At 30.1% G+C, this 65251-nt stretch overlaps 1 long non-coding RNA gene across 1 annotated transcript; it reads left to right on the top strand.

The window, feature by feature from the left end:
- Positions 1–7014: 7014 nt before the first annotated feature.
- On the top strand, positions 7015–58223 carry LOC139425059 (uncharacterized). The gene is made up of 9 exons (XR_015431138.1): positions 7015–9015; positions 19007–19081; positions 26226–26303; positions 30652–30707; positions 32590–32692; positions 41574–41648; positions 49564–49623; positions 55986–56041; positions 57567–58223. It is a non-coding gene; the product is annotated as an uncharacterized LOC139425059 (long non-coding RNA).
- The last annotated feature ends 7028 nt before the right edge of the window (positions 58224–65251 follow it).

Consider the following 65251-nt stretch of genomic DNA (forward strand, 5'->3'; position numbering starts at 1 on the left):
AAATATTTTTTTGAAATATTTTTAAAAAAATCACGAATGAATTTTTGCCTATTTTATTTGGCACTCTCTAGCAACTCCTTAGGCTCACCAACTGTTAAGTCCGCCTCTACCCAAACACAGCTAGGTTTGGTGAAGAGAGTTCCTGGTTGCCAATTGGCAATCATAGTTGAGCAGTCTACCTATATTATTAGTCTATGAAAGAGCTCTTCTGTATGTGAAGCTAACTTTATTTATTCTGTTTTGTGCCTTACATAAAACAGAACGTAATATTTTAAGTAAATGTGGATAATGGAATGTTTTTAATGCCTTCTGAGTTCAAAGTTTCAAAACAATATGTTTATAACATAGTAAATAAGTTGATTACTAATGGTCAAAGAGTTGATTATCAAACATCTTATCCCATACGTCTAGCAAAAACGAATCAAAGAATTTGTCTTTATTTGAGTTTTATTTTACAAATTAGTGATATTAACGTGTTGTGTTATCAACCGCAAACGGATACGTTTAGTGGAAGAAAATACGCTGAAGTAATTTTTTTAATTGCCAAATTTAAGAGAAAATAATTGTTGTCGATTGACTATCAAATTTACTACGTCGATAGTCATACGTCTACTTTTTACTCTTTAAAAACTGTCGTGCATTGTTTACTGTTTAAGTATTTCATTTTTGATTTTAATATTATATTTTTTTACAGGTGAAACTAATGAATATTTTAGATTTTTTTAGCTTATCGAAGTCGTTGTTTAGGGTTCTCTGATCTTATTCGTATGGATGAATGGCTTTTTGTATGCATAGATGAAAAGAGCAAGAAAATGTTCTTCAAACTCGTCTTTTTGTATGTTAGGTAAGTTTAACAATTGCATAGTGATGAATTTATAATAGTTTAAGACCAATTTCCATAACAGTTTATAAAAACTAAATTAAAAGGATATTTTATTTACTAATGAGTCAAAGTCGCTAGAATTCAGAAAAATGCAGTATTTTCGAAATGGTACAATACGCAAAAAGAAAAAAAAAACTGAACTAATGAACACTTTTTTACGTAGTATCACTCAATCTTAATGATTCAAGAGTCAGATTTTGAATATGTTAATTAATTAGTGCAGATGATATTTCTAGTTACGAAATCTGGTACAAAAACGCACTTTCTCTGAATAAACATTTTCTCCCTCTACTGATTTGAATTCTTGGCCCTTAAAATATGGAGGAGGAGATAGTCGGAATCAGGAAAATAATGTTTTGATCAGGAGAGAGAGCATCCCCAAATTTGAACACTGTAGCATTTAATTTAATTTTTGTGTATTTTGTCATATCTCGAACTTTTGAAACAAAGTGAACAATTTTTGTACTCAATTATACAATTCATTTATCCGAAGATAATTCCATGCAAAAAAGTATTTTAAATAATTATTTATCATTTTATTTAATAATGTTTGAAAAAATTTTGAATCTTGAGGTATACAGAGTTTTACATATTTTTTAAGAAATAATTTTAAATGACGATGCACAAAATTTCATCGAAATAGGCAAATAGTTAAAGAGAAATTTAATTTTGAATATAGGGTAAACTAGCCAGTGAAGGAACACTTAAGCTTCGCTTGCCTTTTAAAAAATCATATTAATTTCAAAATTCGTAATTTTAGTTAAATGACAGTGTCAACATATTTGTTACTAATTACAAATTATGTAAAAACATTTTAGAGAACTTACATAATATTGTTTTAAAGTTTTGGAGGTTCAAATAACAAGTAGTAAGAAGACCAAGTGAAGGAACAGCTCTTACCAGTGAAGGAACACAAAATTGCCCAGTAAAGGAACACTTAATTTTGGTTATTTTTTAATGCTCTTTATGAATTTATTAGCCATACAAATATCTAAAAACAAGACTATTTGTGAAATTATAACATACAAGTACTTGTAAAATGCTAACTTTTTTCTGTAATCATGAACTAGAAATTAAAGTGATGTTAAATACAAAATAAATAAATAAAAATCATTCTTTCTTATAATTTGACAGTCAAATCTAAACCATTGTGTCATCCGATGCTGTTTATTATCATTATTACTTTATCACCTTTTTGTTTACTCTTTTTTCTCTTATTTCTTGAAGTTTTTTTTCTTTTTTAAGTATTTTTTCTTTCTTTTTCTTTACCAAATCCTCTTGTTTTAACTTTTTTTTATATCTTTCAGCCTCTTGAAATCTTTGCCATTTCTCTGAAGTTAGTGCAAAAGGTAATTTATTCGTTTTTCTTCTTATTTGACCTTTCTTTTTATCTTCAATATTTGGCCAATGTAAATGGTTCTTCTAAACTTCTTCTGATTTTCAGCAACATTTCTAGAATGCCTTTCTCGAAAATAGACGGGGGAAAGGTGTCTTGAAATTTGAGGAAAATCCATCTCTTGTTGTACTGAAGTACTGATTTTACTTATAGAATCATTTCTTTTTTCAACTAAGAGAGGATCAGCATGAGGACTCATTTCAAATTCGATATCTAAGATGCATTCATTATCAATACTAGCTTCAGTTCCTAAGTTTGACAAAACCAAGTGGTCTTCTTTTAATACGTACTTCTTCCATATTGTAAAAAGTACAGGCTCTTGGACATTTTCGATATTAGACTCTCCAGTCAATGCTGCATTAAAAATTTGCAACATATCTTGAGGGATTTCCCTTTGCTTCTTGAGGGATTTCCTGAGCTTGCTTCTAAATTCTAACATAGTAAAGTAGTTTTTATAAATTATATAATCACGTTGCTATCCTATAATGATAGCTTATTAGGAGTTCTTGGTGCAAAAGCCAGCGAAAAATTGTTTATTCAAGTTTTTATGATTACATTTAATTAGTTTTCGATTTGTAAACATAGTTTATTAAGTTGCCTAACATTTTATGTACCTACATACCCCATTAATAAATATAAATTATAATTTTTTCAGAAATTAAGCTATTAAATTAACATTTTGAACTGCAATTATTTCAGGAATTATTCATACAATTTTTAACAAAATTTTGGCTATCCTCTATATAGCAGAATTACTTATCCTAGAGTCATGTTAAATCATATTTCACACATTACTGTACAAAATTCTGTTTAAAAGACAAAAAACTTCTAACCAGTGAAGGAACATGCCTGTTTCTTCACTGGTTAGAAGTTTTTTGTCTTTTAAACAGAATTTTGATTTATAATATGACTAAAAGTACAAGAAAATTTAAAAATTTCTTTTATTTTCTTTAACTGGGAAAAGAACCTAGTTAAACAACACTTGTTCCTTCACTGGTTTTTCATCGTTAGGTGATCCAGTGAATAAATCCAGTGAATATCTCAGTACTTGATTATGCTATGGTGCTTAAAAAAATAAAACGTAACTTCAATAACTATATTTTGATTTCTCTTTTTCACAGTGAGAAAAATAAGACTATTACATGCAATTAATTCCACTTCAAACATATAAATACAAACACTGACCTTATAATTTTTTCAACGAAACAAGGTGTTGCAGAGATAACAAATTCAAAAATTTTTCCAGAGAAATCTATTTCACCAGGTAGTCCAAAACATTGCTAGATGACTTCCTATTGTTTGGCAGTAAGCTATTGTTACCAATCAATCTAAAGAAAAACTTTCAAATTTTTATTTTTAATCAATATATATGAAATGTTCCTTCACTGGTTGGTTTACCCTACGACATTTTTTTATTAAAAAAATCGCGCACTGATTCACGTTTTGCGAACGGGTCACAATATTAACTCTTTATCATACAAATAAAACACGTAACTCAAACAATAACTACAGTTCAACTTTTCTTCAATCCTTTCGAAATTAAGTTCTTTTAACTCAAGCATTATCACTATTCACTGTGATAATTATTGCAAAGCTGAAAATGATTGTATGTTTTAAATATTTAAAATACAAAAACAGAACCGTCAACAGTTTAATTTTTAGCAGTAGCTAATGCATAACCCATAGGAAATATTCTTTTTTTTAAACGTCTTTTCCCAACAAATAAATGAAATTTCTTTAATAAGGATGGGAGGTTAAAAGGATGGGAGGTTTTAGGATGGGAGGTTAAAATGTTTCCTAGAAGCCGCTATCCAAATTTTAGAACTCTTCTAAGAATGATTCTGGAGTTATAAGAGGAACACACAAAACAAACTCTTCCTTTTATTATTAATGTAATGTTCAAACTCGTTCACATTAATTATTACAATGTGTACAGTCCTCAGCAACAAAAAACGATATCACCATATCTTTTTTTGTTGTTGAGGAAGATTACAACTTTGTATGAAATGTATGGTAGTATGTATTCGGTAGAAATTGACTATCAAGTCGATAGTCAATTTCTACCGAATTTCTAGACAATTCGGTAGAAATTGACTATGGACTTGATATTCTCCGTGCGACGAAGGGGGCACACGTGGAAGTTCATTGACAAGGAACTTTTGAAGCTTTTTGAGTCTATCTAACCATTTATGTTATTAATTTTAATCTATCTTTAATATTTTATGAGTTATTAAACATCAAAATGGGTCCGGGACTTTATAAACACCCTGTATATCCACGAATAAATTAATATCAAATCGGATGTAATAAATATTTCGGACATTCACCAAAGCGACTTTTGAACTTTAACGACATGAAGTGCTCATTACCTTGGGACAATGAGGAAAACACTTGATTCTGCTCTTTAACGGAGTAATTCGGCTAATCTGCAAATTATCTTGATAGAAATTTTTGATTCCGACATCTTAGTTTTCATAATGTTAGGAAAATTAAGAAAGGGGACAAAAATATTCCATATAAAATACAATAGTTCTATTGCTTTTACGACATTGATGTAATGATTGTAATATAATGATCTTTAATTTTCCCTCAGGATATCAAGAAAAATGAGCAATAAGCCTTGTAAAGATCTATCTAACAGTCATTAGTAGTAAGGTAAGGTAAATATAGGTAAGTTTTAGTAGCTTAAAAAATTGGAGACTCTATTTATTCAAGAAATGGTATGATACTCTTCGTTGTAAAGGTAAGCTTACTAATAATACTTAATTTTAAGGTAAGTTATTTATTTATCCTGAATTTCTGTTTCTTGTGATATTCAAAGTAATCGTAAAAAGTTAGAGTGGCTGATCTAACATTGCCGTTTTTCTTCGGGAAAAAAAGGCAAAATTTTGTCCGGGTATTTTTTATTTTTTCTCGGTTAGCACATTTTCGTCCGAGGGATCCCGTCAAATATCGCCGCCGCTTGTTAAGCCGCAAAATTCATCATTACTGTGTCCGCGTGCGACGAAATTTGGTCGTTCCGTCATCTCATAGCGTTTGCGCTTTCGTATTTTGGTTGCTTTTTTTACAGTCTTTTCTATTGCTTTTTAATTTTTCGTTGTGTTCTAAGACTTTTTCCACTTTTCTTTTTTTTCCCCATTGTCCTTTTTCCAAGTTTTTTTTCATTGTTTCTTTTCCAATTTTTATTTATTTATTTATTTGAATTTTTTTCCAGTGTTTTCTCCATTGTGTTTTTTTTATTTTCCACTGTGTTTTTTTCATTTTCCACTGTGTTTTTTTCATTTTTTCCAGTGTTTTTATTTTTTCTAATGTGTTTTGCTTATTTTTCGATTGTTTTATTCATTTTTATGCAATTTCAAAGTTTTTTAAAGTGTCTCTTTTAAAAAGTTTTTTTTTTTTTTCCATTTTGTCTTTTTCAAGATTTCTTCAGTTGGTAACAATTCAGATTATTGTGAGTGCATTTGCAAATCCATCCTTATTTCGTCACCTAATCTTCCCCTTTTTTTTTTTTAACTGTTACAAATATTGCATCGTGTGTTTCGTCTTTTCAATGTTTTCAATTTCTTTCCAAAGTTTTCTTTGCTTTAGTTCGATTCTGTTTTTAATCTTTTTCTAAGGTTTTGCAATTTTTTACAGTATTTTCTTATCGCTTTTTTTAACTAACTTTGTGTCTTTTTCTAAACAAACTGAAGAAATCTTTTCAGTGTTTTATTTATTTGCTTCGTCTGAAGTTTCAGTTTGTTTTTTTCCTCAATCTAGTTCATCTGTTCTACTTTTAATAGATTCATTTGTTATTTTTCAGGTGGTTTGTTCTGTCGTTTTTTTCAGTGTTGTTCATCTGTTTTTTTTTTTTTCTCGATGTGTGCTTTTACTGGTTTTTTTTTTTTTTTGTGTGTGTGTGTATATTCTCTATTGGTTTTTTTTCGGTGTGTTTATCTTTATTTCTTTATTCGTGCGTTTTCCATTGCTTTTTTTAATAGGTTTTAATTTTTTTTTCTATTTTTTTTGCGTGTGTTTGCTATGCTATTTCATTGTGTTTTCAACTCATATTTTTAGGTATTTTTCATCGATTTCCTTTCAATGTTTTTTCATACTTTTTTTTTAATTTGTTCAATGTAGTTCATCAGTTCAGTCACTGTAATTTCCATTGGTATTTTCTCGATGTGTGTTTTTACTGGGGGTTTTTTTTTTAGTGTATATTCTCTATTGGTTTTTTTTCGGTGTGCTTACCTTTATTTTTTATTAGTGTGTTTTCCATTGCTTTTTTTAATAGGTTTTACGTTTTTTTTTCTATTTTTTTTTGCGTATGTTTGCTATGCTATTTCATTGTGTTTTCAATTCATATTTTTTGGTATTTTTCATCGATTTCCTTTCAATGTTTTTTCATACTTTTTTTTTAATTTGTTCAATGCAGTTCATCAGTTTAGTCACTGTAATATCCATTGGTATTTTCTCGATGTGTGTTTTTACTGGGGGTTTTTTTTTTAGTGTATATTCTCTATTGGTTTTTTTTCGGTGTGCTTACCTTTATTTTTTATTAGTGTGTTTCCATTGTTGTTTTAATAGGTTTTACCTTTTTTTTTCTTTTTTTTTTTCGTGTGTTTGCTATGCTATTTCATTGTGTTTTCAATTCATATTTTTAGGTATTTTTCATTGATTTCCTTTCAGTGTTTTTTCATACTTTTTTTTTAATTTGTTCAATGTAGTTCATCAGTTCAGTCACTGTAATTTCCATTGGTATTTTCTCGATGTGTGTTTATACTGGGTTTTTTTTTTGTGCGTGTGATTATTCCCTATTGGTTTTTTTCGATGTGCTTACATTTATTTTTTTATTAGTGTGTTTCCATTGTTGTTTTAATAGGTTTTACGTTTTTTTTTCTATTTTTTTACGTGTGTTTGCTATACTATTTCATTGTGTTTTGAATTCATATTTTTAGGTATTTTTCATCGATTTCCTTTCAGTGTTTTTTCATACTTTTTTTTTAATTTGTTCAATGTAGTTCATCAGTTCAGTCACTGTAATTTCCATTGGTATTTTCTCGATGTGTGTTTTTACTGGGTTTTTTTTTTTGTGCGTATGTATGTTCTCTATTGGTTTTTTTTTCGGTGTGTTTACCTTTATTTCTTTATTAGTGTGTTTTCCATTGTTTTTTTTAATAAGTTTTACGTTTTTTTTTCTATTTTTTTGCGTGTGTTTGCTATGTTATTTCATTGTGTTTTGAATTCATATTTCTAGGTATTTTTCATCGATTTCCTTTTAGTGTTTTTTCATACTTTTTTTCTAATTTGTTCAATGTAGTTCATCAGTTCAGTCACTATAATTTCCATTGGTTTTCTCTCGATGTGTGTTTTTACTGGGTTTTGTGTGTGTGTGTGTGTGTATTCTCTATTGGGTTTTTTTCGGTGTGTTTACCTTTATTTCTTTATTAGTGTGTTTTCCATTGTTTTTTTAATAGGTTTTACGTTTTTTTTTTCTTTTTTTTTGCGTGTGTTTGCTACGTTATTTCATTTTGTTTTCACTTCATATTTTTAGGTATTTTTCATCGATTTCATTTCAGTGTTTTTTCATACTTTTTTTTTTAATTTGTTCAATTTCTTTGTATATTTTCCATCAGTTTTTCGCAATTCTTTGTTTTGCTGTTTATTCTTAGTTTTGTTTTATACTGTATTTCATTTTGTTCTATTTTTTATTATATCTAATAAATTCCATACGTCTCTTTGGTACATGTATTTTTCAATATTTTTCATTTCTCAGTTCTTTTATCTTGTTTTTTTTCCTTTTTTCTAATTTCCGAGTTTTTTCCTATCAAATTTTCAAGTTGTTTTTTTCAATTACTTATCAAGTTGTTTTTTTGTTTTGTTTTCGTTTTTTGCCGTTTCTTTTTATCTATATATTTTCAAATTTTTACCAAGTCTTTACCATTATTTTATGTGTATCAATTGTAGTTCAAGTGTCTGGTCATGTTTTGTCATCCTATTCCGCTTTTTTTTCAGTTTGTTTTCCAAGTTTTCGTGTTTTTCTTTGTTTTCTACATCCAGATTCTTTTATTTATTGTTTACATGCTTCAATGTTAGTATGTATTTAAATTTTTTACGACATTTTCTTTTAATTTTTTATTAATGTGTTATAACTTTTTATCGGTGTTTTCAGTTCTATTTTCCAATTCGTGATCCAGTTTTTTCGATAACTGTTCATTCGACTAATGCTTTGACTCCTTATTTCGTTTTTCGTACTCTTTTTTTTTTATGTGACGAAGTCCACGGTCCATGTGTTTCGACTTTTTAATTTTTTCCTTATTTTTTTCCATTATTTTTAGATTATTTTTGTTTCCAGTTTTTTTTTCCATTTAGTTTTAGCTTTTTATTAATGCGTATACCATATTTTTTCGAAATAATTTTCAGTTAGTTTCCTGGTTTTTATCTAATATTTTTCACATCACTTCTATTAATTTATTTCAAATTTTTCCCCTCGAATGTGATTTTCAGCATCAGTGATTTTCAGTCCCCGCTTCAATAGATTCAACTATTCACTTCACATTTTCTCTTCAATTATTTACTGTAATCAGAAAAAACTGTTGATTTTAATTCTAATTTATTATAGTTAAGCTTTTCAGGCCTGCTTAATTACCCGACATACAAGTGAAAGCCTCATGTCTCATTGGAATCTGCCAACATTGCCTGACTCCTTTTCTTTAAACAGAATAAGAGGAATTGTTGCTTTTGAAAGATAAAGTCTGTAAGTAGAATTCTTTTTCGTTCTTACCTATTTTATGTATTGAAATTTTTAAATATTACACACCAGTCATGTAATTGTTTTTTTTTTTAATAACTTATTGGAGATTCTAAGAAGTCCAAAAAGATTGCTAAACGCACTCCTTAAAAGCTTCACGAGCAAAATTTCTTATCTGCGCTTCGCTCTCAAAAATATATATATGTATATCTATCTATCTATATATATATATATATATATATATATATATATATATATATATATATATATATATATATATATATATATATAAAATAATATATATATTTATATAATATATATATATATAATATATATATATATATAATATATATATATAATATATATATATATATATATATATATATATATATATATATATATATATATATATATATATATATATATATATATATATATATATATATATATATATATATATATATATGTTCAAAATGAAGAATAAAACAAAGAAAAATAATACACAAATGTAAAAAAGTGGGGGAAATAATAAGTAAAAAAATAACAAACAACAGTTTAGAAAAAAAAAAAGAAAAAAAAGGATGAAATTTTATTTAAAAAACCGGAAGAAAAAAAATATATAATCTTTTCTTTCAGCCCACACGATTATATCCGCAAAACAGAGTGCTTTCTGATATTGTATCAATGAAGCCGAAGCAAAATACACTGGTTATCATAAATTAAGGAAAATTCACAAAAATCGCGATAACTCAAGAAATTACACATGGAATTTTATGAAACTTACCCACAATATACAACACATAGTAAGGTATTAAACAACATAAAAAGAAATTATCAGACATTAATAGTAGTATAGAAATTAGCACATGTATAAAATAAACAAATTGGAAGTATCGGTTTGCAATAGAAAAAGTACCTTTAATATGGAATATGATTGCCTCTAGAAGCAATACAGCACAAACAGCGATGTGTGATGCTTTCAATTATGCGGTCTATCAGTTCAATAGGAAGTGAGAGCCATTGCTCTTGTAAAGCAGTTGCAAGCGTGGCAAGGGTCTGAGGGGGCGGATTGATGGCAGATACACGCCTCCCTAGAGCATCCCAAACGTGCTCGATAGGATTCAAGTCCGGGGATCGAGCTGGCCACTCCATGCGAGTAATTGTTTCCTGTTGAAGATAATCATCAACAATGCGAGCTCTGTGTGGTCTTGCATTATCGTCCTGTAACAGGAAGCAATCACCAATTGCCCCGGCATATGGGCGCACATAAGCATCAAGGATGTTGTCTCGATAAACCTGAGCATTCACGGTTCCCCTTGGAAAGACATGGAGGTATGTGCGCCCTCCTAAGGATATGCCTCCCCAAACACAGACACTGCCTCTTCCGTATGCATCTCTTTCACGGATGTTTGATGGATGATAACGGGTCCCAGGTTCTCTCCATATCAAATAACGTCTACTGTCACTTTCTAGACTAAACCTGGACTCATCCGTAAAGAGAACAGGCCTCCATTGATCTGACGTCCAGTGGACATGTTGTCGGGCCCACTGCAAACGGTCTCTCCTATGGCGTGATGTGAGCGGCACGCAAATGGCTGGTCGTCTCGCATACAGACCACCTTCGTGGAGCCTTCTGCGCACAGTTGACGTTGACACCAACCTTCCGGTGGCTGCAGCAAGAGAGGATCTAAGATGTGTCGGAGTAGCGGTTCTATTCCTGCGTGCACTTAATGTCAAATATCGGTCATCGGCACTGGTCGTAACAGTTGGCCGTCCTTGACTGAACCTCCTAGATGCCGAATCTGTGGTTTGAAATTGCCTCCAAAGTCTATGAACCACAGATGGACTCACATTTAGCCATCTGGCCACTTCTGATTGACTCTGCCCTGCCTCTAGTCTCCCGATGGCTCTCCATCGTAGTTCTTCAGGCAAATGATGCCTAGAGGTCATTATTACGAATTGGCTATCTCAGATTTTCAATGTCGCAATCACAGTAAAATTTGTGTGCTTTCTCTCAAACTTGGACTTTTATGCTCCAGGCAGATGACGTAAGCCGAGTGCAGCGCCACTAATTTGCATATTGCAATTTTACTCAGCTACTCTTAGTGGACAACATATGCAAATTTTGCACGGTTTGGCTTACTTTTGAAAGAGTTATCGCTATTTTTGTGATTTTTCCTTAATTTATGATAACCAGTGTATATTAATACAATAGTGTGAGGAGCACTCAAAAATTTTTTATAAAAATAAGAACAAATAAAATAGATCACAAAAAGTAAAAATAAGTAACATGTAAAAACAGAAAATAAAATAAAAGAAAAAGAAAAAAACATTAAAAAGGGGACTATAAAGCGTGTAGCAAAATCAGATTAACTTACATGGACAGAAAATTTTTCAAGAATGATTTAAAAATGTTTTCGCAGAAAGATTGCCAGATTATAGAAAATGAAAACAAAAGCGCAAATTGAGTGTAACAAGAGGGTTTTAAAGTGTCGTTTTTACTGCACTGCTGAAGCGATTTGTTATTCTGAGCTTTGATTTGTTAGTTACCAAGGATGGGCCCGAAATGGATGTGCGCAAGGTAATATTATACTGGATAATTTTAGAAATTGATCATAAATAGTTTTAGAAGATAGATATTTATTTAAGAAAACATATAAAATAGAAAAGAGAAACATAAATTGCCTGTTTTTGCAAATAATTTTAGCCGCGGATTTGCACGATATGGATTAGCACATAGAAAAATTATTTAAATTATCAAAGAAAAAAATTTTAATAGATAATTTTTACACGGATTTGCCAGAAATGGATTTGCACATGGAAAAATTAACAAAGAAGAAAAATTTTAGTAGATAATTTTACCCGCGGATTTGCCCGAAATAGATTTACACATGGAAAAACTGTATAGATTAACAAAGGAAATTATTTAGTAAAGGAATTTTTAGTAAATAATTTTAACCACGGATTTGCCCGAAATGGATTTGCACATGGAAAAATTATACAAAATAACAAAGAAATTATTTAGTAAATAATTTTGGCAATGGATTTACCCGAAATGGATTTGCACATGGGAAAATTATAAAAATTAACAAAAAAATGTTTAGCAAATATATCCACAAAAATATACGATTAATTCAATGATTTTATATAAAATTTTATTACATTAGTTGGGTATCCATTGTTTTTTATCAAATTTTGAAAGAGTTTATCGATTTGTTTTTTGCATAGATAAATATTACTGCATATTCTTTTAATTCTGTTCATTTCATTAAAAGTGGTATTTAAATAGATGCTCCTAGAAACATTAGAATTCCAAGTAATTAGTTTATTAATATTAAAATTAAAATCATTTCTTTAATCGTATAAATCAACAAAGCAGATATTTTCAACTTTTATAATACCCAAATCCAAAAAATTGAAATCAATATTATCATCATGATTACGAAGTAAGATTAATTCCTCATGGTATATATCACTCAATAAAACAGTAAAATCTTGGAAATTAAAGATAACTAAGTCATCAATATATCTAAAAACAAATTTAATACTAAGAGTATAATTTTTTTTCATAATAATGCAAAAATAAGTTAGCTAAGAGAGATGAATAATTAGATCCTTGTGGTATTCCATTAATTTGAAGAAGAATATCCTTTCCATTGTAAAGATAATTACTAAAAAGACAAAAATTAATTAGAATTTCCCAATAATCAAAATCGCAACAAAGGATATTTTTAAAATCATAGTAATAATTCAAAACGACATCTTTTAGTTTAGAAAGGGGAATGCTATTGAAAAGATACTGGAAATCAAAAGTCGCAATAGAATTAATTTTATTATGTTTAATGAAATCTAAAATCGGTTAATTATTAGTGATAATCCAAGGGAAACCTTCTTTAGTAATATAGTTAATAATCTTATTTAAGTATTTAGAGAAAATGGTGCCAGGCTCAGTTAAAGAAGTATTAGACCCACGTGTGATAGTTCTAAGTTTTACTGGAATTTTATGAAATTTAGGACTGATAATTAGGTAGGGAAATTGTATATTGCTAATTTTAATTTTTAATCTCTTGTAAAAAGCTAAAATTTTTTTAATGACGTTTTTTTCCGTACTCTAACGAGTTTCTTCGATATGTTAATGCTAGACTGAAACATATTTTGGCTCGTGTATTTTTAGGTTGACTTTTTTTGCTCATTCAAAATCTGTTGGGGGTTACATTTGAACGTGTGTTCTTATAAGTCAAAAATTAATTGAAATTCGTTTCGGAGATAACTATTTTTTTCGCATGTGAGCTATCGAAAAAATATCTCAGATTATTGTGAATTTCCGATTTCTTACAATAAACTTTCTTATATTAACTTTCAAGGTTCAATGTAAGCTGAAACTTATTTCCATAACTCTTTATCGGGAATTTAAGTAATGGAAAGTTTTTTTAGGCTAGCGTATGCTAGTGATTTCCAACAATGTGCTAAAATTGGTAACCTATTGAAAAGTTTCAAACTTTTTTTATACGTCATTGAGTTGCTAATATTGTTTTTGCCATAACTATTTTTTTGGTGGCTGGGCTAACAACTTGCTAACATAGTCTAATGTATTTAAACAATATTTGAAATTTATGGTTTCCAGGTCAAAAATTTGCTAAGAGATATTTCTGCTTTAAACTTTTTTGCCGCTTATTTAAATAAAATTTTATGGGACCATTCACATTCCTTTAGCTATTTGTAATTTCACAATTATCATACATTATTTATATTCTGAAATTATATAATAAAAACCACACTATATAATTAAATTTATATTTAAATTGAGTGGAAAGTTTAATTTCAAAAATTTATAAATTCTAAAATAAATTAATTTTAAATTGTCATTATTTGTAATAATTAACACAATAAAGAACATAATTTAAAAATATTCAAATTACCTACTTCAACAAATATTTTTAAACTTTTTTATTCACTGAAATTAATTGGAGAAATACTTACGTAACTATATTCTTTTAATATCTGAAATTATATTTAACAAAACTCCTATAAAAAACCCAAACGCAACGTAAAATTTTTTCTAGGGAATTAAACCAGGAAAGCATCTAATATTATGAAAATTGCCAGTAAATTTTTTAAATACAGAAATTAGTTAGAGGTATTATGTACTGAACCAACAATCTTATCCAAACAAATTACATAATATTTTAATTTTAAAACAAAAAAAGTAGTAAATATGTTTTATCTAAATTAAATTCGCACAAACATATAATTGCATAAGAGAATGAGACGAAAAAATATAAAATTTCCTATATTATCTTAAACAGCTGAATTTAGTATGAATGATCAAAATTTGACTACAATCAATTACTCCTTTGAGAACGTTTGTATAATAAAATAGATTTTTGTTTAAAACAATTCCATTGGCTGTATTTCCCTGATAGTAGATAATGCATTATGAACGTTAATAGGTTTAAGAAAAAGTAGGTGTAATATGTAAACATTTTAAACAAAGCTTTTTATTCAAAGAAGATTTTTAAAAAATTTAGAAGAGACTATTCAAGTTCCTGATATTGATGAATTAGTCATAAAAAAAACTATATTGTGCCTTAAAAAAACCTTGTCTTAGAAAAAAATATACAGGATCTTACAGGTTAAAATTTAAACAAGATTCTTTAATACATCGATTTAAATTGTTTGTTTTTGCACAATAATGTAAATGTTCTTCAGTTAAATTTCAAATGTTGAGCAAAAGAAGTTTTACTATTATCATTATTTTACTATTATTTTAAACATGATAAAAATAATATATATATCTATATTACTTATCTCAAATTCTCAAATTTTAACTAAATAAATCAAAATTAAAGTAATAAATACTAGTAGTAATAAATATACTTTTAAACTAGAGTTAAAGTTTAACGATAATGTTAAAATGAAATTGCTCTCAGATATCTTGAAAATTTAAAAGTAACCAAATTTTAAATATACCTGTTTTCATGATACCTAAACATCACTCTAAAAATTTTCAAACATTATATCTTATTATGTTTTATTAATAAAATTATCATAACTACCAAACTCCACTTTCAAAAATTCTGAAGATGTTTAATGAAATTGTAGAATTAACTACACACTGCAGTAGTTAAGAATAAAAAAATAATTCAAAACCAACATTACTTCACAACATAATTATTTTATTTTAAAACAAAACACAATATAAAAATAAACTTCATTTATTCTAAAGGCAATATATTCTTACCGTCATTGTTTACGATTACCATATCGATAATCTTTTGGTAAGATGCAAGTTAAAAACACATATTTGCTTTTAAATAAAATAATTTTTATTCTTTAACACAAAAAGAAACAGTTGTACAATGTGCTTTTATTTTAATATTATTTTAAATGATAACATTTTCCGAGACTTTACAGCCATTTCATGCAGTTTTATTCCGTCAATGCAAGTTATTGCTTACAGTTATTGTTACAAGTATTACAATTATCGTTACAAGTATATGTTATAGCTATTGTTACAAGTATTGTTAATTCAATTTATTGTTATATTTCCGAGCGTTAATCTAAGGAATCTTTCAAGGTTTTTTGAAAGATTTCATAAAATGATCAGCAACAGTGATTATTGTGTAAATCACACACAAAGTAGGGATGAATCACGCAAGTATGTGCCTTTCTTTATACTTCTACACAACAACCAATAAGAGGACTTTAAGCTACAAGAGATTTGAACTACAGAGTTGTTTTGTTTTCTGTCAGGATCGAACTTGCGTCCCCCAGTCTTCAACCAGAGTGTGTTATTTTCCATTTGCAGTGTCCTGCAGTACATCTCAAAATTGGATTATTCCTTTCTGGTAGATTAGCTTGCAAATACAGCAGACGAAGCTAAAATTATAAGAGAAAAAAAATAATAAAACACTAAATTGAAAACACATACATTTAAAACACTAAATTTAAAAAATATTAAGCATTGAATATTTATTTAAAACTTTGATTATTTGTTTTGAAACTATCTTTAAGAAATTGTGATATTCTTTATAATAAAATTCAATGGATAGATATTCCTATCAATACTTGTTCCAAAAAATCTCAGTATCATCCCACAAGAGTAGGAAAAAGTAACAGAGGGAAAGTGATTAGCTGAAAAAGTTTAATTTATAACCACTCTCAAGTAAAAATTTCATTCATTCTCTTTTTAAAAATATATATATATATGTATAGTACAAAACCCCTTTTATAGTACTAAGCCCTTTTTATTGGAAATTAAGTTCTTTTCATTAAGTCCTTCTTATTTGCTGCAAATACGCACCAGTTTTGTTTTGTATCAGGATTGCACTTACAGTTTCTATCAGATTTCCATTTGCAGTATCCAGCATCTCAAAATTAAACTATTCCTTTCTGGTAGATCAGCTTGTAAAGCTGCAATTGTATGATTAAAAAAAAATTAAAACTTTACATCGAAAACACTTAATTTAAAAATATTAAAGTTTGAATATTTATTAAAACTTTGATTATTTAACTTGAAAATATCAAGAAATTATATTATTTGTAATAAAATTCAATGAGTAGATATCCCTACGTCAAAAAAATAGATATTTATCTAAAAGAGTTTAAATTTATAACCACTCAAGTAAACATTTTATTTTTTCTCTTTTTAAAAAATATATAGTAAGTTCTTACGTTCTTATACTTAAGTTCTTTTTATGCTTAAGTTCTTATACTAAGAATCTAGTTTAAGTAATACTTAAACTCTTTTTATTTGAAATGAACATTCGAGCATATACTGATACAAGAATATCTCAAATTCAACACTTTGAAAATTTTTTTTAAAGATAAAACACCATGACGCTTAACTATCAAAATATTTCTATAGATTGCATAAACTCATAGAGGCAATAGGAAATGTTCGCACTTTTTTTTTCAAACTTCCTGAATAAAATTTTTAACTCTTTTTTAGCACTGTTTTCATTCAACTAAAACACACTTTGATTAGACCCTATTGTTGTTTATATTTTAATAAGTTGCTGCCATTTACAAATTAATAGAAGTAATGATGTATCACAAACACGCAAATCAGTCTATATTCAAGAAAGGAAAATAAAGATCTTAAACTGATTATTTTACAACATTGCAAACAATAAGTTTTAATAAAGTAACAATAGTGTCCGTCTTATGAATAAAATTTCAAACATTATAAAATGTAATGGTTTTAACTTCAAAAAAAATCGATTAGTTAATAATTATTTTATCATGCCAAACTTGTTTACAGAAAATTATTTTTCATCTTTATCATTGTTCCAAAGAAATTTTATCAAATACGAATAGCTAAGTAAACGAGCATATTCTGAATAAATTACTTGTTTATAGTTAGACAATGCGTTTTAACAGAAAATTCAACTTAGTAAGCAAAAACTACTCATTGTCAATAAGGATCATCAAATTAATTCTTAAATGTTATGATTAAGCAGTCAAGATTATTAAGTACCCTGAATGTTTCTACAACATCATCCTCTCTAACACATCATGATTAGAAGTGTTTTATATTACTTTTCCAGCTGATTTTCAACTAAGAAAAACCACTACATATGATACTACTTTAATTTTTTATGAAACTATCATTAAAATTTAAAAAGTTTACTAAATTATCAATGCCTTTGAAAACAAGTGATTCATACTAGCTGTCGACCACGAATAATATGGAATAATATTTTCTTGGTCAAAAATTACCAAGAACTTGTTGTTCCCAAACCTTTTTTTGGTATGTTGGAGGACAAACTTTTTCTGGGCTAGCAATTTTCTACAAAGAACTAACATTTTATGATAAAATTCAAACTTGTGTATACTTAACTAAGACTTAGGCCATATTTTTCGATAAATGAATTTGCTAAAAAATTTTTTTGATTTGGTCTACAATTTCCTTTTATGGGTTAATGTATAAAAGCGAAGGTCAAACTTGCAGTTTCTAGGTCATAAACTAACTAAAACTTGATTCAGTCATGACTTTTTTGGAGGGTGAACTCCAAAAAAATTCTCGATTTCGGAGTTCCTATTTGGAATAAAAACGAATTTTTCTAAATCAAAAGTATGCTAAAAATTTATTTGGCATAACTCTTCTTTGATGGGTGATCTAATGGATGAAATTTTTGATTCAGCTACTGATTTCATATAATGGCTTAAAAATCGGCAATTTTGAACATAAAATTTTGATAGGCTAGCATAGTACTAACGTTTTTGTGCAATGCTTGAACCTTTAAAGAAATATCAAACTTGAGGCTTTCAGATCATAAATTAGCTTTATTGTTGAATTATATAATTTGTAAACTGTTTTAGACTTAACTTCTTTTGGTGTTTAACTAATGAACTGGACTAACGTTTGGTAGAACAATTTAAATCTGTGCTTTCTTGCTTGAAAGTTAGCACCCAGGTTCTTTACAACACAATAGCACAATATACTCTTAAAAAAGAAAAGAAAAAATGTGATTTTAAAAAGTTTTCAGACTAACAATTTTCTACTATGGGATACGTGCGTAAAAAGAATTCGTTGGATTCTTAGGTCAAACGGTGTTTAAAACTTGATTTAGTTTCAATTTTGTTTAGTTTGATAGGTTAATATTATTTATTAGCACTAACGTGTGCTGAAAAATTTATTAAGTATACTAGCGTTTGAATTCAAATTTCAAACTCTCTATTTTATAAGTTAGATCTGACTTTTTTTGGTGGGTAGGCTGACAAAAATATATCTTTGGGCTAACTATCGAAGATAAATTTTAATGATTCTTATTATGCCATAAATTAACTGAAACTTATTTTTCTTAGTGAGCTAATTTTGGTAATCAGAAACATGGGAGTGTAAGTGCTTCATATAATTCGTATATTCCTACCTAACTAATAAATTATACTTACAGGCATTGCGTAAATTAACAGTGATTCTTTCTATTTAAATGTCTCTTTAGAAACGTTGATAATTTTGTTTGGAATCTTATTTTTTATTTGCATTTTACAGGACTGGTTGCGCTGGTTTTCGTGAACATTCATGGTATTGACTTCATCTATATTTTGTGACTCACCACTAGTTCTGGTAAGAATTTTATTATGCTTTAGCATTTGTAAGGATTTTCAAATATACAGAGCAATTCAAAATGAATCTATCGTTTACAAAAGACTATAACTATTTAATGAAAAAGAATTTATCGATAAACTTAACTCAGAATGTAGAAGGAACTTCAAAAATTTGTATACACGAGTCACAGATTTTCTGTGTGACTTCCCCTGGTTACACGAACAACATATAGGTTGTAATCCATTTCAAGACCCACATTCTAAAGCATTTAGGCAGTCAGGGCTAAAGAATATAGAAGGGCTGGTTCACTCCTTTGAAGTATCTGTTGCCGCGCCGATCCTCCGACGTCACTCTAGTGACGTCACTTTGGCGCAAAGCTCGCACTTTTACTTCAAGAACGGAGCGTTTGGCCTTACTGGCTCTAACTAATATTGGATCTTTTTTTTTTTGCGAGATATTCTAAGACATTTGTTATTTTCTATAATGACTTTAAAACTATTCTATAATGACTCTCAGTTTTTGCAGTGAATTTACAAGAATTTAAAACTACTATCGAAATGCCAGTTTGCGCGATTGCAACTTGCAAAAATTCTGATACAAAAACAAAAGGAAAAAGTATAATTTTTCGCGTGTTCCCTAAAGTAAATGAACAGCTATGTAAAGAATGGATTCTGAAATGACACAGTTAATATAAAACAGCAATACGTTTATTCTGTCGTAAAGAACTTTTATAAAAATTCATTATCTAAATAAAAACCGCCTCGTTACTTCATAAAGAAAGGCAGGTGAAAAGAATTAAAAAATGAATAAAGTCAAAGAAAATTAAAATGTAAATAAAAAGTATAAATAAAATATATAGTATATAGTTGAAATTCTCCTAATTTCATAACATATTTTTTAATGTAGTTATTCTAAATATTTATGATTTTTTTTAAAAACTAGAGGGCTCCGCCCCCTGCTCGCTGACGCTCGCCAACCCCCGGAGAATTGCTTCGCAATTCTTGCTTGGTTTGCTTCGCAAAACCAAGAATGCTTTGATTTCATATATTTCAATATTAAACTGAATATTAACTGTTATCATCGAAAAGAATTAATTTTCTTAAATGCAGAATAAGCAGTGTGTCAATATCAATGTCACTTTTTTTCGTTGACTACAGTTCCTTCTATGTCCTATTTGTTCTTTAAATGAGCCAAAATTGTCAGAAATTAACATCAATGTGCAGATATAATCTTAATATGAAACTTGTTTAAAAAAAATGATAATCACAATAGTACAGACTTTGTCCCAAAGAAATGAATATATTTTTAACACATTTAATTCAATATATATATATATATATATATATATATATATATATATATATATATATATATATATATATGCAAACACTATAATATTTTTCAATAAGCAATATTGTTAAGAACAGGGTAATTTTTAAAAAAAAATTTTAATAATATTCAGCAAAATAACTATAAATGAAAACATTTATTTTGCGGAATTAAAATAAACAATGCACCAATAGCATTTTCTTTACGCTAAATACATTTATAAATTTGACATTATATATATATGTTATAATATTTCTCTATATACAATATTGTTAATGACAGGATCATCTTTAATAAATATTTTAATGTTCTCCTTCGTTGTGCATCTTGACAATGCCACATATAATTGACCATGAGAAAAAATAGGCCGTTCAATATATAGCCCAACTTTATCGAAGGTTTGGCCCTGGGCCTTATTAATTGTTAAGGCATAAGCTAATCTAACAGGAAATTGTCGTCGATAAAGCACAAATGGTAAGGAAGAATTACTTGATAATGTATTATAATGATAATTCTATTCTTGATAATGTATTATAATGATAATTCTATTCTTGGAAGATTGACAATACTACCATTTTTATTACCAGTAGCAATTTGGCAAGTCAATACTCTTTTCCCTATTTTAAGAACAGTCAATCGAGTTCCATTGCAAAGGCCATCAACAATAGATATGTTCCTGATCAGCATTACAATGCATCCAACTTTTAATTTGAGCTGATGAGGTGGCAGTCCCGGGAGATTTATGGAGTTTAAATATTCAATAGAATACCTTAAAGTAGCTTCTTCTTCTCTCCCGTCTGATTTATCTACTCCATATAGTGTGGCCTTATCAATACTATAACTTATAACCTCTTCACCTGGCACACGTGATAAAATATTTTCATTAACTTTGTTAACTTCATCATTTTGCGGTGATAATATGATGTGATTAATGAAGTTAGTATTAAGACAATCGATTTTTTCAAAAAACCAAGAAATGATATCTTTACAATAAAGATCAGGAGTGCTTGCATCAAGATGTAAAAGTTCTCCATTGCCAATTGTCAACAACCAATTGGCAAATTCTTGGTTACCAGCTTTAACTCTCATATTAATTGTCAAATGGAGGATTTCAAAAAATGGCCAAAGAAAAGAGTATTTTATAGTTTCATTAATAACCTGCATATGTGTAGCTTTTTTAACGACAGGTAACACTTGTCGAAAATCTCCACCTAAAATGATTATCTTACCACCAAATGGTATCTCATTAGCTAGAAGATCACGAAAAGTTCTATCGATCATTTCTATTGCTTTTCTGGGAATCATACTTGCTTCGTCCCATATAATAACGTCAACATTTTTTAAGCGAATCTTATCACATTTTTTTAAAATACAAATCCCATCGTCACTTAGATCAATAGAATGTAAGGTTCGCATAAGTCTAATTTTATTATAGCAGAGAATAGTTTAACTTTCATAAAAATAGGTGGCAACATTCAGAGATGTAAATAGAACGCTTCGCAAACGCATATATTTCGCTGTTATTATTTTTCATTAAATACTTTTATAAAATATCTCTTCGCTTATTTACTGTATTGCATATTAATTAAATTCCTTGTCATTCAACTTTATATGCCGGAACCAGATTAAACTTACGAATTAACGTTTTAGAAAACAAATAATCAGATTAATCAATATATCAATACGAAATAAGTTGAGATGTTGTAAAACTGAAGAATGAAATTCTAACTATTTTGTGATTGGTTGCATCTCTGAAAAAGAAAATTCAGACTTGTAAATCGCTTTTTTAAGCTTGCCGTTTTCAGACATGTGATTGGCTGTTGTGAACGGCGGTTATTCTTCATTATTAACTGCAAAATCGTGCTTTAAAACTAAAATAAATAAAAATTTAAAATTATGTAAAAGATTTGAATGCCCTAAATGTCTTCCCTGAAAGATTCTGAATGAATTGATTCCTTAATCTTAGATTTTCATCACGTAGTTAAAAAGTTTTTCAGGGGACAAAATTAACTGCAAAAATTTTTTTTTAGAATAGAGAGATTATATTCTCTTCAATTTAAATTGCTATAAATTATATCATCGTAAATTTAAATGTCTATAAACAATTGTAAAATTTCTAATGTCATTATGAACCTAAATTATTATTTTGTTTCAGTAATTAGCGTATAAGGTTGATGTTTCCTAATGATTAAGTATGAACAAATTGCTATTAACGGCATATTTTAAAATCAGGGATTCTAAATTTAGCTCAACTTATCGTTATAAAAGAATATGTAGATAAAAAAAGTGTCGATATATGCCTTCATTTTTCTTAATAGTTAAAGTTAAAACTGAACTTTTTAAAATAAAGTATTTATCGTGTCATTTTCACCAACTAGCAAAACATTTTTATAAGTTTAAAATGGTATTTTTTTTAATATAATAACTAAGAAAAAAAATTTTTTTAACTATGTTTATGAACGGAAACAATGTGTTAACTACGTAAAGTTTGAAGGCTAATAACCAGAAAAAGTCTAACTTATTTTTACAAAGAGAAAGATGCAAAGTTATCATATCTTTGCTTGCGATCTCCGAGATCTGTGGACACAGTGACGTCATGAGGAGGGAAATCGTAGCTTCAGCTCTAAGAGCGGAGTGAACTAGCCCTTCTAAACTCTTTAGCCCTGTTAGGCAGTTGCCGATGAAAGCACATTACAAATGAGTTTTTTTAGTGCTTCAATTGTTTTGGACATAAGAAGCACCCATCACATAACCTCATTGATAGCGGGTTGTAAAGTGCGGACATCTTGGTGACCTTAACTCTTTTGTATGGGTGAGAGAATTGATGCAGTTTTTTTGAGTGCTTTTCTGAAACAATTTAACGTTTGTAAGCAAATTTCAAATTTGTCGTTTTCAACTCGCCCAGCGGAAATTTAGTATGAACTTCCGAGAGACACAAGGAAACATTCAGACGTCTATAACTGTTCAAATGCCGTGGCTAAAACAAATGTTTAAGAAAAGATAAAAAGTACTTTCGACTATGAATTTTATCGAACCAACGTGGAATTACGATTTTTACAGAGCACTATCATTAGGAAGAATTTAATTAAAATTGTTTTGCAAGTTACTCTTTTTTGGTTGCTTTTCCAACAATTTTATTTGCTTTTGGGCTATATCTATTTTACACATGTTGTTTATAGGGAAATGTTTACTAAAACTTGTTTTAGCCATGACTTTAATGGATTAGTGGTCTAAATTAAATTTCTTTGCCGATGATGACTTTCGGAGACAAAAAGGAAAATTTAGGTTTGATAAAAGTTAGTTTTGAAAAGTTAGTTGATGAAGGTAGAGCCGAAATTGTTTGTTGGGCTAACAAATTTCTACACTGGACTAGCGGTTTGGAGGTGAAATTCAAATTTGTAATTAGGTTAGAATATAGTTCAAATGCTTTAACTGTTAGGGTAACGAAAGTTTATTCCTCTAACATGGGGCTAACATTTTCTTACAATAAATTAACGTTTGAAGGCAAATATCAAACTTGTGTTTTCTCGAGCATTAAGGAAAATTGTTTTTGAGCTAATGATTCCTTAGACTGAGTTAATGTTTAGTGGAAAAATTAAAGCTTTTCATTTCTAGGTAAAAGTAAGCCAATTCAAGATTTGGATGCAACCTTTTTTTTTTCAGTTGGAGTGCTAACAATGATTTTTCTTGGATTAACGTATAATTACAATGACTTAACTTTTGAAAAGTTCAAATTTGCTATTTTCAAGTCATAAATTAGCTGAAATTTTTTTGACGGTAAAACTTTTTTTAGTGGTGTACAATCGAAAAAAAATTTATATTGTCATTGTAACGACATGATTTCGAGCTTACGATTCCAAAATTTGTGGGCTGATCGTTTGGAGGAAAAATTTTAGCGTTCATGGTTAAAAAAGGCAAAAATTCTATAAAATGAACTTCAGCCTTGCAGAGTTTAATCACGTTTGAAATTCATCTAAAGTATTTTAGTGTTGAAAGGAGACGGTATACAGATATGAATTGTTAAAACTACGAATTTAGGTCTTCAATTTGCTCTACCTTGCAATCACTCAAAGATTTAAAAGATTTTTTTATCTCTGATTTTTTTTAAAATTTTTTAACTTCCGACACTTTAGTTTTCCGGTTGCTATGCCATTTGCTTAAAACTAATGCTAAGCCTGACTCTACGAAGAGTGTTTCTATAAATTCAATTTACATTAATAACTAAATTTCAGAATTTAAAACAAAAATGTATGGGATAAATTTGCGAAAAAATTTAATTCACACTTGGTTAACAAGCTAATGTTTATTTTAGTTTCCAAATAAACATCTGAGATAGATTTAAAACTAATTTATTATGTAGTCTCAAGTCATGTAAGTTTCATGCTTGTGGTTATCTTATAACTTAGTTGTCGCAGGTCATTGTACTCAGAATGGTACTAAACTTGGAAGTCTCAGGCTGTGGTAGTCTCGGGTTGGTCTCAGGCTGTGTTCGCAAGTCGAATCAGTTTGTGTTAGTCTCAAGTTACGGTAGTTTCAGGTCGTCTGAAACTCAAATCATGAAAGTTTCAAGTGATGGTAGTCTCAATGCGTAGTACTCTTAAAGAGTGGAAGTCTTTAGTTTTGTTACTCTCACTACGTGTCTGATCGCATATTGAGATAGTTTTGATCAAATATATCTTATGGTCAATGTGCTTTTAGTAAGTCAAGTCACCATTTTCGAAGTCTTGTTGAATGGACACCAACGAAATTTAAAACAGTAAAAAAAAGTTTTAGTATTTTTTTAGTTGTAATAAATTTCTTCTTATTCTTTTTTTGTATATTGCTCACCTAATCAATAGAAAAGCGTATTTCCCTAAAAAGCATGTTTGTCGTAATTTTATCAGTAACTTGGAAATTTATCGTAATAGCAACTTTCTTGTTACATGCCGTACTTGTTTTATCGAACTTTTCCAGTACTTAACACTTTATTTACCAAATTATTAAAAAATTATGAGAAGTGTGAAGAAAAAAAATTTCCCTTTAAATATAGCCTATTTTACACGTTAACAAATGTTCTTTTTTAAAAATTAAATGCTATTTTCTAATTTTCCTAACATTTTTAATATGGATTTGACACCACGTTATAAAATTTTAATTAAGTCGAACATTTAATACTTTGTTTTATAACTATTGTAGTTGAAAATCTAAATGAATCAAAGAAAATATGAAGGACTTGCTTGTAAAATTGATCGAGATAGAAAGCTGAGAGCTGAGGAATGAAATTCAGGAAACATAAAATGGTGTCCTAGAACGAATTATCTACATCTAAGTGGTTACATTAGTGATGTTCACCTTTAAATAATCGTGTGTTGTTCACTTACTTACTTAAATTCTTATCCTCTACGTGCCTTTGGGCACTTAAGGCCTCTAGCATATCCCTCCAACGCCTCCTGTCTCTAGCAATAGATCTTGCTTCCTCCCATCCAGATATTCTACATTCTTTTAATTCGTCCAAAAACATGCGCTGGATGGTAAGTCTTCCTCTTGTTCTTTTACCATCAGGGGCCCATGTAAGCGCAACTGATGTAATTTTTTCTTTGGGCATTCTAAGGATATGTTGTTCACTAGTAATCATAAATGAAAAGTCGTATTACAGAGAGAGACAAGTTTCAATGGGATAATTTGCTCCGTTTTTTTAATGATTTAAGTAAATAGTATTAGTTGAACGAGAAGCCTTTATGTCCCATTGGCACATAAAGGCTTATACAGTGTCAAACATTTATAAATATTATTTTTTAAATTATTTAATATGATATGATGATAACTTCATTCAAATCTTACTACTTTTTTTCAGTTTTACTGATCAGATTCTTGTCCTTATGATGAGGATGGCTTATCATTGGTAGATATTTTGCGATGCACCATAGTTCAGGTAATAATGTGATTCGCTAATTATTTTCAGACATATTTAGTGGTTCGGGTTATAAACAATGCTAACGTATGACATTGTAATAGCCCACGGCAGGGAAGATTCATACTTGGAAGTTTATGAGTCATAAATTGTAATTTGTGTCAAAAGTTAAGTAAAACTAGTTTTGGTGGCATTTTGACACGTTTGCTAACGAAAATAAATTGTGGGTCTCGCGATTTCTTACGATGAACTATCGCTTGAAGGTGAAATTCAAACCTCTTAATCGTAAGAAAACTAAAAATTGCTTTCTCTGCAACTTTTTTTGATGGTTTAGAGGGGTGAGGTGAACCGGCTCGAATCCCAGCAATGGCTGGTTGATACCGCATCCGGCTTGCTCCGACAACAGTGCTGAAGTAAAATATCCTCAGTGGTAGACGGATTATGGGTTAGAGTCCCCTTGCCGTCAGATTAACCTTGGAGGTTTTCCTGTTCATGTAACGGTAATGCAGGTTTATTCAACCATAAAGTCCTCCACGAATGCAAATTTCTTCCAATACTCAATCCTGGAGTTCCCTTGTTTTCTGGATTGAGTTCAAAATTACAAGGCTACGAAGCTGAACATTAATAGCCGTAAACCCGAAAAGTGGGTCGGCTGTTGAACGACTCTTATAACATATAAAACAAAATAAATATAAAATCTCTTTTTTGATGATAAAATAGCATATACTTGGGTTAACAATTTCCTACAAAAGGCAAACGTTCGATCGCAAAATTCAAACTTGTTGCTGACATGAGATATAACATGAAATAATCACATGAGATATGTGCAGAGATAAAAGTGCAACGTTTTGGTAGAAGAAAACATCAATTTTATATTGTTTTACACAATGTTTAACTATTTTTTTTTTTTTTTACTTACAATTTGTTCTGCAGAAGTCTTAAGAGTCCACGTTGAGAACCTAATTGCTAAAGATTGGTGGCAAGGTTCAAACTTTTTCCTACTTCATCAAGTAGTTTTTTTGGGGGTGAGGCTATATCTTTTTCTGTGGCTTGCCGTACGAAACTTTTGGACGAATTCTCTGCTATAATAAGCTAACATTTCGTAGTAGGGTAAACTAACCAGTGAAGGAACACTTAAGCTTCGCTTGCCTTTCAAAAAATCATATTAATTTCAAAATTCGTAATTTTAGTTAAATGACAGTGTCAACATTTTTCTTACTAATTGAAAATTATGTAAAAAAAAATTTAAAGAACTTACATAATATTGTTTTAAAGTTTTGGAGGTTCAAATAACAAGTAGTAAGGAGAACAAGTGAAGGAACAGCTCTTACCAGTAAATGAACACCCAGTAAAGGAATACTTAATTTTGGTTATTTTTAATGCTCTTTATGAATTTATAAGTCATACAAATATTTAAAAACAAGCCTATTCTTGAAATTATAACATATGAATACTTGAAAAATGTTAACTTTTTTTTCTAATTATGAATTGAAAATTAAAGTGTCAACATATGAACACATACTGTTCATTCACTGGGAAATCTATGCCCAGTAAATGAACATGCCTGTTCCCTCACTAGTTAGCAGTTGTCTTTCGTATTTTTAACATACTTTTGATGCGGAACATCACTAAAGGTACAAGAAAATTAAAGTTTATCTTTTATTTACATTAACTTAGAAAAAAAACAGTAAAGGAACAATTGTTCTTTCACTGGTTTTTCATCGTTTGGTGATCCAGTGAATAAACACCCCCTCATCTCAGCACTTTATTATGCTATGATGCTTTAAAAAAATAAAACGTAACTTCAATAACTGTATTTTGAATTCTCTTTTTCACAGTGAGAAAAATAAAACTATTACAGGCAATTAATTCCACTTCAAACATATAAATACAAACAATCACCTTATAATTTTTTCAAAGAAACAAGGTGTTGCAGAGATAATAACAAATTCAAAAATTTTTCCAGAGAAGTCTATTTGACCAGGTAATCCAAACATTACTAGATGACTTCCTATTGTTTGGAAGTAAGCTATTGTTACCAATCTATCTAAAGAAAAACTTTCAAATTCTTATTTTTAATCGATATATATCAAATGCTCCTTCACTGGTTGGTTTACCCTAAAATTCAAAATTGGAGATTCGATGACAAAATTTAACCAAAAGTAATCTTTGGCTTAAACTTTATGCATTTTTGGCTGAGCGAAATAGGACGAAATTAGTAATACTTTGTTACCAGCTAGAGCATTTGTATAGGGGCCACTTTTTTTTCAAAAATTGAAAAATTGAAACAAGTAAAATAGTTATTCATATTATTTATGTAAAAAAATTCTCGAAATATCATATGCACTACACAACTCAGTACTAAAATGCAGAAAAATGTTTCTGTACTTTTTCAGTAATATTATGTAAATTTTAAGTAGAGTATAAATAACGTTTTTATCTTATGATATTTAGGGTTTTACCTTTTAAACCAATAATGCTAGATGAAATTTGTGTTAGTTTAGAATTTCAAAATTTATTAGATATTAAGCAAAACTGATATTATTGGGGCTAAAATAGCGAATTATTTTATGTAATTATTCTTAAATATTATCAACCATAACTTAAAAATTAAATTTAATGTGAAATTAACTTGATTTTAAAATGAATGTTTGATAATGAAATTCAGTTTCCCTAAAATACTGATCCATAGTAAAATAAAGCTGTTCAGAGTTTAATTATTCAAAAATAAAAATAATAAGTAGACTCCTAACTGGCAGGCTAATAGATCATTGCAAATAAAACATATAAGAGAAAGAAAGACGATCAGATATCCATATTACAGTAAAAACTCCTGTTATAAGCTGTAATCTGCAAATTCCAGACATGCAAAAGGTTTCGAAAAATGTAAATCTCGTTTCTTTAACGTTACTCAATTTTCCGAAGAAAAAAGAATGCTGCATCTAACACAATTTACGCTTATAAAAAATTGTAACGATCGAGATAGAAAAAACTATAATAGTAGTCTTTAAATATTAAGTTAATTATAAGAATTGAAATCATTAAGTGCAGGGAAAAAAGTAGAACATACAGATAATACCTTCCAAAACTTTCATCTATATTTATTAGAAAATTTCGAGCAAATTATCAGCGTTTCATGTTAGCATACGTATGTACAGGAAAAAAAAGTTTATATATTTATAAGAAAAAAATGAAATGGCAAAATGAAAAAAAAAACTCAAAAAATAGAAAATATTCTATATATCAGAATCGTGACTTACAGCAAAATAATAAAGATAGGAAGGAATAAAACAAGCATGAAACAAATATAAAAACCGTTGCTAACAGTATTTCTGACAGTTATAAAAGAAGCAAACAGAAAAATAGATCGTTTTGAATTCAAAAGAAAATTTTGTTTCTCCATATTATCTAGGAAAAAGAGGCGATAAAAGAATAAATCATCGGAAATGCTCTTAAAAAATACCGCGTCGTAATAAAAACGACTATGGAAACAAAAAATTACAAATAAAGAATAACAGAAAAAAACTGTTCTAAAAATCTCGGTTTTTCATATTAGCACAATTTTTGTAAAAACTAACCATAAAAAAAAAAATTCTAGTAGAAACAGTTAAAAAATATCGCGCCCTTACATAAACAAAGGTAAAAAAAAATTATAGAAAAAGAAAAAATGGAAACAAATTGTTCTTAATTCTCAAAGCAAAGCTTTAAAGCCTAATATTTTTGTAAAATCTATCAAAAAAACACCTAAACAATGCGCCTGAATAAAATCGCCGTTGAAAACAATAATTTAGAATTTAATTCTTATAAGAAAAATGCTTTTAATTCTCAAAGGAACCATTATCACTGCAACTTTCTCTTTTTCGTATTACATTTGAATAAGAGAAAACAAATAGTTTTATTCATCATTAAATTCTTATTTAGTAATCCTGTAACGTAAACGAATGAAGGAATGCGTGGGAGGCTGGCGTAGTCTGGTTGGCCCCTGTGCTACAGGTCGTGAGTTCCCTTTCACGCAGACCGAAGACTCCCCGTGTAGTAAATGGTGACTGGTGCACGTTAAATCTGTCGGAGCACAAAATCCTCCAAACTTCCAGAATAAACCATACTTTTGGGGGAACTGAATTGGAATAGATCGTTCTCTGGTGCAAGTCAAAATTATAATTTGTGGATGTATGAATGGGACCAATTTTTAAACAGACTGTGACGTGTGTGTGTCTGAAGTCGCACTCTTGGTCATAGATGGCGCCACTGAAAAACAGGAAACGCACTCTTTGCTTATTCATACATATTCATATGTGTTGTAAATTTATTATTATTTTAAAAGGCTTACATTTTATTCATATCTTATGGATTACTTTGCGTTTTATAGGACAGGATGTTGTCTTCATGATGGAGAATAGTATTTTGTGATTCATCATAGCTCTGGTAAGAATTATACTCTAGTGCTTAAATAAATTTTTAGGCTGCTCAATTGTAACGAAAGTACCTAAAGTAGGAAAGACATTTGGGATTTGCTCACTTTTTCGGGCAAAGAGGGAGGAGGGTTATGAGCGATAACAAAAATTGAAATCATTTCAAGTTCAAATTTACTCATATATCATAATTTACTTATGAGTATTTTATGCGCATCTTGTATATAAATAACGTTTAAATTTGGTTTAAAGTTCCGACAAGTAAACCCCCTGCCAGTTCCTACAGATTTCTAACTCAGTCTTTAATTATAAGCTTTGTTAACATGCGGCATTAAAATCCCATTATTTTTAGTTGGGATACTACAATGGACTTACGTTTAGAGGTCAAATTCCAATGTGTCGTTTCTAGGTCACAATTTAGCTAAAACATTTTAGTCGAAATTGTTTGGTGGAAATATTAAAGGAACTTTTTCTCTTGTTACCTCTCATTTGATACCAACTGTATATATATCCTACAACTTTTGAACCTTTATAGTTTCTAAGAGGAAAGTTACCTAAAACTTGTATTGCAAAGCTTTTTTCTTTTAGGACTACAAACGTTTTCCCAAAATGGGCAAAGTGTTTGGTCGTACTTGCAGTTTCGTACGCATTAATTTGTAGAGCCACGATAGCTCAGGAGACAGAGCGTTCACCTTCCAAGCGATGGCTGGTCGGAACGAATTCCACATCCAGCTTGCACCGACCTCAGTGCTGGCAAAAAACAACCTTATTAGTAGACGGATCATGGGTTAGAGTCCCCTTGTCTTATGACTAACATTGCGAGATTTTGTGACTTTCCTCTCGATGTAAAGAAAATATCGGTTAGATCCATCAAAAAGTCTTCCACGAAAGGCAAATTTCTCCCAATACTGGATCCGGGAGTTCCCTTGTCTTCTGGATCAAAAAAATTACAAGGCTACGGAGTTGAACATTTGTAGTCGTAAACCCCAAAAAATTGGGTCGGCTGTTCATCGACGGTGGTCATAAATATTAAGTCGTACATTTTGAGAAACTTGTACTGGCCATAACTTTTCCTGGCTAACGATACGTTTTGTTTAAGCAGCATATGGTCTAATAGTTTTGTGAAGTGAGCTTATGTTTTGAGAGACAAAATTTCTTTTTAGATTAAAAGTTTGCATAAACTTGTTTTAGCTATATTTTTTTCTAGGAGGGATAATGAACATTTTTGTGGTGCCAACAGTTTTGTACAACTTTTGGCAAAATTGTACGATTTTCATGTTATAAATTAGCTGAAACTTGTTTTGGTCATACTTTTTTTTTATTGATGGGTGGGCGAACAAAACTTTTTGTTAGGATTTCCTACAATGTATGAATATTTGAAAGCAGTATTCCAAATTTCTAAGGCAAAAGATATCTTAAAGAAAAAGTCGCTTTTTTTTCTATAACCTAATTTTGGTAGATGGGATGATGAAACCTTTCGCTAAAATGACAATTTTGTTCAATGGGGTAACTTCTGGAAGTGAAACTTGCTGATTCAAGGTAAAAATAATGGTAAACTTTGTTTTGATTGTTTTTGGATGATTCTTATAATTTGCTATAATGAGAAAACATTTGAGTGCGAAATTGAAGATTGAAGTTTCCAAATAATAAATTGCTTGAAAATGTTTTTTAGCCAAAACTAATTTTGTGGATATGTTATGATTATCTAATATGTTTCATAATATTTCATTGAATATCCTTCAAATTTTTTCTCTCCTATGTGATTTTCAGTATCATTCCGTTTTCGGTCTTTTGCTTTAATAGATTCAAATATTCACTTCACATTTTCTCTTTAATTTATTTTCACTTTTCCTGTAATCAGAAAAAAACTAATTTGTTATATTTCAACTTTTAAGGATCCCACAGAGAAGTGAAAGCGTGCTGCCAGATTAAAACATTTCCTGACTCCTTTTCTTGAAGCAGAATACGAAGAAGTGTTGCTTTTAATATATAAAGACTGTAAGTAGAAAGTTCCATCCTTATTTTTCTTAACTGTTTTGTAAATTGTAATTTTTAAATTTGTTCACACCAGTCATACAACAGTTTTTTTAATAACTTATTGGAGATTCTAACTGTATTAAGATCTCCAGAAAGATTACTAAACGCACTCCTTAAAAGCATCACGCGCAAATTATCCTCCACGCAAAAGGATTTTCAACCCCTCTATCTTCTTTTTAAAGGAGAAATTATTTTTAAAAACGATCGCAATCAGAATTTTTGAACTGCGTATAAATTATATTAGTAATTTTTACCATTTTAAATTAATAGCTTTGCCAGTAAAAAAGCTGATTTTCATATTTTTTTTCATTTTATTTATTCTAGTACAAGCCAGTGAAAAATTTTAACTTATTACATATGAAATTATTATTTAATCAAACAAGGTTGGTAGCTTATAACAAAATACAGAGATATAATTTTTATTTGCATATTTGCTGGTTAACTTCACTCTAAATTAAATTAAAATAGGTTCAATAAAATAAATTATTCCATAACCTCTCTATTAGTGTAAAAATGTGATATTTTTGCATATATAATTAAATGTCTTAGCGTTTCAGTGACTTTTATAATTAAAATTTTAGGAGGCCTTGTAACTGTATAAATAGATATTAAAAAATAAAGTGAAATTAATTAACAGTTTCAGTATACAACAATTAAACAGGAAATATTATAAAAGCGTTGAAATCACGTAACACGAGGTATTTGACAAGCGTGTTGAATATCGCTTTTCTGTCCTCTGACAGAATTTCCGATTACGACAGAGACTGAATATGAACTTAAAAAACCTGAAATCTAAAAATAAATTGTTAAAAAAAATTATATGCTGGATGCTTGTACTAACCACCTTTTAGTAGCCTCGTCAAAAGTAAAAAGTAAATTGGGAGATGCAAATTACTCTTAATTTGGAGATAATTTATTATTTAGAGAATAAAAAAATGCATCATCAAACTTCTTCTAATTTCTTACAAAGACCGAAAAATAAAAACAGCAAAACCAGTTTGATTGTCCGATGAAATTTCGAAATATTCACAAAAAACAAGTTTAACTCCTCTCCATTCTCTGGCAATTAAGCAGGTTTAGATGCTTTTAACCTCGCTTTTCCTTTTCAAGAGATTCGCTGAACTAGGATAGCGTATTTTAATTCTTTCTTCACTAAAATATTTATTTGCGAGCACTAATTCGTAATTTTTTTTTACTTCAATGTTGACAAATATTTCAAAATGTATATTAAGAGTGGTAATTACAGAACACCTTTCAAAGTTAATTAACAAACAATTGCGCATACAGATTATTCAATAACGATTACCCTTTATATATATTTTTTCTGATATGTAGGAAAGAATGAGTATTTCGAATGTGATTTAGAAACTCCTCCTAGTTCAATCAGGTACTGGTTTTGATGTTTTTAATCCCATGTTCCTTACTTTTAAATCGACAGTTTTTGATCGTATGTTTTCTTTCTTCCTAGCTTAAACAATAATGTGAGTCCACTAATATGCATACATATTTACTTCATTTTTGGCAAAAATTTTTTTAATCAATATTGAAGTTGGTGACTATGGAAAACTACGAACAAAATATTAATGTGTGTATATATATATATATATATATATATATATATATATAAATGATCTACAAAAATACCTTAAAATTCTAAAAAAAGTGAAAATTTCCCTTATTTTATTATTTAAAAATTTCATTCCAATAACCTCAGCTTAAAAATCTACAGATAATAGATTAATTTAGAAAAACACAAAGAATATTTGTTTTTAAAGAATATTTTGTTCTTCCTAGTAACAATCTACTTCCAACATAAAGTATAAAATTTGCTTATCACAATATTAGTTGAAAATAGGTGAATTTTTGCAGTAGCCTTTCATACGCTTGATGCAATAAATAAAATATAAAAATTTATGTCTTACGTTTTAACTAAAATTAAGAAATGTAATAAAGATTTAGAGCATTTGATTCGAGTAAAATTTTCAGCTTATTAACAAAAAACAATAGAATATTCATTTCGTTGTAACAAAAATAAAAAATTTGCAAAAAAATTAATTTAAAATTTAATAAAAAATATCTTATTTACTCTTAGATGGTTCACATATGATTATTTATGCATTAGGATAAATTTAGGATTATGATTAATTGTCGCTAGTATATGCATATCTTACTAATGAAGTCAATTCTTAACTCACATCTTTTTTATTCTTTAAAAATATTCAATATATCCTCTTGTATTGCTAAAAAATATTATTCAGAACGATATATATTACATATTACACATCTAAAATATAAATAGTTTTTTTTTTAATTTTCATGGATTGAAATAATTAAATCATAATTTGATTTATATGAATTTCACTTAAATTATCTTCTCTTTTTTTGTAATAATATAATAATGATGCTAACTTTCTCTGCTTTTTAGCGCTTTAAAAATATTTTCTTTCATATAAAAAGTTTTTTTTTCTTCAAGTTGATTTATGTAAAAATAAATTTTTTTTTGCATTTCATTCGTTGAAGAACCAACAGATACTATAGAGTTAGTACCACTAATGTTGTAAAGAGAATTTAAATTTTAGGTTGAAACTAATTCCTATTGTATTTTAAAATTATTTAAAAATGAAAATATTACTATATTTCACAAACAAAAATTTATATAAAAGTGTAGGCAAATATTGAATAGGTCAACCCCATTCTCTAATTAAGGAAACATTCCAATATTAACTACACTGGCGTATAGAAATAATAAATTTGAAGTAAATGTAGAAATGTAAAAATAATGACATGGAAATATTAACAAAAAATATACAGATCCAGATCGATATTCAAACATAATTTATTCATTTACAATCACTTTGATGTCTGTATACATAAACCAAATGTAATAATTTTTATGCAAAATCTTAAAATTTCAATATATTATACTTTTAATACATATCACAGCATTCATTAAAAAATACAAGATATTCACTCAAAAATATAACAGATATTATGTTTTCGTTACTAAGAGAGTGCATTCAATTCAAACTTATTTTTAATTTACAGTAATTTAGAATAAAAATTATGATGGCATATTCCTCAATGTTTACAGTTTTGAAATTTGGAATCATCTAAAAATAATCTTCAGTATTTTAATAAGATATTAAATTTCTTAATATACTCTGCCTCATATGAATTAAAATTTACAATATAACTAAATTACTTTTCAACAAACGTAATTTACTGCTTCATAAAAATATTAAAATTTCACTCAGTTTGGAAAAAAATTACTATTGTTTTTTTACAAATTAGGAAATGGTAGTGAGTATTTGAGAAAAAGCAATATTTTTATTACATGTTCATTATTATATATTCATCATTATAGATTTTTCTGGTGCTATTACTTTAACTTCATCGCATTTTTCAGTCGATTGTAAGAAACAAAACAGGATTTAAAGAGATTGCACACAAATAAAATTTTGGAGCCTTTTCACAAAATTATAATTGTTTTTCCAAACACAGGTTCTTCATTCTCAGAACTTGAAACTAAACATATTCCTTGCTTGTAAGCTGTTCTTGAAACTAGTACTTTTGATGTTTGAATAAACTGTTTATAACCTTCTAGAATTCTGGTAATTTTGGCAAAATAAAGTTTTATTATTAGGCTTTGCACTGACTATAATAATATTTTGTCCTATAATAATATTTTGTCTTGCTCTTTCTTGATTAAAAGCATTGAAGTTGTTGGTGCCTTTGGGCTAATTGAAGAAGATTAAAAATAATGTAATTTATGCAGAATAAATATTTCAAATTTAATTAAGAAATAATACTTTAGCTGCTAACTTTCTATTGATATTTTTTCTGTCCTTTTTATGTTCAATAAATTTTACATCATTAATAATTTTCAATTTTTTAATTTTAAATGAATTCCTATTTTTTAATGAATCAATTTAATATATCTTGACATTTTTATCAACTCTAGTCACCTTTCATTTTACTCCAGCCATTTATAATTTCAAAATTATTTTACATTATTCATATTCTGAAATTAAATAATTTAAACCTCACTATATAATTAAAGTTAAATTATCATTTGAATTTAGAGGAAATTTTAACTTTAAATTTTTTCTTGAAATTCTAAAATAAAATTTTTTAATTTTTAAATTATCAATTTTTGAATAATTGATACAATGAATAACATAATTTAAAAATATTCAAATTACTTACTTCAACAAGTCTTCCATTTTTTTTCCGCTGAAATTGAATGAAGAAATACTTACGTAACTTTATTCTCTTAATGTCCGAAGTTTTACTAAACAAAACCCAAACTCAATGTAAAAGTTTTTCTGAGGAGTGAAATTAGGAAAGCACCTAATATTATGAAAATTGCCAGTAAATTTTTTAAATGCAGAAATAACTTAGAGGTATTATGTACTGAACCAACAATCTTAATCAAACGAATTACATAATATTTTAATTTCAAAACCAAAAAAAAGTAAATATTATGTTTTATCGAAATTAAATTTGCTCAAACATATAATTTCATACGAGAATGAGACGAAAAAATAGATAATTTCTTACATCATCTCTTAAAAGTTGCCTTTACTATGAATTATCAAAGTTTAACTACAATCAATAACTCTTTTTAGAATGTTTCTATAAAAAATAGATTTTCGTTTAAAACAATTCCATTGCCTGTATTTCCCTGATAGTAGATAATGCATTATGAACATAAATAGGTTTAAGAAAAAGTAGGTGTAATATATAAATGTTTTAAACAGAGCTTGTTATAAAAAGAAAATTTAAAAAATTAAGCCGAGACTGGATTCAAGTTTTTGATATTAATGAATCAGCCATAAAAAAGTGTATTATCCATTAAAAAAAAATTTTCGAAGAGTATATACAGGACCTTAGAGATGGAAATTTAAACAAGATTCTTTGATACATTGATTTAAATTTTTTTATTTTTACACAAAAATGAAAATGTTCTTCAGCTAAATTTTAAATATTGCGCCAAAGAAATTTTTACTATTATCATTGTTTTACTATTTTATTTTTAACATGATAAAAATAATGTAAATTTTTATACTTCTTATCTGAAACTTCAACTAAATAATTCAAAATCCAAGTAATAAATACTATGATAATAATAAAATAAAATTGCTTTCGATATCTTAAAAATTTAAAAGTAACCAAATTGTAATTATACATCTGTTTTCATAATACCTAAACATCACTATAAAAAATTTTCAAACATTATAAGTTTTATTATAGAAAATTTCATATCTGCCAACCCCCATTTCTTAAAATTCTGAATATTTATAGCGAAGTTGCAGAATAAATTACACACTGCAGTACTTAAGAATCAAAAAAGAAAAAATCACGACAAATATAATTTCACAACATAATTATATTATTTTAAAACAATATAAAAATAAACTTCATGCGATTAAAAAGCAATATATTCTTACCGTCATTATTTAAAATTAACCTATCGATAATCTTTTGTAAAAATGAGAGTTAAAAACACATATTTGTTAGTAAATAAAATAATTTTTATTCCTTAATATAAAAAGCAACAGTTGTACTATGTGCTTTTATTTAATTATTATTTTAAATGATAAAATTTTCCGAGACTTTTCAGCCATTTCACGCAGTTTTTTTCGTCAATGCAAGTTATTGTTCACTTGGAACTATATTTCCGAGCGATAAGTCAAGGAATCTTTTATGTGCATTTTTGAAAGATTTTATAAAATGATCATAAACTTCTACGCAACAACCAATAAGAGATTTACAGTGCACCTTGCTGCAAATACACACCCGTTGTTTTGTTTTCTGTCAGGATCGAACTTTCGTCCCCCAGTTTTTTACCAGAATGTGATATTTTCCATTTGCAGTATCCAGCAGCATATTCCCAAATTGAATTATTCCTTTCTGTTCGATTAGCTTGTAAATCCATGTAAAATTAGAAGAAATAAAAAAAAGTACAACTTTACATCGAAAACACTAAATTTGAAACTATTAAGCATTTAATATTTATTTAAAACTTCGATTATTTAATTTGAAAATGTCTTTAAGAAATTATAATATCCTTTATAATAAAATTCAATGGGTAGATATCTGCTCCGAAAAATCTCGCCATCAACACACAGGAATCGAAAAAAGCAACAAGAGGGAGGTAATTAGCTAAAAGAATTTAATTTATAACCCCTCTCAAGTAAAAATTTTATTCTTTCTCTTTTTTAAAAAAAAAAATAGTACATAATCCTTATGCTCTTTTTATTTGAAGTGAAGTTCGAGCATATACTGATACAAAAATATCAAATTCAACGCTTTTAAATATTTTAAACATAAAGCACCATGGGATTTGACTATCAAAATATTTTTGTACATCATTGAGTCAATAGGAAATGTTCACACTTTTTTTTCAAACTTCCTGAATAAAAATTGTAACTCCTTTTAAGCACAGTTTTCATTCAATGTAAACAAACTTTGATTAGACCATATTGTTGCTTATTTTTTAATCATTTTCCATCATTTACAAATTAATATAAATGATGAGGTATAAGAAACACGAAAATCAGTCTATATTCAAGAAAAGAAAATAAAGATCTTTATCTCATTGTTTTACAAAATTTTAAACAGGAAATTTTAATAAAGTAACAATAAAGTTCATCTTATAAATAATTTCAAACATTCTAAAATCTAACGGTTTTAACTTAAAAGAAGCCCATTGATTAATAATTATTTTATCATGGCAAACTTGTTTACTGAAAACTATTGTTAATCTTTATCATTGTTGCAGATACATTTTATGAGATGCAAATAACCAAGTAAACGAGTCTATTCTGAACTAACTACAATACTAACTAAATACGTTTTAACAGAAAAGTCAACTACTACGCCCAAACTACTCATTGTCATAATGAACACAATCATAATATTTACTGACTTTATTAGATACATGATCATTAAATTAATTCTTAAATGTTTTGATTAAGCAGTCAAGATTATTAAGTACCCTGAATGTTTCTACAACATCATCCTCTCTAACACATCATGATTTGAAGTGCATTATATTATTTTTCTAGCTGAATTTTAACTACAGAAAAACCACTACATACGTTACTATTTTAATATTTTATGTAACTATCATTGAAATTTAAAAAGTTTACTAAAAAATTACTAAATTACAAAAACTTTTGAAGTTTGAAGTTCTAGCTCTGGACCACGAATAATATGGCGATGTAATCAATCGTGAAGAAGTTACAACTCAACAGTTGAAAAAGTTTTTTCCAGTTTTATATCGTTTGAGAACAAAATTTACTTCCACTAATATTATCTTGCGTTTTCTGGCATTAAATTGAATTAGCTTAAAATGACTTAAGTAATATTTAATTTATTGTTTTTTTTTTCATTAAAAAATTTTTGTTTATTAGTAATATGGGATGCCCTTCCACAAAAAAGTGGTGCTGGACTAAAATTAATGAAAACGATAATATTAAAAGTTCGAATGTCAGATTGAACGCGTTTTCTAGCACCGCAGTATTATATTGCATCTTTCTAATGTTTGATAATATCCTTTTGCTACCTATGTATCGAAATTTAAATTTTCTACTAGAAACGAAATTTAAATTTTCTTGGTCAAAAATAACCAAGAACTTGTTTTCCCAATCCTTTTTTTGGTATGTCGGAGGACAAACTTTTTCTGGGCTAGCAATTTTCTACAATGAACTAACGTTTTATGATAAAATTCAAACTTGTTTGCACTTAACTAAGACTTAGGTCATATTTTTCGTTAAATGGATTTGCTAACAAAAATTTTTTTGATTTGGCCTACAATTTCCTTTTATGTGTTAACATATAAAAGCGAAGGTCAAACTTGCAGTTTCTAGGTCATAACCTAACTAAATCTTGATTCGGCCATGACTTTTTTGGCGGGTGTGCTACCAAAAAGTTCTCTCGCTTTCTCACAATGCGCTCTTATTTGGAATAAAAATGAATTTTTCTAAATCAAAAGTAAGGCAAAAATTTAATTAACGTAAATCTTCCTTGATGACGTAAATCTTCCTAAAAAATGTTTTTATTTGGATACAGATTTCATTTAATGGCCTAAAAATCGGTAATTTTGTACAAAAAACTTTGATGGGCTAACATAGTACTAACGTTTTTGTGTAATGCTTGAACTTTTAAAAGAAATATCAAACTTGTGGCCTTTAAATCATACCTTACCTTTTATTATGTAATTATATAATTCATAAATTGTTTTAGCCTTAAATTCTTTTGGAGTTGTGCCTTTTGGTTCGAAAATTTGGCACTCAGGCTCTTTACAACACAATACCACAATAGGCTCCTTAAGAAAAAAGGCGATTTTAAGAAAATTTCGGATGGACAATTTTCTATTATGAACCACTCGTGTTAAAAAAATTAATTCATTGGTTTCTAGGTCAAACGGTGTTTAAAACTTGATTTATCTCTAATTTTATTTCATTTGATGGTTCAACATTATTTATTAAGACTAACGTTTGTACTCAAAATTCTAGTTCTCTAACTCAAATGTTAGATTTGACCTTTTTTGGTAAGCGGTTAACAAAAAGATTTTTTTCAGGTTAAGAATTTCCTACTACGGGCTAACCTTCGAAGAGAAATTTTTATACTTCTTATTTTATGCCATAAATTAACTAACACGTATTTTTCTTAGAGAGCTAATTTTGGTTATCAGAGGTATGGAAGTGTAAGTGTTTCACATAATCATATATTTTTTCTAACGAATAAGTAATAATCATAAACTTTGTATAAATTAATACTAATTCTTTCTGTGTCTCTTTAGAGATGTTAATAATTCTTTCTTTGCATTTTGCAGGATATGTTGTATTGGTCTTTGTGAAGAGACATGGCATTGACTTCATCGTTATTTTGTGATAAACCACTAGTTCTGGTAAGAATTTATTATATTTCAACAATTGTAGGGTTTTCAAATAATTCAAAATGAATATAGCGATTACAAACTGTAATTGTTTAATGAAAAAGAATTTATTCATAAAATTCGCACAGAATGTAGAAGGAACTTCAATATTTCATAAACATGCGTCACACATTTTCTATGTGACTTCCCTTGAACACACGGATAACATCTATGCGGTAGTCCATTTTGCGCCAAACATTCTGAAGCATCTGTGCCAGTCACCGACGTAGGTACGACCAAGGGCGGCGCCAGTAGGGGGTAGGGGGGAAGGCAATTGCACCCCTGTTGGGCTTGGTCAGCCTCCCCCCCGTCGAGAAAATTTTAAAGTCTCCTCGGGAAAGTAGTCTGATTACACTTCTTCTAAATTAAGTCAAAAATTCATTTAAAAATGCCTAATAAAAAATTTTGTAGTTGACTTTTTATTTATTCATTTTTTAGAATTATTAACAAAAATTATAAAAATATATTGCAAATTCTATGTAATTGTAGTTTCACTGCACCATAACTTTGCCCATACATTGTTAAACTAGAGACCGGATGCGATTAGACATGGGTGAAATTGACGAATTGACTTATCTTTTAAACTGCTATTCTTTCTTCTGGAGAAAGGGGATAATCACACCTCTTTGCTAGGGAAATAACTGACAAAAGCCTAAGGGATAGATAGAAACGCAGGTCCTCGTTTTTAGGAATTCTTTTTCATGTAATGTTTTTATTAATGGTTTATGGAATCACGTAATTGCTTTTTGAAATTTTCAAGCAAAATGAAAATATAAGAATAAAATAAATTTTTTCATCTTTTTTTTAATATTTTTAAATGAGGAGAATCATTTACTTATTCGGATTCAAGGTTTATATTTTAATCAACGCAATAAATATGCAGTCGGGAAAAAAGAATAACAGTAACAAAATGTTTTTAATTTCTTATTTTTTTTATCGTTTTCTTAGTAGTGAAAAGATTGTTGATTGATTCAGAAAAACAATTAAACTGTTCGTATTCAATATCTTAAAATGTATATAAATCAACATAACAGATTCTCATAGACTTATTTTATGTACAGTGCATGAAATGGAAAAAGGGAACACCTTGATTACTTTTGATTGAATCATATTTTCACGCACAAAGAGTCTATACCATATTTTAAGTTACGAAAATGAACAGAAAAGCGCACTGTTCTAGATAAACATACAAGTTTGTGTATAGTTTTAGGTTTTTAATTTTCAAAATGCGGAAACAGCCACAATCTGGAAGATATGAATTGAAGTTATGGCAAAGAGAGAGTTGGAAAGTTTGGGTCCTTTAATTTTAACTTCACTCTGCGATTACAGCCCTCGATAACTTTTTGAGTGTATTGAAAAATGTTTGCATAAAATTACAAAAAACATTTTATACACAAATTTTTAAGCAAAAATAATTTTAAATAATTATTTGTTGCTTTTTATTAGTTTATTAAATAATAGTAAAATATATTGAATTGTATGTTCTACATATTTTTACACTTTAATTCAATTTTAATTTCAAAATACAAACTTTCAGAACAATCGATCAATTAGTTTCTGAGTTGTCAAATTTTAAAAAAGTCAGTTTGGTTAAAATTTTATTTAACTCGAATTATTCAACCAATTTTATTCAAATTATGTATTTCACAATTTAAAATTTCCTGCCATAAAATTGTATAAAAATTTTTATATCTTGCTATTTTATTTTATTTTATCCGTCGTTGAACAACCGACCCGATTTTCGGGTTTACGACTACTAATGTTCAACTCCGTAGCCTTGTAATTTTGAACCAATCCAGAAGACGAGAAAATTCCTGGATAAGTACCCCCAGAGGTTTTGATTTGTTATGGGAACATGGAGGACTTTGCGACTCGACAGATTTTACGTGCATCAGTCGCCATTTACTACACGGGGATTTCAGAAATTGGGATTCAGAATTTTTCCAACGCATACTATAAATATAAAAAAATATTAAATAGTTTATAACTATTAAAAACTATATTTTTTGCATGACATTACCTTTGGAAAAACAAATTTTTGCAATTGTAATGAAAAAATTTTCGATTCAATCAAAAGGCAAAACGACGAGATATTATCATTGAACTATTATTTGGAAGCTATTACTATGCAATTACTATGAAATTAACAAAAGAGAACAAAATGAAAGATGATTTTATTTATTTATTTATATCTGATATTAATATTGAAAGTGAATATCATTTCACCTTATTTTCCTCTTACAATAATAATCCTTAAAATTATCAAAGCATATGTATATGGATAACTATCAGTTAAATTACCTTTCTATATGAAAAAGAAAAATTATTTTGCTATTATCAGCAATATTGACATATACTTCAAATGAATGTACAGTGCGCAAAAAAATGAATGGACCCACCGGAATAAATTTTAATCTTAAGTTCGGATCTTCATGTTCTAGGACTCATTCTTAATGGTTCGAGAGGGTGACATCAAATATACTAATTAATTAGTCCAAACGATATTTTAAGTTAGGAAATTAGACATAAAAACGTTATCCGATTAAACATACCTATTTTCGACGGATTTCTGACCCCCAAAATATAGTAGTTTCAATCTATTGTTTTAATAGTTTTTTCATGAACGCGCTTGAAAGTTAGGACCCTTTAATGTTAACTTTAGTTTTTGCGTATTTCACTGTATCCCAAATTTTTTTAAAAGATAATTTCATGCAAAATGAAACTTTTAGTAAACATTTGTTAATACTTTATTTAAGAGAAGTCGAGAAACTTAAGAAATGTAAGGTGTGCAATTTTTTCATCATTTGCAATTTTCAATGTCATAATACAAAATTTAAGCAAAATCGGTCAAATAAGTCGTGAGAAATAAAAAAATAACTCTTATTTTTCGAAATTTGGTCCCCGAACTTCCTAATTTTTAGTATCCATTTTTTGTGACTTAAAATTCGTAACTATGAAAGCAAATTTAAATCGTAGAGGAAAGAAAGTTTCGCGTTGACATGTGGTAAACAATAATCAATTAACTGTGTGAAAGGTTATTCGTTATAGGCGTAAGTCAATATGTAAAAAGCTTTGGGAAGGCGAAACAGAAATCTTGATAGAAAATGTGCTTTCAGATTTGCTGAGAAACGAAAACATAAGCAGACAAACAGCAGCCATGTGTGGCAATTTTTTTTAAAAATGAAAGTTAGTTAATAATTGTTTCTCGGACGCAAATTAAAAATTTGTAAATTGAAAAATAATTACAAATTTAAGCTATATTGTTTGAATCTTATATTTTAAGCCGATGAACTTACTCTTTTTCTCAAATGGAGAAATTAGCATTTTGCCGGACATAGATGTTCACTTTAAAAGCATCTTTGAACAGTAAAAGGAATCGCAAGGAAAAATTTTAAAAGTCTCTTTGTATTTATTTACAATACATATTAACATCGAGTCCCCTGATTAAAATAGCCTTTTTTTGTTCGTAAAATTATACTATGTAACAATTAAAAAAAATTCGAATTTTACAATTTTATGGGCATAACTATTTCGAACTTCGTTCAAAACGGGGCACGATATCATTAGATAGAATACGTGGATGCAAAAAAATGTACTTAAAACTTTATTTTGCAAAACATTTAAATGATTCAAAAGCCAATCGATGCATATAAAGTAACATTTTATATCAAAATGTTCTGTTAAATGTACATGAAATTTCAAATTTTTATTAACGAATAATTTTTGCGTTATGAGAGTAAGAAGCGTAGAAATTTTTTGAAATAGCGGTTACTGCTACAACTATTTTTTTTTATTACAGAAGTAATTTTTACGCTTACAATGTAGAGTAAATTGTACCCTACAGTACAAAATATATCGATAACAGAAAAAAAAAATATTTACATTAAAAGGAATCTGCACATTGTATCAATATTAGTAATTTTAGATTCTTAGAAACACAATTGAAAAAAATGTACAGTATTGTGATAAAAAAAATGTAAAGTATAAAATTCGTTTTAATTTAAATATTTTGAATTAATTTGTTTGAGCCCCCCTGTCGGAGGATACTTGATCCCTTGTCGGGCAGAGTCTGGCGCCATCCTTGAGAGCGACTATGAGTTCTTCAATTGTTTTGGGCATGGGACCCCGTCTTTCACATAGCCCTATATATCGAAATCGCAGAGTGTCAAGTCCGGATATATCGATGGCCAAGAGCAGAAAACATCGTTGGAGTCTCGACGGATCAAACAATTTCGAAGATGTTGATTTAGAAATGTGCATTGTGAGGGTGTTCCATCTTGCAGCAAGATGTCATCCGTAGTATCTAGCTGTGGCATTAACCATACCTCAAGCATGTTAAGATAACGTTAACACTTAGACGAAAAAAGGACCATACAATTTAAGTGATGAGATCACGCTGAAGATCTTAACTTTCGCTGAGTCACGTTCGTGTTCAATTACAGTGGAAGGCTTCTCCGTACCCCATATTCGATTGTTAATCTTTTCACTTATGTGGAAGCTTTCCTCATAGCTAAGAATGAGACATTGTTTCATTCCCCATGCTTTCCAGCATAAACGTAGCGTAATTCCTACGTTTGCCATAGTCTTTCTGTTTCAATAGCTGCACAAGTTGAATTCTGTACGGTTTCATTTGCAGCCTCTGTCTGAGAACAACCCATACCGTTGTTTGTGGTATTTGTAACTCCTTACTGCTTTCGTACGTCGATTTTCGTGGTCTTCTTTCATACGTGCGGAGAATTCTTTCAACATTTTCCGCATTCCGCTACTTTTCCCTTTGTACAAACATCGTACGCCATCTGCGTTATGTTCTTCCTATTTGGAGGTTCTTGATTGAAACGCTGTCGAAATCTTCCCTGTACTGTGATAACAGAATGACAATTCAATTCTAACACACTGAATGTTTTCTGCTCTAGATTGGTCGTTTTCACTAATAAACTCGAGTGCGCAGGATTCCACTTCACTGCGCCTGACGTAAAGAAATTTTTATGTTCCATCTACATTCTATGTTAATCTTAGCGATAAATTATTTTTTAATAAATAGTTATAGCTGTTTGTAATCGCTATAATTATTTTGAATTACCCAGTAAAACGAAAGCATGTAAGGGATGAAAAGAAATGTTTGATTCATTTATCTTTTACTGATAAAGGGGGAAAATAATATGAGTGAGAAGTGCACAAGTTTTTAAGACACAAAAATATTTGTTTTCCGTTGGCGAATGATTTTCTATTATGAGCTAGTGTTTGAAAGCGGGATCAAATTTTGTGGATTTTAAGTCAGGAGTTAGAAAAAATCTTTTTTGGAAATTTCTTATTTTTTGAAGGTTGCGTAATGATGAGTTACCGTTTGGAGGCAGTATTCAAACTTTCTAAAGCAAAAGTTATCCAAAACTCGTTTTGGCCAAAATCCATTCTTTAAATCTATATTTTAATCCATAATGGATTCGATTTATTACAGTGAGCTAATTTTTAAAGTTATGATTTCTAAGTAATGCATTAGCTGAAATTTAGTTCCGCAATTTTTGGCCGACTAACAACAATTTTAGTTGGACCATCATATGATTTAAATGCTCGTCTGTGACTTGTTATTGCGATGTAAAATTTTAATTTCCTATCGCAAAATTAAATAACTCTTTTTGTTTCCAATAATTTTTTTGGGTGGATGGGGCTATCGAACATTTTTGTTAGCAATGTCTGTTGTTAGCATTTGTTCTACAAAGAGCTAATGCTTGGAAGTAAAATTCTAGTTCTTGTCTAGATAGTAAAATTCTTGGAAGTAGTTTCTCTGTCAAAGGTTAGCTAGAACTTGATCGGGCTATTACTTAGCTATTGGACTATTACTTAGCTATCACTACATTTAGCTACAGTTTTCAATATTTTTGAAACAAAAGATAGGTAACATTTGTTTTTAGCATTACTTTTTTGGAAGGTCTGAATAGCATTGATCAACAATTTTCCATAACTGTCTTGAGTTTGATGGTTAAATTAAAACTTTTGTTTTTGTCAAATATAAGTTAAAATATTTTTGGAGCTAAAGCTGGCTTTGGCCGTTAATTTTGTTGGCGAGCTCGCTAACGAAAAGTTTTGTTGAGCAGGTGTAGTTTTGCGATTTTGTACAAAGAGCTTCAATTGGGGACGAAATTCAAATTGTCTTCGTCAAAAATAAACGGAAAAAAAACGCTTTTTTTTTTTTTTTTAAAGGTTAACTCACAAATTTTTTTGTTTGGCCGACGATACTTTACGTTCGGCTTACAATTCTAACTAGTGGTTACTTAGTCAAAAATTAGCTTGTTTTGGCCATATTTTTCATTAAGAGTAATTTTCAACCAAAGCTTTTAATTTAGCTAGCATATGCTCACAATTTTATTACAGTGGATTAACGTTTGAAGTTAAAATTAAAGCTTTTGTGGCTACTAGATCATGAAGTTGTTGGGATGATGATTTACTGTAATGATCTAAACTTTTGACTCCAAGGTAACGAATTAGTTAAACCACACTACAGCCAATTTTTTGGTGCGTGGACAAAAAATTATTTTTGTTCAGCTGATGATTTTCTTTAACGGGTTAACGTTTGAAGTTGATAGTTCCAGAGTGGCCTAAAGCCTAACGTAATTTTGTAATTTCTGGGTAAAAAAAAAAAAAAAAAAGTAAAATTTTTATTTTGCCTGCATCTTTTTTTCTTTTCTTTTGTGAGTTAACAAAAATGTTGTTGAACTCACTTGACCTTATGACATTTTGTACAATGAACTATTGTTTGGTTTCAAAACTCTAATATGTGGCTACTAGTTAGCTAAAATCTGTTTTGACCAAACGAAAGTGCTTGAGGTCGGGATAGCCTGGTTGATAGAGCACTGGTCCAAGAGGTCGTGGATTCGATTCCAGCCCACCGAAGATTCTCCGTGTAGTAAATGGTGACTGATGCACGTTGTCGAGTCGAAAAATTCTTCATGTGGTCCCATAACAAATCAATGCCCCTGGAGGTGCAGGAGTTTCTTTGTCTTCTGGATTGGGGAAAAAATTACAAGGCTACGGAAATGAACATTAGTAGTCGTAAACACAAAATTGGATCAGCTGTTAAGCGACGGATATAAAAAAAATTTAATAAAAAAGAAAATGCTTGTTTGGCTAGCGTTTTCTTTTAATGGGTTAGTTAACATTTATAGGCTAAATTGAAACTTGTATTTGCTAGTTCCTTATGTTGGTAGGTTGAACTTGCTAAAATGAGTTTGGTGGCAAAACTCTCGGTCAAAATTTAGCAAAAAGTTGTTTCGTAATAATTATATTTTTTGCCCAGCTGGCTAACTTTGATAGAAAGAAGTATAGGAAAGGGAAGTATGGGTCCATATAATCAAAGGGGCTCAGTATTTATGTTCTCTTTCAAGCTCAGGGAATAGAGCTTACACCTTCCAATGAGGTGAACCGGGTTCAAATCCCAGCGATGGCTAGTCTATACGAATTCCGCACGTGTCTCGCACCGACCACAGGGCTGACGTAAAATATCCTCAGTGGTAGACGGATCATGGGTTTAGTCCTTTTGCCATCAGGCTAATCGTGAGAAGTTTTCGTAGTTTTCCCCTCCATGTAACACAAATGCATGTTAATTCCATCAAAAAGCCTTCCACGAAAGCAAACATTTCTCCCAATATTTGATCTAGGAGTTCCCTTGTCTTCTGGATTGGGTTCAAAATTACAAAGCTACGGAGTTGAACATTAACAGTCGAAGCCCAAAAAATAGAGTCTGCTGTTCAACGACCGTTATAAATTAAATAAAATGAACAATACTCAAATGCATTATACACATATACATTAACAGTGTTGTAAATTTGGCAGTATTATTTTAATTGTTCCTTTTTAAATACTGATAACTTATTTCGTTGTTTGCATTTTGCAGAACATGTCTTCACAAGAGAAAGATCTGTAGAAAAATATTTTCATTTGCATCATAGTTCTGGTAAGAATTTTTTAAATTCCTGCTTCAGAAATTTTCAGGATGCTCAAATATATTTTTTATAATCAAATATATTAAATATATTTAAAATTTGTGGTTTGCTTATTTTTCTGACAATGAGGGAAGAAAGCTATAAGTAATGTTGACGCAGAGGACACTAAAATTTCCTCTATTTTTTCTTGGGTCACGAATTATTACAATACCCTAACATTTGGACGTAGAATACTGACTTGTGTTTCCTAAGTAACAATTTGCATAAACTTTTTGAGTTAAATATTTTTTGTCTTAGGTGGAGAATTAATAGAAATTTTTGTTGAGTTACCAACTCTAAATATTTTCTAAAAACAATTTAACGTTTGTAGGCAAATTTCAAATTTGTAGCTTTCAGCACGTCCAAGAGAAATTTAGTATAAACTTCCGAGAGCTTGAGACACAAAGAAAAATTCGGAATAAGTCCTCGTCTATAACTATTCAAATGCCATGGCCAAAACAAATGTGTAAAATCTGAAGGATAAAAAGTACTTCAGTCTGTAAATTTTATCAAACCAACGTCGAATTACGATTTCTTATAGCATTATCATTAAGAAGAAACATTGCACTTTCTAAGCAAAAAGTTAACTAAAAAATGTTTGTTTCTCAGTGTTAGTTGGCTTGCCAAAAGATTTATTTACTTTCACGCTATATCTATTTTACATATGTGGTTTATACATGGAAAAGTTTACTAAAACTTTGGTTTGACCAAGGTTAGTTTTGGCCGTTTCTTTTAATTGATGAAGATTGATAAGCCAAATTTGTTTGTTGGGCTAAAAAATTCCTACACTGGACTAGCGCTTGGAAGTGAAATTAAAATTTGTAAATAGATCAGAAAATCGTGAAAACGTTTTAACGGTAAGGCTAACAAAAGTCTATTCTGCTAACATTTTCTCACAATAAATTAACGTTTGAAGATAAACTTGTGTTTTCTCGAGCATAAACGAGAAAACACTTGTTCTGGCTTATTTTGTTAATTGGATTAACGAAAACTTTTGTTGATTCCTCAGGCTAAGTTAATGTTTAATGGAAAAATTTAAGCTTTTCATTTCTATGTGAAAAGTAAGCTAAGTACAACTTTTTTTTCAGTTGAACTACTAACGATGATTTTTCTTGGGCTAACGTATTATTACAATGACCTAACGCTTGAAAAAGCTCAAACTTGTCATTTTCAAGTCATAAATTAGCAGAAACTTCTTTGGTCGTAAAATTTTTTTACTGCTTAACTATCGAAAAAAAATTGTTACTGTCATCGTAACGACGTGATTTCTAGATTACGATTCCAAAATTAGTGGGCTATCGTTTGGAAGAAAAATTTAACTTTTGTGGTTTAACCAGTTATGGTCCTTGTTCTGGATTTTTCGCATCCTTCTCCCAAAAATAGCGAAATAGTATTGTCGGATACCATGTGATGAAGGCGGAGCCAAGTGCCAACTCTTGGTAAACGAACTAATAGTCATAAGCGGACAGTCCTATTACAGGGACAGACAAGTTCCAATGGAATATTTTGTTCCGTTTTAATGCTTTGTTGAAATAATATTAGTTGGGCGTAAAAGTCCCATCGGTAGGGGAGAGTGGGGTCAATTGTAACATTTTTTACTTAACTATTTTTAACTAACAAAAAACTCAATATATTATTGGTATTAATTGACAGACGAGTAAAGTAGACTATCCTCTTCTAGAAAAAATAAATAAATGCCTTATTTTAAATGTTATTATATTAGTTATTAACAATTTTTGACAGTCGTGCACTTGTTACAATTGTCCCCACTTACGGGGTCAATTGTAACAGTTCATAAATTCAATTAAAACATAGTTAATTATACATATTATCATAGTTGTGATATATTTTTTTACCAGCGGGTGACCGAGCTCCGCTCGGAGAAAACAGGTATCGAAGCTAACTCGAAGATTTAAATTTTCAATTGTGATTTATCAAAACAATGCATGCCATAAGAAAATTTGTGAAACCATTGGTGAAAAGATAACCGGTTAAAGTGCACCATTGTAAACTATCTAAACAAAGTTAGAGTTTGGAAAGGGAACTATTCTATACAAAGGTAAAGTTTGAAAAGTCATAGGAAATAAAATGTAATTGATAACAAAAAATTATACAATTAAAGAAATGGTACAAATTGAGCAGTGTAAAGATTGAAGTGTGTTGAAGTTCAATATTTTTGACAAATTTATTTAGAAAAACCAAACATATATACATACATAAGAAACATATTATAAACCTATAACAGCATAAACATAATAAACATTAATCATCGATTGCGAAGTCTTCCATGTTGTTCAGGTAGTTTCTTGTCGGAGAGGCAGGTGCGGCTGGTGAGTTTCTCTTGTTCAGGACTTCCTTCCATACGACGTTTCGGGTGTGGGTTGGATTCTCAGGAGGCAGCAGGACCTTCAACGAACTTTGACGCTTGACTCTTGAAAACGCGACGTAGAGCATTCCGTGCACGAAGACCGTCGTGAGGAGAAGCCCGCCGACGAATTCGAATGTTTGGCCTTGTGACTTGTGTATCGTAATGGCGAATGCTGGAGTAACTGGGAATTGGTGCCGTTGCATAGTTGCGCCAAGCTGTGATTTGCTGGAGTCGAGCGTGATCCTTGGAAGGTGTACTTGTCGGCCTGCGTGTTCACCGGTGATGATCTTAGCCTTGATGATGTTGTTGCAAAGTTCGGTGACAATCAATCGTGTTCCGTTGCACATTCCTTCAGAGACGTCCAAGTTTCGGAGAAGCATGATGATGGCGTTCTTCTTGAGCTTCAGATTGTGTGGAGGCAAGTCGGCGATGTTGATCGAGTTCAGGAATTCAGGCACGAATTGAATTCCCCCTTCGTGTTGATCCTTTACCGAGTCGAAACTTGTGTATGTCTTCTCTTCGCCTGGAAGCATAGCAATAATCTGCTCGTTGATCTTGTCCTTATCGTCGTTCAATGGTGCAAGAATAGCGCGATTCTTCATTGCTTCGTAGTTCCCACTTCTGAGGCATGCTCCGAAGATTTCATCGATGAGGTTACCACCAGAGCGAATTTCTTCTAGGACTTCTATTTCGCCGAGTTCATTCACTTCGAGTTCCCCGTCGCCGAGCTTTAGCAGGTATTTCGCGAATTCTTCTTCTTCGGGATCAACGCGCATGTTTAATGTTCCTCGTATTATCAGCTCTACGGAGTCTTTCATTACGGCGGCGTTGTTCCTCTAGGCGAATGTTGCGGCCCCTCATTGTTTCGTTTTTTCGTCTGCGCCTTTCATAATCGCGGTATTTTTCTCGTTGAGATGCATTAAGTTCCATCAATATATCCGAGATTCGTTCCTCGCTACGCTGCTTGACTGCTCTTGTCGGGCGCAACGGCGTTATCAACGGGTCTTGGATATTCAAAGCGTGCATATTGGTCGAAGATGTGAAAGATGCGGCTTCAGATGGTCCCGACATGTTCAATTGGTCACTGTTCACAACAAATTCGTAAATTTGCTTCCGTTCATCCGCTTCTTGAAAATTCTTGTCCAGGAAAAGGCGTCGATGAGAGAGGTATTGTCGAGCATAAAAGACGATGTAAACTCCGCAGGAAGACGCGTCATCTTGGTGGTTGTAAGCGTTGCGAGGTTTCACGATGCATCCTTTCAGCTTTTCATTCGTAACAACGGTATTCAAAACGCGTCGCAGTATTTTTCTCAAAACAGCATCGATGGGCAGCGGGTTGTCGACTGGATCGCAGACTAATAGTTGACGTTCTCCATAGCTTCGTAAATTCCTAGCATCCAGTGCTCGCCTCTATCCATTTGAGCTCTCTTGTGAATGGGAATGAGTAGAACGTCGAATCCTTGTTGAACGCCGTATAGATAGTTGGAAGCCTTGTTCTGGTCGCTGATATCGTTGAGAAGAGCCATTCCTTCATAAGCGCCATCCGCTGTTGTAACGTAGAAGCGTGCGACAAATTCAGGGTGAAGTACGGCAACTTTGACGGTCGGGTAAGCTTGTTCGGCGTAATGGAGAAGCATTCTGACAATGACGGTATCTTCTAGTTGTCCATTTGCGGGTAGAATTGAGTTGATCGCTTGTTGTTCCAAAATTCCGGCTCCTTGAAGAATTTCATGTAGAGGTGCGTTCTGCATGTTGAAAATGTAGCTTGAAATCTGACGAATGTTGAAATGTCGGACTTTGTTGACGGTGATTTTAACACAAAAGTTAAACTTTTCTCCACTTTGATAAATGTAAACTAATGCGAACCTTACAATTAAATTATTAATTCCTTCGTATATTATTGGTTTAAGTTGTCGAAAATTAATATTTCAACTGTAAGGTTCGCATTAGCATACATTTATAAGAGTGGAGAAAAGTATCTATAGCCATTATGGCGAACTAATAAAGTTTGAAAATATCCCATCTGTAACTCCGAACTGCTCGACCGTAGCGCTTCAAAACCGGCGCCAATCGATTCTTCGTGGCCAAAAACCCCAGACCCCCAAGTTTACCGGAGTTTATTAATTCTGGGGCGATTTTCGACTTGGCAACCATTCCTCGTATTATAGTATAAGATTGATCAAAATAGTATTGATATTTTAGGAGTAAAAATAATAATGAGCAGAGACCTAAAGGGTTAAACTTTTAACTTTAAGGGGTTAAAAATTTTAATTTATGCTGTGAAAGGTGACAAATAAAATAATGCACATGCAACGCAATATAAATGATATAGGAAACTATTGGTGGATCTTAAAGAGTTAAGTAATGGTTTGTAAACATAAGATAATTTATTTTCAGCTGTTACAATCGTCCCTTTACTTATTGTTACAATCGTCCCCAAGACGCCATTTCAGCTTCATTTGTTAAAAACAATGCTAGTTAATTAACAAAAGTAATTTTTTTTTAAATGGAAATGTTAATTAAGGTGTCCACTTACATATTCGGTTAATAATTTTTATTGGTTTAAACAAAATTACTTTGTTACAATATAATATTCTAATGCCAAAAAAAGTACTTGCGAAGCGTGAAAACATCTTTTGTGATGTAACTCTTTCAAAAGTACATGAAAATGGTTGCCAGCAGGTATGTACATGTAGATTTATTAAATACACCTTGTGCGCCACCTAGGAACCAAATCTAGAACCCGATACTTGAAATTTTTGCTTTGTTACAATCGTACCCTGTAACAATTGACCCCACTCTCCCCTACATAAAGGGTTATACAGAATCGAAAACTTATAAATATTATTTTAATGAGAAAAAATGAAGAAAAAATTATTCTTAATTCTTAAAGCGAAACTTAAAAGCCGAAAATTTTAGAAAAAAACGACGATAGAAAAAGTCTATAAAAAACCACCTAAAAAATGCGCCTGAAAAAAATTGCCGTTGAAAACAATAATTTAGAATATAATTCTAATAAAAAAAATTGTTTTTAATTCTTAAAAGAAACCTTTATCACTGCAACTCTAAGTTTTTCGTATTGCTGCAAGTGGAAAAGATTAAAAAAAAAAAGTTTTATTCGTCATTGAAACCTTATTTAGTAATCTTGTAACGTCCACGAAAGAAAGAATACGTGGGTGGATGGAGTAGCCTGGTTGGTAGAAAGTTGGGCCCTTGTGCAAGTAGTCGTGAGTTCGATCCCCGCCGGCCAAAGACTCCTCGAGTAGTAAATGGTGACTGGTGCACGTTAAATCTGTCGGAGCACTGAACCATCCATGTTTCCATCACAAAATATACTTCTGGGAGAACTGAATTGGAATAGATCGTTCTCTGGTTCAGGTCAAAATTATGATCTGTGGATGTATGAGTGCAACCACCCTTTAAACGGGCTATGAGCTGTGTGTCTGAATTCGCAATCTTGGCCGTAAATGGCGTTACTGAAAAACAAGAAACGCACTTTCTGCTTTAAAATTCGCTTAGTTACACCCAGCAGGCTACTGGTATGTGCAAGTGACATTAGAAACAACAACAAAAAGAATGCGTGGAGTAAAAGTTTCGGTGAAAATAGCACCTTTCTTGCGTAATACAAAAAGTCGAAATTGCTGATTTTGAAGCACATGGCGCAATTTTGGCCGAAAAAAGTAGCGTCAGGTGGCTAATGGCAAGCATTCGTTTAATCGCCATTTTTTTATATATCTAGTTTCCCTGTGGCCGGTGGCGACTGATAATTCATCCTTATATTGAGGGGCTAACTTTGGATGACAGAGGTATGGGAAAGAATCGGACTCATATAACAGTTTTGTAATAAAAATTTTCTTTGAACAATTAAGTAATAGTGACCACACATTCATATGTGTCGTAAATTTATTATTCTTTTAAAAGGCTGATATCTTATTCATATCTTATTGATTACTTTGAATTTTATAGGACAGGATGTTGTCTTTATGATAGAGAATAGTATTTTGTGATTCATCATAGCTCTGGTAAGAATTAAACTCTAGTGCTTAATTAAATTTTCAGGCTGTTCAAATGTAACGAAAGCACCTCAAGTAGGAAAGACATTTGGGATTTGCTCACTTTTTCGGGCAAAGAGGAAGAAAGGTTATGAGCGATAACAAAATTTTAATCATTTCAAGTTCAAATTTACTCATATGTCATAATTTACTTATGAGTATTTCAAACGCATCTTGTAAATAAATAATTCTAAAGAATTCTTAAGAATAAAAACAAAAGAATTATGATATTCGATAATATATTCAACTGACAATATTGAAAGAAAATTAAAAAACACGATTATACTCTTTAATAAAACGAAGTGCTAAATGATTTTAAAAAAAGAAGTCGCAATCGCAAACATCACTAATTTTTTTGAATAAACAAAGTTGATTGACTTATGTCCAAATCCAAAATGGGAAAAATCAGTTTTGTTATAATTTTATTTATGAAAATGAAAACAACTAAAGATTTATAAATTTAAAATCAGTAATAAAAACCCATTAAATTATTATTTTATCCACAAAGTTTTTAATAAATTGAAATAAAGTAAGAAATAGCCTAACAAATTTAATTACTTTTTAATTTAATTCTTTATGGACACCTTAAATTAGATTTCCGTTTGTAATAAATTCAATAATGTAAAATAATACTTATACATATAATATCAAAATTAATTTTCACATTTAAAAATAAAAAAGAAAGTTTTGTTTCAAAAAGAAATTACCTAATTAAGAAACACTTTTTTATATATTCTCTTCAATAATAGATCACAAAGTCAGTCCCACTGAAAATAATCTACAAGAAACGATATCAAGTCGCGACAAAGAAGAAGAAAAAACTAAGAGGTGCGGAAACGAACATGCGAGATCACGATATATGTTCTCAAAACTGATTCTACCACTCATCAATCAAGGCCGTTTCTATATAACGATACGTACATCGTCTTCCCCAGCGCGAGTTCTTGTATCGCTATATCGTTCGTCTTCTTTACTCGACGACTTAAATCAGATTTCTGATGCATCGCCTGGAACGAAAGTCGCTGTATCGGCCTGCCGATACAGGCGTTAAATCGATATGTCGCGATATATCGATTTATAGCCTAGTCCTAGTTAAGATAGACGATAGATAATATAATTTCGACGATTGGATAAATTAGACGATATATTATATAAATATAGAATATTTATTATATCCGGTATTATACTAGTATATTATAATATTTAGACCAAATTATTAGACGCACTGTAGTGTTTTAATAATGACATGTTCTGCACGAGTGTAAAATACTTTTATATTTAAATATACAGGAGATTTTTTTTATATATTTCCTATTTGTATTTATTTTTAACTCATTGATACACTAACGTAAATAGGTGCGCGTAAAAACAATAAATCTTTATAGTATATAATATACTGATAATTAAGATTTTACATAGAATCTTAAAGTGAGTCTAATAACTTGTCCAGAGACTCTATTGTAAATAGGTAAAATAGTGTATTTTTTTATTACAGGATCTTAGAAGAAATAGATCCGTAGAAGTGATTGTTAAAATCGATAAGTAGCAGAACTATTTGGAAGACTGTGATGCGTCAACGTATATCATTCTCGTCGTGATGAAGTAAACGTGGTTCTGCCGTCAAGTGTTCGACTTCGAGCGCAGGTCGACTGACATCCCCTCTGCAAAGGATCAAAATTACGATTGGGTATGTCTTCGAATCATCCTCAGTGATGTTTGCCAGACAGTTGACAAAAGCCCATTGTGAACCTCTTGTAAATATAGTACCGACCTACCTCAAAGCCTATAATTAAAACAGGAAGATATGAGCGAAAATTCGAACAGTTGAAAGATTCTTGGACAAGACAAGAAATGTAGAAGATAAGTGAATTTCGAACCATGTTAAAATACATCCTACGAAATATAATTTTGGAGAAATTTTTTTTACAGTCTTAATACTGTGCATTTGTAATACGATAAAAAAAAATATGCTGTAACATGATTGAAAAGACTAGATTCAACGATAACCCTGATATATAGGCTAAACCTTGGTATTACTAATAATGTTGTAAAGTATACTTCATATAAGTGATTTTATATTTATATATGAAATACGAATAGGGCTAAGGCAGTGATGTAATTAAAAGATTATTTCGTGTGTGTGTCATTTTTACAACTTTTAACAAGAAAAGCTTCCTAACTGAGGAAAAAATAATTGGTGGAGACAGACATATTTGGATAAGTCAAATTTTAGTGTAAAATAAATTTTAAAAAAAATTGGTTAAAAGGCCAGCTTTGGGGGGGCTTACCTTCTCTAAGCCAGCTTACCTTCTCTTAAAATAGAGGTGGCAGCTTAAGTCAGTCATGTAGTGTTAGGAAACTAATAATGAGAGCTATGATTAAAATGAAAAAACTCTATGAAATAAAGTTCAAAGATAACTGTAGAAAACACAAGTAATCACTGACTGAATTTTCTTTCAGAAAATAAATGTAATATTTGCAATTAGAGAGGACAATTACAGGAGATAAGGGTTTCTCATAGGGTAATCAGGAGCTTTTTAGTCAGGTTATTTTCTGTTGAAAAGAAAAACAATTTCTTAGAGAAAAAAAAATTAAGTAAATATGCAGCCCACGTCACCTTACCGAAGAGTAACTCAGGGTAACAGCCAAAGCAACCTAATCCCACCGTGTTACCAAAATAGACTAGGCTTAAGCAATTATCATATTATGGAAGCATATAACATTTAAGTAACCCGCATTCGTAATTTTGAAGAAATAGGGGTTTCGATAATTGATCTAATATAATAAAATCCAGTACCGAAAACAAAGCGTCAGAAAATAATGATTAGTGTTAGTACCAGGCAAATATATAAATAATAGGTAACAAGTATTTAACAAATGTGAGCAGGAATAACAGTGGAGGAGAATACTGATCGGATACAACTCGGTTATACTAACTCACCGAACTATAACAGGTTATATATATAGAAAATAGGTACCGATAAGTCAGGGCTAAAGAGAATAGAAGGGCTAGTTCCCTCCGCTCTTAGAGTTGAAGCTACGATTTCCCTCCTCATGACGTCACTGTGTCCACAGATCTCGGAAGATCGCAAGGAAAAATATTATAACTTTGCATCTTTCTTTTTGTAAAAATAAGTTTACGTGATTAACATATTATTTCCGTTCGTAAACATAGTTCAAAAAAACTTTCTTGGCCATTATATTAAAAAAATACCATTTTAAACTTATAAAAATATTTTACTAGTTGGCGAAAACGACTCTATAAGTACTTTATTTTAAAAAGTTCAGTTTTAACTTTAATTAAGAAAAATGAAAGCATATATCGACACTTTTTTGTCTACATATTCTTTTATAACAATAAGTTGAGTTAAATATAGAATCCCTGATTTTAAAATATGCCATTAATAGCAATTTGTTCATACTTAATCATTAGGAAACATAAACCTTAAACGCTAATTACTGAAACAAAATAATAATTTAGGTTCATAATGACATTAAAAATTCTACAATTGTTTATAGATATTTAAGATGATATAATTTATAGATATTTAAGTTTAAGAGAATATAAATTTTAAAAAAATCATAAATATTTAGAATAACTACATTAAAAAATATGTTATGAAATTAGGAGAATTTCAACTATACACTATATATTTTATGTATACTTTTTATTTACGATTTAATTTTCTTTGACTTTATCCATTTTTTTCACCTACCTTTCTTTTTGAAGTAACGAGGCGGTTTCTATTTAGATAATGAATTTTTATAAGAGTACTTAACGATAGAAAAAACGTATTGCTGTTTTATATTAACTGTGTCATTTCGGAATCTATTCTTTACATAGTTGATCATCTACTTTAAGGAACACGCGGAAAATTATATTTTTTCCTTTTGTTTTTCTATCAGAATTTTTGCAAGTTGCAATCGCGCAAACTGGCATTTCATTAATAGTTTTAAATTTTTGTAAATTCACTACAAAAACTGAGAAAAGTCATTATTGAAAATAACAAATGTCTTAGAAAAATGTCACAAAAAGAAATGCCCCAATATTAGTTAGAGCTAGTAAGGCCAAACGCTCTGTTCTTGAAGTAAAAGTGCGAGCTTTGCGCCAAAGTGACGTCACTAGAGAGAATCGGAGGGTTGTCGCGGCAAAAGTTTCTTCAAAGTAGTGAACCAGCCCTTCTATTCTCTTTAGCCCTGTCGATACGTACTGTTCAAGTATTAGTCAAAAGAGTTCTTGACAAATTATAGCAGGTTCAAGTATTGAATTAAAAATACTGACCAATTAAGTCAGTGAATCGAATGCAATATAGTCCCGCAGTGGACTGATCGTTAAGACACGGTTCCCAACAGATCACCGAAGTCAAGCATCGCTGGCTGCGGTCAGTGTGCGGGTGGGTGACCACTTGGATCAGTCTGCGTAGGGACCGAGGGTGTGCGGTATGGGTCCTCGTTAAACTGTGCTACCGTAAAGTGCTCGACTTCGCGCGCAGGTCGTCAGGCTACCAAAGCGGGGGTACCATCCCCTCCGCAGAGGATCAAAATTGTGATGGCATGTCTTCGGATCATCCTCCGGGATGTTTCCCAGACCGTCGCCAATAGCCCATTGTGCAGCTCTAGTGCGACGTAAATTAACAACAACAATGCAATATAATGGACCTTACCTAACGATAAACAGTATGCATTTTATGCTAAGTCTAGAGTGTTTCAATTCCCTATATAGAGATAGCGAGCTTCGATAAAGAGTTCAAACGATAATAGATTCATATAATAACTAGTGCAAACACCGTTTATGGGTTCGAGCTCGAATGAATAATGATAACGGGTTTGAGAACTATTTTAATCACAACCTCCTTTTATCTGTCTATCACTTCATCAACCTTTTTTTATCGGTGTTCGCTCCCAGTATGTCCCAGCTAACTTGATACATACCTATCGCCTTTTCGAACCGACTCCCGCTAGCATTTGAATTATAACGGGATAAAAAGATATTGGGTTTAAGTCATGATTAAACAAGATTCGTTTTGAAAATTGAGCGAAGTACAGCAGGTTGAATTACTGATAGACAGTAGTTTCGATTATTGATCAAAAGAGACAGCATTTGAAAAGTGATCAATTGATAGAAGATTAGAGTGCTGGAGTAATACTGTTAAAGGGTACGACTGATGAATTAGAGACTAGCTTTGATAACTAAACTAATTGCAGGTTCGAGTACGTATCAGAAGACTAATTTTTGAAAACAACAGTTAATAGCAGGTTCGAATACCGATAGAAATATAATGGGTTCGAGTATTGAACTAAAGTGACTGAAGAGAATTATAAAACAATTTGTCATAATCAATCAAGGATACTTAAAATTGAGTAACTAAGGTGGAATTTTAAAAAAAATCTAACATAACTTGAGGCAGAAGTTTCAAGCTCCTTAACTCGGACATTCAGTTGTCAATGCTCTAGAAACTATTAAGAATAAAAGAAGTTCGAGAAGGCAGCTTCGGCAATGACGTTTGGTTCAGAAAAAAAAGGATATTTTTTTAATCCCTTATTGAGCAAACGCAACTTACGATATGTATATAAACCGAAATACACCCACACATATATAGATAAAAGTAACTTTTTTTTTAATGTATGACAAAAAAAAAAAGACATCAAACAGAAGAAAATTATTTTTCACAATCAAAATTGCATCTTTTACTAACATTCAATACATAATTATCCAAACTAAAACATCTTGATTCTATGATGTGTTCCGTAATCTATGTATTATTATAATTTTAGAATCATCTTTAAGAATTCAGTTTAAAAAAATATACAAATTAGAGATCACAAACACCGTTTAACAGCTGTCAAATACGATATGAAAATCTTAAGAATCACTATTAGGATTAAAAAAAAAACTGTTTTTAAAGTTTAAATTCCGTTTAACGCTTGGTAAATCTAAATTTCGATTTTTTAACCCCCTTATTGCTGTATCAATCGTGTGATAAAATTGCTGGCGATAATATTCCTCACACGATTTATATCCGTGTGAAGGAGCAGGTTCACTGTATCTTTTAGGTGTTCCATCCAGTTCGTTTCGTTTAATTGCTGCAAAACATTCTTCAAAAACATTTTTTCATCAGTTCGCAAGATCTAACGATGCACCAATCATATCTTCAATAGATTTACATAAACCTGACAATGTGTTTTTATTTTTTACCTTGAAATGATTTGTTTGTGGTCTCTAGCATTTCGATTATTTCTTTTCCCGTGATCAAACTTAAATAGGTCGTCCCATTCTGGAAAGTGCTCAGTAAGTCACAATCGTAATTTGTCGATGTTAGCTCTTCTAAGGTTCTCAGCATTATATATGTCTTTACGGAACATCCTGTACAAAATTCTATGAAAAAATACTAGTAAGTGCGCATAAAATTACAAATCAATTGTAGTATTTCTAATGGAATAGAACATAAAGTATCGTCTGAGTAAAAACTTTCAAACTAGTGAAAACATTTAAGAAAATCGAAAAATACAATTTAAATCCCTTTTATTTAATTCTTAAAGAATATTATCAAGGCTGAACTTACTTTTTGACCAAATGATACTGTCGATCGTTGTTTACTAAACTTTTATAAATTTATAGCTCACTGACAACAAAATTTACTCTTCCTTGATAATAGCCTAGATATTAAATCATTTGATTATTTTTCTCTCTCTTTATTTTATGTTTCTTAGCAAACAAAACGAAAATAACAGCTAACCCTGTATAGTTTTTTACAACTATTACTGAACAACCTGAAACCATTCATATCTCAATTTTTCACTTAACCGTTATTTATTTTTGTTCTAGCACTTAATATCTTTCTTTTTTTAAAAAAAAATAATCTTTATTTAACTTTGGCCAGCATGACAATAGGTTAGGGTGGGGGAAGCAAACTCCAGCAGATTCAGCAATAGTACAAATTTAATTACACAAGTAGATTAAGCTTAATTAATCCCATTTGTCAAGACTTTAAGAATAAGATTTAGAGAAGCTGACAAAAAGAAGATAAATAAAAGTCCTGACATCATTATACCATATCATATAATTTCATTAAGATATACTTTTTTATTTTGACCAAGAAAATTTTCAATGAAAAAAAAAAAGAAAATTTAATTTAATTGATGGAATTTATTAGTCCATTGATTTCTCTCAAGACTGATTTCACTCCCCAGGACTGAAGAGTACCACCCATGTATTATTTTGTCCCGCAGTGGACTGATCGTTAAGACACGGTTCCCAGCAGATCACCGAAGTCAAGCATCACTGGCTGCGGTAAGTGTGCGGGTGGGTGATCACTTGGATCAGCCTACCTAGGGACCGAGGGTGTGCGGTATTGATCCTCGTTAAACTGTTCTACAGTAAAATGCTCGACTTCGCGCGCAGGTCGTCGGGTTACCGAAGCGGGGGTGCCATCCCCTCCGCAGAGGATCAAAATCGAGGCATGTCTTCGGATCATCCTCAGGGATGTTTCCCAGACCGTCGCCAATAGCCCATTGTGCAGCTCTAGTGTGACGTAAATGAACTACAACAACCCATGTATAATTTTATTAAGAAATAACGCTACAAACAAGATTTGTAATCACGTAGTTTTCAAAAAAAAAATTTATGCTCAAAATTAGTATTTTGGCCCGAGTAAAAACTTAAAAAGGCCACTACTAATATTTAGGCAACTACGAAGATTGTAAAAACACTTCAATTTTCAAATTTGCCATGCATTTTTACTACATATTTTTTTTCGAAGTTTTGGTGCTCTTTCTGAAAATTGCCAAAGGTAAACTGATCATGAAAAGAACAGATATAAGCTTTTTCTTCAATGAATATTCGTGCTATTGCGATGATAAAGATAGGAAGTTCAAAGACTCTATAGTCAGTAAGTTCTCAAAATTAAAAAGGTACAATAATGGTAAAAAACGATGTTGATGGAAGAAACTAGGTCCTCATGTGATGAAAGACGAGATTACAATGGCATAAAACAGACACCTAACTTTGTCAAAAACTAGTTTTATCCATGAAAACTAGAATATTAGAAGTAATTCGGAAAAACGACTCTTACACATGCTTCTCAATTCGTTATATGTTTTTTAATATTCACCTTCTCTTCATAACAAAAAGTAAAATAAGCATTGAAGTGCTCGGAAACATTTTAGCATATTGATGAAATATGGGTGAATATAAGTATCTTTTTCTCTTTTGAAAATAAAAATAATTAATAAATAAATAAAATAGGCAATTACCCATGTGACATTATTCAGCCAACTCTCTGTGCTAATGCAGTCAAACCCCGCTATAGTGAACCTTCAAGGGACCGAAATTTCGGTTCACTATAACCGGGAGTTCACTATATCCGTTACGCAGGCAATTTCCCTAATGGTTCCCAAACTCCTCCCTTTTATTACATTATATTCATATAAATGACTGAAAAATATTATGTAGTAGCAAATATTTTTTTATTTTTCGTCTTGCATACAAAAAAAAATTAGTAATCTTTAGCTGATGAGCAATCCTCAATATCAGATATGGAAACACTTCCCGACTCTCAGATAATTTGTCCTGAATTTCTGTTATTCCGCTTTTTAAACATGTCTAACCTGCCATTCGAGCACATAAAAGTAGTTTCTATAGATGATTTTAAAAATCGGTATATGTATTTATTTTGAAGTAGAAATTTCAAAATTATTACAAAGAAAATGGGGGGAAATCAGTCGAAGGCAGAAAAAAGTTCATTATATCCAACTTCCTCACTTTTTTGGTTCACTATATCCACTAAAATTAACATTATACGTGTATAGCAAGGCACGGGACCGAGCATTTCGTTCACTATATCCGGGAGTTCACTGTAAGCCGTGTTCACTATAGCGGGGTTTGACTGTATATACGTAATGCGGTATGTGGTTCATGATACATGTGATCTGGACATATTTATTAATCTAGTTAGATACTTTTTGCTTAATTTCATTTGATAGGTAGTGTTAATTTTTAAGATAATTACAAACGAATGAAATGAGAATTTAATGGTAAAAGATCAAAACAAAGAGTAAAAAGCAAGATGACCATTGCTCTATGGTAACTCTGGTGCAAAAAAAGGAAAGATCTCTGGGGTTGAGGAATCTGTGGTAACATACTACTGATGAGGTTAATATGACGAAATCGCAGAAACATTC

This window comes from Parasteatoda tepidariorum, unplaced genomic scaffold (assembly GCF_982258835.1).
Source record: "Parasteatoda tepidariorum strain Cologne lab strain unplaced genomic scaffold, Ptep-v5.0 scaffold_34, whole genome shotgun sequence".
NCBI classification, from domain to species: domain Eukaryota; kingdom Metazoa; phylum Arthropoda; class Arachnida; order Araneae; family Theridiidae; genus Parasteatoda; species Parasteatoda tepidariorum.